Source organism: Molossus molossus, unplaced genomic scaffold, assembly GCF_014108415.1.
Source record: "Molossus molossus isolate mMolMol1 unplaced genomic scaffold, mMolMol1.p scaffold_m16_p_5, whole genome shotgun sequence".
Taxonomy (NCBI): Eukaryota; Metazoa; Chordata; class Mammalia; order Chiroptera; family Molossidae; genus Molossus; species Molossus molossus.
The window spans coordinates 111,741,614-111,813,702 of NW_023425388.1; the positions used below are offsets into that span (position 1 = coordinate 111,741,614).

At 38.6% G+C, this 72,089-nt stretch overlaps 1 protein-coding gene across 1 annotated transcript; it reads right to left on the reverse strand.

The window, feature by feature from the left end:
• Nucleotides 1-4,802: 4,802 nt before the first annotated feature.
• Nucleotides 4,803-26,157, reverse strand: PLSCR5 (phospholipid scramblase family member 5). Its single transcript, XM_036243679.1, has 7 exons — nucleotides 26,145-26,157; nucleotides 20,414-20,577; nucleotides 15,045-15,087; nucleotides 13,167-13,387; nucleotides 10,406-10,567; nucleotides 7,300-7,461; nucleotides 4,803-4,841 (listed from the first exon to the last, which is right to left on the reverse strand). Exons 1-7 carry the CDS (start codon nucleotides 26,155-26,157, stop codon nucleotides 4,803-4,805), a joined length of 804 nt encoding a protein of 267 aa, XP_036099572.1.
• Nucleotides 26,158-72,089: the final 45,932 nt, after the last annotated feature.

Below are 72,089 nucleotides of genomic sequence, written 5' to 3' on the forward strand. Positions count from 1 at the left end.
TACAAGTCCCTGGAGAGTCCCAAACAAGGTGAACACTAAGAGGCCCACACTAAGACACATCATAATAAAATAGCAAAAGTTAAAGACAAAGAGAGAATTTTAAAAGCCACAAGAAAAAGACAATCATTTACCTATAAGTGAACTCCTGTAAGATTATCAGCTCATTTCTCAATAGAAACATTTTAGACCAGAAGGGGTTGGCATGAAATATTCAAAGTGATGAAAAGCACGAAACTACAACCCAGGATACTTTCCCCAGCAAAGCTATCATTTAAAATTAAAGGAGAAATAAAGAGCTTCCCAAACAATAAAAAGCTAAATGAGTATGTTACCACCAAACCAGTATTATAAGAAATGTTAAAAGGCTTGCTAGGAGGAGGAGGAGGAGGAGGAGGAGGAGGAGAAAAAAACAAACAAACATAGAAACTTAGTTAAAAAAAAATAACATGGAAATAAATACATACCTATCAATATTTACTTTAAATGTAAATGGCTTCAATGTTCCAATCAAAAAATATTTGGTCGCTCAATGGATAAGAAAACAAGACCCATGTATATGCTGTCTTCAAGAGATCCACTGCAGACTGAATGGAACACAAAGACTAAAACTAAGGGGATAGAAAGAAAATTTATGCAAGCAAAAGGGAAAAAAAAGCTGGGGTGGCAATATTTATAGCTGAAAAAATGGAATTTAAAACCAAGGTTATTGTAAGAGACAAAGAAGGGTAGTACATAATGATAAAAATATCAATCCAACAAGAGGATATAAACCTTGTAGATATTTATGCACCCAATATAGGAGCACCTAAATTTGTAAAGCAAAATGTATATGGACATAAAGAGAGAGATTGACAGTAATACAGTCATAGTAGGGAATTTTAACACCCCATTGACATCAATAGATAGACTTCCAGACAGAATATCGAAAAGGAGATGTTGGCCTTAAATGATACAGTAGATCAAATGGACTTAATTAATATTTTCAGAGCATTTTACCCCAAAGCAGTAGAATATACATTCTTTTCATGTGCCATGGAACGTTTTCTAGGATAGACCACAAGTTAGGACACAAAGCAAATCTAAATAAATCTAAAAAGATTGAAATCATATCAAGCATTTTCACTGACCATATTGCTATGAAACAAAATCAATCACAAGATAAAAAACAGAAAAACACACAAAGATATGGAAACTAAATAACATGTTACTAAATAATGAATGGGTTAATAATGAGATCAAGGAAGAAATCAAAAGATACCTTGAAACAAATGAAAATAAACACACAACAACCCCAAATCTATACGACACAGGGAAAGTTCTAAGAGGGAAATTCATAGCATTATAGGCCTACCTCAAGAAACAAACAAACAAAAAAGCTCAAATAAACAATTTAAATTTACACTTAAAGGAACTTGAAGAAGAACAACAAAGCCCAGAGTATGTAGAAGGAAAGAAATAATAAAGATCAGAGCAGAAATAAACAAAATATAGTCTAAAAAACCAATACAAATGATCAATGAAGCCAAGAGCTGGTTCTTTAAAAAGACAGACAAACCTTCAACCAAAATCATAAAAAAAGAAAAAAAAGATAGAGGACCCAAATAAATAAAATCAGAAATGGAAGAGGAGAAGTAACAACTGACTCCAAAGAAATACAAAGGATTGCAAGAAAATATTATGGACAATGATATGCCAACAAACTGCACAATCTGGATGAAATGAGTAAATTCCTAGACACATACAATCTTCCAAATCTAAATTAGGAAGAATCAGAGAATCTGAATAGATAAATTAGAACCAGTGAAATTGAAGCTGTAAGTAATGGTGATTTTACCTCCTAAATATATCTTGCATTTTCTCACTTCTCTTCCTTTACATGAGTGACGTATTATTCCAAGCTACCATTAGTTGTCACCTAAACTACTTTAGTAACCTAATTGGTCCATGAGCATCCTCTCCAGCCCTCTCACCGTTCTTATCTTTAACCAGCCAGCTCCCTCCTTATAAACTTTTATCAGATGCTTGGTAATAGGACAGAGTCTAAAACCTTTAACATTGCCTACAGGCCCCGTTCATCCTCATCTTGTACCACATTCTTCCTCACAGTCTGAACTTGAATCCTGGACTTTCTTCAAGTCACAAGACACTATCCTGTCTCCTCTTTCCCCGTCAGAGAACTTTTACAAATCTCAGCACCTCAGTCTGCAACATTCTTCCTTCCCACTCCTACTTATTTTTTATACATGAAATCCCCATCACTCCCTTATTCTCTGACAAAGTTCGATATCTCTACCTTATTTAGCTCTTTGTCAAGTTCCTGTAAACACTTCTCATGTTTGAAATCCAACTTTTGTTTGTGTCGTTATTGAATGAATAGCTCTCTTTAATTAACTGTAAGCTCCATAAGAAAGGGAACTATATTGTTGTCATATAGAAGGGACTCAATAAATATTAAATGACTTTAACAACAAATGACTGACTGACTGACCTAGTAAATGGGAGGCATTGGAATCTGGTCAGGTATCCCCAGTACAGCTCAGAGTGAACAGGGACCCTGAGCTCTGAGAGTGTAGTGGGCCGAGGGAAGGTAATGATGCACAGAGGTCCCCCCTCATTGTAGCTGCATTCTTTTCCTTGAAAATTTCACTGAAAAGTGAAAGTCTCTCTAGTCTCTCATGGATTCGTGTGTGCTGGGAAAGGAGAAAGTAGAACACAGAAGACACATAGAGGTCAATTTCACCTTTTCGGAGGAAGGGGAGAATGGATTTGGCCAGCTCAGGAGCAAATGCTACAGCAGCTTTTTACTTAAAATAGCCAATTTAGGAATGTGTCTTCTAAGAAGGATTTTTGTCTTTGAGGAGTCTCTTCATCTTTAGGTGTTAGGTAGCTCTTTTCGCTAGTTGTAGGGTTCATTGAAATCTTTTATACAATCTAAAAGAGAGTGGCATGTTAAGAGGCAGCATTTATAAGTGGGGTTTTCTTTCTCCTGTCCTGGCCTCACTGTGCAAGTTTTCGTCTGCTGTTACAACATCAGCTGCAAAACCTTTCATTTCAGATCTCAAAAGCAAAAAACAAGAAGATGTGAAGGCAGAGTATCTTTAGGAAGAACATTTGGGACCTGAGCAGGTCTTCCAATGCCGCCTGATTTTCCTTTGTTTTCATATCATTCTGTTACCCCACCAGGAAATGTTAGTTATTTTCTTCCATTTTATTAGTTAAAATGCAGCAGCTTTAAAAAATGCCATCTCCTTTAGCTTGTTATAAATGACCCTACATCCCATACACTATGGTAAAAATAGATAAGGGGAACTGGAAGAAATATTGTGCTTCTCTCTTAACCATCAGCTCAGCTCTGCTCTGCAAGGTAGCAAATGGGAGAACTGAAGAGGTTCAAAAAGGCGACATGGTAAGTCGAGAGATGAATGGCTAGCACACAGGTGATGCCTATTATTTACAGGACTTGCGATCCCTCCCCTGGCGACATTGCTCCCAAATACAGGTGAAGGCAGTTACACTGGTTGAAGGGATGGGATGGAGAGGGGAAAGGCTGTGTGTGATTTTGAAGCAAGATCATTTTGGGTGTTTTGTTAATAACAGAAGCTTGGAACACATTCCATTTACTAAATGGGGGAATATGCCTGGGGTTCCTCTAAACACCTTCATATGTGGAAATTTGGGTGGTATTTGTGTAATTCTAAAGTCGAGTCTAAATGGCTACCGGGTCCTTTTGTTAAACAAATCCGTTTCCCTATTCTCAAAAGGAGAGAAGAACTATCATCATTCATAAAAAAGAGACATTCTTCTTGTGTGGCTTTTGGAAATGTGGGGGTAACTAGACATTGTCATCTGGAGGGCTCAAAACATTCAAGTGCAAGGCATCGGTTAACTGAACTAAGCGTGATCTTTGACTTCTGCCTTTGCCTCATATATTGAGGCTGTATGTTCATTTTTAAGCCCCCAAGTTGTCCATTTTTCAGAGCCTTAGATCCTTTTATTTCAACTGAAATTTCACTGCAAATAGATAAAGTTTCTGCTTTATACCACTGCTTTTACTGACTTAGAAGTCTATTTGTATGCATATTTAATTCTCTATCATGGGTATGTTTTTAAAGCATTCTTTGGTTTGCAAATATTAGCTTCCTTATGGAATGTAAGCGTGCCCTTTGCCTCTGGAACCAATTGATTTCATGTATCTTCCTTCTCATCTTTAAACATATTTAACCAACTTTTAGCTTTTCCAATATAAAGTAAAAATGTCTTACCACAATAACAAGATTAATAAATAAAGTAAAAAAAAAAAAGGCTACTTATGAAAATATATTTTAGAAATCTAGTTCTTTTGATTAGTAACCAGCTTTGGTACCAGGAAAACTTCAAAGTGCTCTCTAAACATTGAATTTCATCGGTGATGCTGCAAGCCTTGATTCTCATCTTTCATGCTTACCCATGCAGTGACTTCAAAAGAATAAAAAGAAAGAATGGTAATCTCTCAAAACAACCTTGTGCTAGGGCCAGTAATCTTGGCTTTAGCTATCATTCACGCACAACCAAATAACTGCTTCATTATACTATATTTTATTAAATATAATAATTAACATATTCTTACAAATGAGTAAATACTCAAACCATTCAGAAATTAAAAACCATTCAGAAATGAAATCCAAGCCCAAAGGTTTCTAGAAGAAAATGAAAAACAGTTAGCATCAAATGTCAACGTCTTCAAGAGAAAGAGAAAATTTAAACTTATCTTCTACTTACTGGAATATGTTATGCATATTTTATTGTTTTTGTCATCTTTCTTGTCATAATCCAGCCAGTGAATGTTCAAAGAACATAAAGTCCTAAAAATAAGTGAACTGAGTGTGAGTGAATTTACAAAAAGGCAACAATGTATCACCAAGAGTCTCACATGTAATCTTTGATCACAAAGAGCAATTCTCTTTCTCAGTGGTGTCCCAGCAACATGTGATTTATCAGGAAGAAAATAAAAAAGAATTTTTAAGCTTCATGACACTTGTATGTCTAATTTTCAGAGCACAAGCGACTTGAAAACCTTACGTGAATCAGCATGGCATCATCAATCAAAACTTGGGTGATCAAGACTGAAGAATTGGATTGTCTTGGTTCGGGGCAGGAAGTTGTAACAGACACTGACCTTTGAACAAGAATTAGATATGTCATCATGGACTCTGTAGTCGGTAACTAGGTAGTCATCAGAGGAAGTACTGAAAACTATACCAGAGAGAACTTTGGAAGCTCAAGGTCAGAGCTATGGGTTGTGGCGAGGTAGCCTTGAATCATAGAAGAACAAAAATTAAGATGTATTTATGAATTTTGCTGTTACATCAGAGAATGTCCTCACATTTACAGCTTCTTTTTTTAAAAAAAAAATTCTTTTCTTTATTGATTTTAGAGAAAGGAAGTAAGAAGAAGAGATAGAAACATTGATGAGAGAGAACATCGATGGGCCACCTCCTGCATGTCCCCACTGGGGATCAGGCCCACAACCTGGGCATGTGCCCTGACTGGGAATTGAACCAGCGACCTCTTGATGCATGGGTCAATGCTCAACTACTGAGCCACACCGGCCAGGTCTAACAGCTTCTTAAAGGTCTCTTACAACAAAGTATTAAATGTAATTTTATTAAATTTAATCACAAGGTGATTAAAATTTAAAAACATAATGCTTCCTATTAATTTATTCTTAGAGGTCAGTAAATTATGTTGATACTACAGGTGAGAAATTGTTTTAAAAGCTCTGTTGGCAAAAAAGTGCAAATGTTTTATAATATTATGGTAAAAAGGAAAAAAAAAATGGATGGGAGCTATTAGATATTCTCTGTGAGTATGATTCTCATTCAGACACTGGAGTCAAAAGTTATCTTCCAGATGATGGGATATTATGTAGATCAGTGCTTCTCCAACTTATCGTCTGTAGAGATTTGCTGACAGTACATGTTTGCCATCAGCCTGTTACATATAAGAGGTGAGTAAGACAGATCCATGATGACCTCTTTTTAGAAATAAACATTAAGTATAGGGATTATCAATAAGGCTAAATTAAAGTTTGGGGAAGAGGGTGTGTGTGTTTGTGTTGTGTATATGCAGATACATGTGTGTACTTGGAGAGATTGTTGTTGAAGTGCAGAATGACCCGAATGGAAAAGGTGAGCAGGAAGTAGCCCCTCAAGTAGGTAGAGGAGAACAGGTGATGAAAGAAATACTGGGTGACAGGCAAGATCGACTAAAATTGGTTATATTTGTAGAAGAAAATGGGAATCGAATGTGACTACTTAGTAAGGATAAAAACCTAGTACTCTATGTATAAAAATTCTCCCTTCTACCAATGGTAGGAAATCGATAAGTTAAAGTAATTGTTCTTAAATTTCTGAAGAAATAATCTCTCTCTCTCTCTCTATGTGTATATATATATTTAAATTTATATATTATATATATTTACACATATTAAATATATATATTAAAAAATATATATATATTAAATATATATATATATTTAAAATGATCCATTCTCTAAGAATCATCATTAATGTTCCTAGGGAGTTATTTTTAGTTTATACATTTTCCAAGTGTCTTTACAAGACACTGAGTAAATAGGGCTTATTATTTTCCTCACCGCAGCGCACATTGATATAACCATAAGATTTAGGATCCTAAACAACAACAAAATATGAGAGGTGGAATGCAGGTTTATTTTGAAATTCCATGAGTTTTTATGAATGCATTGAAAATACTGGGCAGTGAGGGAGATACTGGGGGGACATGGGGAACTGGAGACCGCCAGTCCTTTGGCACAGGTGTTATTAACTTCTTCTATCACCAACCTCCACACCGAAGAAGAAATGTTTTTAATGAAGCTGGGAGTTGGAAAGAAAGGACAAAGACATACTATCTTTGTAATGTGGAAACTGGTACATATTAGCCCATCTCTGTCACCACCTGTATCTGTATGCATATCAAAAGGGCACGAAAAAGACTCTTCTCGCATTCTGAACATCACCTCGCTCATTGTTGAGCAAGGCGACTCTCCTGAACCTTATACAGGGTAAATAACTGGGATATTTTTGTTTACGTATTTTTTTCACTATAAGTGAAAATAAGCAAAAAGACTAAATTGAACTTGAAAGAGAAGGGAAAGTCAGGTGTTGAGGCAATGAGAGGGGCTGGTCCTGGACTAGCCTTCTCCGCAGAACTCAGTCTTTGGGGTAAACGCTGCGTGTTTGTAATTGACGACTGAAAAGGAGAGAAAAAGTCAGCCACACTCGTTGGGACCCTACTTACGAAGAGGAAACAAGCCCCGATCATTGCTGCCTTGACGGTCACGTCTAAGTCCGCGGGCACGTGGATCCCGAAGTTGTCAGCGTTGGTGAAAACGTTGTTCACAAACCCGGACCAGTATTTTGAAATCTTCCCGATTGTCAGCTTTTCATTAATGGTCTTCACCTTTAAGAAGAAAACAAGAGGTTTTAGATTTGAAAGGGAAACAGACGGTTTTATCTTTCTTCATGTGTTTATTTCTCGAGAGAGAGAAATTATTGTATCCATCTTCTCTAAATGACAGCATGATGTTCTTCATTCCTTTATATAAACATGTTTGTAGATTTAACTTTCCAGTTCACTCTTCAGGAATTTTGCTTTTCTGACAGTTTTCTAATCCATCATCATTACTATTTTTTCTTTTTGGTATACAGATGGAGAATATAATTGCAACCCATAATTAAGGCCAGCTGACCACAAGGTGGCAGCAGGTACTGGTCTCAATTATGTGGTCTAACCACAAGGTCATTTCTTTACTGGAGGTGGAGATTTTAAACCTCAATTCATAATTGAAAAAAAAAGAAAAAAGATGTTAGAAAAAGATTTTAAAGACATTAGTTTCACTTCTAGGTACAATTTGTTAACTTCTACAATTTATTGCTGATGTTATTACAAACACATTTAAATAGTATTAGGCATTGCTTAATCTCATTTTTATATTATACTTAGACATTTGCTAGATAATTCCTTTGTGACTAACCATAAGTCCTATTTGTGCATTAAATGCCCTAATATACCACACAGGGATTTCCGGCTAATTTGACATAAAAATCCTATAGTTCTCCTCAGCCAGAAGGAGCTCACACTGGGACTTTATCAGCTCGTCATTTGCCTGCCTGTTTCTCCTTCAAAGGCTGAAAGTGATTCAGTATAAATTTTCACTTTCAGTATGTCAGTAGAAGATTTCGGAAAGTAGAGAAAGTTACTTAGGACATCCCTTTACCGGGAATACTAAAACTCTTACGTCTAAGTTCTTCTTGATCATATGGCATGCATATTTTATATTTTACTCTTAGGACAGCCATGCCAAGTCTTTTTAAATAGGGTGGAGTTAGGACATATCATTTCACAACACTTACATTGTACTCTATGTGAATGCTGTTCCCTGAGGCCACAAACTGAATGTCCCAGGTGATATACATGAATAAATGAATGAATGAATGAAAAATAAATATGCAATTTATATTTTTTGCAATTTTTATTAATTTATTTTTGTTACAGATGTTTCTCCCCCCCAGATACCCTCTTCCTGTCCACCCCCCCGACTCCCAGCTTTGTTGCTTATGTCCATTGGTTACGAATCCATGCATATAAGTTGTTTGATTTATCTCATCCTTCTCCTCCCATCCCTCTCCTCTGAGGTCTGTCAGTCTGAACCATACTCCTTGCCATGTCTCTGTAAACATACAATTTAAATCAGACCATTTCCTCTGCCTAAGATGTACTTCTAGGAAAAGCTGTCATGATAGTTCATATTGACACAGATTAAATATGCAACTACTTACTTTTTTTTTTTTTTTTTAATCCTCACCTGAGGACATTTTTTGTTCAGATAGAGCGGGAGGGAGAGAGAGGAAGAGAGAGAGAGAGAAACTTCGATGTGAAGGGACACATCGAGTGGCTGCCACCCGCACGACCAACCAGGGCCGGGGACAAACTGCAACCGAGGTACGTGCCCTTAGCGGGAACCGAACCTGGGTCTCTCTGTACCGCAGGCCGACGCTCCAACCGCTGAGCCAAACTGGCCAGGGCACTACTTACTGTTTTTTAACATTCAATTTACACGAACACATTTATGTGAGAGTAGATTGTTTTACAAAACAAAGTTAGCAAGTCTTACCAACGTAACTTTTAAATTAGTGGTATTTTAAAAGAACGTGCTTCTGTGTCAGAAATGCTCAACATCACTAATCATGAGAGAGATGCAAATTAAAACAACAATGAGGATCACCTCACACCTGTCAGAATGGCCGCCATCAACAAATCATCAAACAACAAGTGTTGGCGAGTGTGTGGAGAAAAGGGGACTCGAGTACACTGCTGGTGGGAATGCAGACTGGTGCAGCCACTGTGGGAAACAATATGGTGTTTCCTCAAAAAATTAAAAATTGAACTTCCATTTGACCCAGTGGTTCCACTTCTAGGAATACACCCTAAGAAGCCTGAAACACCAATCAGAAAGAATGTATGTACCCCCATGTTCATAGCAGCACCATTTACAATAGCTAAGATCTGGAAACAGCCCAAGTGTCCATCAGTAGACGAATGGATAAAAAAGTCGTGGTACTTGTACACAATGGAGTACTATGCAGCTGTAAGAAAGAAAGATCTCTTATCCTTTGAGACGACATGGAGGGACCTGGAAAGTATTATCCTAAGTGAAACAAGCCAAGCAGAAAAAGACAAATACTACATGATCTCACCTATATATGAAATATAATGAATATAACAGTCTGAGGAATAGGATAGACCCAGAAACACGGAAGTAGGGTACAGACTGACATCCCTCAGAAGAGGTGGTGGTGGAGGGTGGGAAGAGATAAACCACAGAACTTATATGCATGTACGCACAACCAATGGACATGGACAACAAAGCCGGGGACAGGGCGGGGGGTGGGGGGTGGGGAGGAGGGTGTCAATGGGGTAAAAAAGGAGAAACATCTGTAACAAAAATAAAATAAAATTAAATAAATAAATAAATAAATAAATAAATAAATAAATAAAGGAACGTGCTTCTGAGGAGAGATCTAACCTGGGTACGTTACCAGCAGGGCTACAGAAAAGAAGATGGAGTTTATGTGATTCTAAACTCTATATATTTGCTTTATACTGTGGGTGTTAGACTTCCACATACATCAGAGTTTTGTAATATGTTTTAAAAATTCCTTAGTGTTTCTAAAATTATGAGCTACTATAGGGATATATCATTTTTTATTACATTATTTTACATATACATTATTTTCTAAATTTATTCTGGAGTTATTTCATGATTTGAACATTTAAAAGAATTGAATTATGTTGCAAAAAATCAGGACCTAAGTGAAAACTTTCTTTATTTTGTCAATCATACCTCAAAATCCACATCGCCAAAACAGCCACATGTTGCGCAAGGACCAACAATTTTCAAAATATCTTCTCTGTCTGCATTTTGGATTGTGAATTTAGGTAGAAAGGGGTCCCACTTCTGTGCAACATAACCAACTATAGTACCAGGAGGGGCTTGGATTTCTAACTGTAAGAAGAGATAATAATAAAATAAGATTTTCTAAGGTTATTGTATTTTAATTTTATTATAATGTAAATTTACTTCTAAACAATATACTTTTATGAAGTTATTTTCATATTCTACAAAACATTAAAAAAAATTTTTAAATCCTCACCGAAAGATATTTCTCCATTGACTTTTAAATAGAGTGGAAGGGAGGGAGGGAGGGAAGGAGAGAGAGAGAGAGAGAGAAACATTGATGTGAGAGAGACACAATGACTGGCTGCTTCACAGACGATCCCAACAGGGGCCAGTGATCAAACCTGCAACCAAGGTATGTGCCCTTGACCAGGAACTGAGACTGTGACCCTTTGGTCCAGGGGGCTGACGTTCTAACAGCTGAGCCAAACCAGCCAGGGCTACAAATCATTTTAAATAATCCGCTTCTAAGAAAGCAAACCAGTGTTATTTTCATATTTTATAGAAACCAAAAAAGTTATCGTACAGAATATGTTTGGGACTATGCACTAAAAGTCTATGTCTTTGATGTTACTTTCCCAAAGAGAACATATCCCAGAACTCTGTTTTGACTCTGGGATACTGGCTTCTTTGACATTTTTGTTCCAACTACAACAGTTGGTCGTGCATGGTAAACTGTTTCTCATGAGGAACCAAATCTGAACTCCCTTTCAGTTGATGCTATAGCACACATCTATTTTTAATCCTCTTATCAATTATTAGTATTCATAATTTTTTTTCTCTTCAGATTGTCAACTTCCAGCTACTTGGGTCTCTATGAAAAGGAAATGCTTCTGCAGAGTTCAGTTATTATTCACCAATATGATCACTGTTTAATTTCTCCTGAAATGGTAAAGACTAGCAATTATTGCTTTTCAAACTTTACTTTAGTATTTTACCCTTAATTCTGTTTTCTTTATTTCCCATCATAATGTAGTTCAGTAGGTTTATGTGGCCAAATCAAATCCTTTGTAAAATAAGCTGGAAGTAGGAGCAAATAATGAAAATTGTTTGCTTTTAAATCCAGCATCAGATTTCATTTTGCCTTTTCTTATTTATTAAGTTCATAGTCATAGTCTTACATATATGTCTATAGTGTTTTTGCATAGAGTTAGATGATTTTGGCATAACTGCTTAGAATTGCATAGAATTGTTCTGGGATCACTTTTTAAGTTATTGGTTTGATTATGACCAAAATTTTAAAATTATTAATGGGTGTCAAGATACATCTTATGTTTGCCCTGGCCACTTTGGCTCGATGGGTAGAGCATTGGCCCACGGACCAAAGGGTTGTGGGTTCAATTCTGGTCAAAGGCAAATACCTCGGCAAGTGCCTTGGTCCCCAGCCCTGGTAGGAGTCGTGTGGGAGGCAACTGATTGATATGTTTCTCTCACATTGATGTTTCTCTCTTTATCTCTCTCTCTCCCTCACTATCTCCCTCTCACTCTATCTAAAGATAAATGGGAAAATATCCTCAGTTGAGGATTAAAAAAAAAAGATACATCCTATGTTTAATTTATGTGATACTAACTATGTAAAAATAAAACATCTATATCAGAAATATTAAAATGGGCATATATTGTGATTATACTGACTATACCATGTTGAGGCATATTAGATCTCAGATACCCTCAGTAGGAGGATGGAAATTCTTGGGCTCCATGTATGAGTACCTTAGCTACCTTATCACTTAACCAGGTGATTAGCTATAAATAGTTAAAGACTTAGAGAAAAAAATCCCTAATTATCCTCCTTTCGTTGATATTTACTTCCATTGTGCTAAGTCAAGTACATAAACACAGGTCCTTCATAGAGATGCTTAGGCTTGAATAAAGACACCTGGATCAAGTCCCATTTATGATACTTTCTAGATATGTGATCATGGGGGTCACCTCCCCTTTCTAAGCACTAGTTTCCTCAACTGCAAAATGTGGAGAGTAAAACCTATTCTTTCCAGCACATGGAGAGGTAATGGTATGGAAGATCTCAAAGTCAGTAAATGTTCTTTGCTACCTGCATTAAGTAAATGAAAGTTATTATTACAGGTTCATAAAATAGCAATGGAATCTATTATATATTAAAATACAATCACTGAATAATTTCCTCTAGAACAATAACGTAGTCTTTTCCAAACCTGATGTTTGTCACACATGAGTGAATGCCATGGGACATTCTGTACTAAATAATATTACTTAACCAAGAGAGAACACCTCAGTAGAGTTCAGTGTCACTTAGCATTTCCCGAACTTTGCTACAGTTGGAGAAGACAAAGGGACAAAGGGTAAATTTGCTTAATGGTGGAACTCGTAGATATTACAATTACATGCTAATAACACATTTCAGGAAGATATGTCTCATTTACATGATGCATGAGCTGTCTTTACCAATTAACATCACAGAAGCCACTATCATTTTTGGTTGGAAAGGAAAAAAAAATAGTGAATTATCAAATCTTCAAGCTGTTCTGATTCTAAAAGAGTGATGTATTAATTCAAACAATGGAAAGGTTAATTGCCCCATAGTTCCACATGAATGCCATTTATTAAAGAAATAATTGCTAATCTTTCCAGAGGTAGGGAAGAAAGCACACCAGAGCCAGCCACTGACCTCTTGTAGGTAGCAAGGGCACCAGCAGCTGTTACACCTCAAGGGCCTGTTGACTGTGATCACCTCTCTGCCGGAGTTATCCGTGACCCTCAGGGTGCAAGACCGCAGGGTGGAACAGAAAGTACGATTGAAGCACACACTTTCTTCCACGGCAAAGTATATTCTTTGTCCCAAGCTGTTTTTAATTTCATATTTGTTCGAAGTTTCAGTGCCAAGTATCACTGATGGAGCAAAAAGGAAAATTCATCAAAATGATGTTGTGCTTATTATCATGCCTTTAAATAAGTTAAAGGGGCCCTGGCCAGTGTGGCTCAGTGGTTGAGCATCGATCCATGCACCAAAAGGTCATCGGTTCGATACGTGGTCAGGGCACATGCCCAGGTTGTGGGCCCCATCCCCAGTGGGGGGCATCCAGGAGGCAGCCAATCGATGTTCTCTCTCATCAATATTTCTATTTCTCCCTCTCCCTTCTTCTCTCTAATATTAATAAAGAAAAACAATAAGTAAAAGGGGTAGTATTATTGGGAAAAAAAAAAACAAGCATAGCCCAGCTGGTGTGTGTCAGTGGTTGAGTGATGACCTATGCACCAAGAGGTCACTGGTTCGATTCCCCATCAGGGCACATGCCCGGGTTGTGGGCTCAGTCCCCAGTAGGTAGCATGCAGGAGGTGGCCAACTAATGTTCTCTTTCATTGATGTTTCTTTCTCTTTCTCCCTCTCCCTTCCTTTCTCTCTAAAATCAATAAAAACATTTTTAAAAAAAAACCCATAGTGACAGATTATTTATAAGAACATGGTATCTTCTTCACACACATCTATTTCCATGCTTTAAAATTTGAGGACTTCTCCATGGAAATCAAAGTAAACTCTGAGAACAATCTGTCTGATTAATAAATTTTGATTCTACCCCAGCAAGTGTGGCTCAGTGGATTGAGCGTCGTCCCATGGACTGATTCCTGGCCTGGTCCCAGTTTGATTCTGGGTCAGGGCACATGCCCAGGTTCAGGGCTTGATCCCCAGTAGGGGGCATGCAAGAGGCAGCTGAGTGATGTTTCTCTCTCACATTGATGTTTCTATCTCTCTCTCCCGTCCTCTCTCTCTCTAAAAAATCAATAAAAACATATTTTTAAAAAATACATTTTTATTTTAGATACATGATCTACTTGGAAACATGCAATATCACTTTTCAACTAAGAAAGCAATGCTGTAAAGAATAATCTAATACTGCACTCAAATAATAATTCTGTCATTGATATAAAATGTATCTGGACAACTCATATGATAGCAAGAATTTTGTCTAAAATATCTATCTGACAATATATTTACAGCTGCATGCTATTCTGCTATCTATTTCAATTTTGGCATATTTTAGAAATAATATAGTATTTTAAGAACAAAAAATACTCAAATAATTTGTATTCTGTTAGTCATACTTGTAAATTTGTTTATTGTTAAATATTTTGCACATTTGATGAATCACTGATGAAATAATAAAGCAGTGGAATTTTGTTTTGATGATTTTTTTAAAAATTCAGTCTCAAACTTGATTTCCCTTTCTGGAATTATTAATAAAAATTTAAAATATTAGAAACCATAAAAATTATCACTTTTTTATTATTTTAAAATAAAAAATAATGTTAGATTTCTAATGGCCATATTACCAAAGACTTGGAGAGTTTTATGCTTTTACGTTTATTTATGTCAGCCTAATAATTTACTTTCAATGTTTATTTTAAAAAATAAAACAAAACAGCACTACTTTTGACCTAAAGGTATTCTAAACATTTAACTTAACTTTCTATAAAATATTTGGATGTATAGAAACTTCTGAAACCTAATATATTTTCGACAATTTTAACAAGTAGAGAATATACTTACTTCCGAGAAGCTCCACCTGCTGGTGTATAATTATCAGGTCTAACTGTTTAGGACGACATAAAAGAGATAAAAAATATCACATCACAACACTTTGAAAACTTTTGGAGATATTATTAACCTATTTACTAGACTAGATGAAATTAGGTGATTTTCATGTTCCCTATTATCAAAACAGCTAATACAGCTCACATTTTATAATAAAAAGGAAAGTACAATACTTTTTTATTCAAGTGAAAATAAAGTTACAGGGACCTTGAGAATTCCAAGGCCAAATTGCCCAGATGATAGACAGGAACTGTGGTGAACTCACTATGCTCTCTTTTTGTGATAATGGGATAAAGAGTAGCTGTTGGAAACGATATTTTGAGAACATTTTAAAACAATCTCTGAATAATAATGCCCACAATGTTTCAAAGGTCATCTCCCTTTTTAGAAAATAAGGAAATGAAATAAACAATGAGGATCTGAATGTCGGGCCCGTCCTCCCAACTCCATCTAACTTGCCCACACAGTCACGCATAGCTCAGTGAGGACCCTCTTTGTCACAGCATGAAGAGCTTACTCGGGGCAATTTTATCATTCACACCTTCCTTTGGACTAGACAAAAACAGAAATCCTGCCGATGTTGACAAAATACCAGTTTCACCAGAATAAGAGTTAGGTCACTAAAGTCATGAATTTGCCTTATGTAATTAGAAAGGAAGTCAATTTACAGGGCTGAACTACCCACACAATTGAGAAAGAACTATATTAAAGAGTCAATGATGCAAACTGTTTTTAAAAATATGTTTTTAGAATGAATGAATTTCATTTGGATATATTTCAAATCTGACATTTAGTACTTGAGGTCATGAACGTTGAATATAATGCTGATCATTTATCTTTTCTAGTAATTAATTTTTTATTTTGCCTTTAAATTTACTTAATTCTCCTCCCACTTTCGTAAACTCATACATAACTGTTAAACTGAAGTAGTCATGACTGATATTTGGCATTGAGTGGGCATCACAAACTCAGAAAATTGGAAATTATGTTATTTCCTTCATTCTCCTTGTAAATACTGAGGTGGAGTTAAACTAATATTTCTTTAATTCAAATCTTGTTATTGTTAAAAGTGTGCAAATAGCCTCTTAAGATTTACAAAAAATCAGAAATATATGCACCCCTATGTTCATAGCAGTGCTATTTACAATAGCTAAGATCTGGAAATAGTCCAAGTGCCCATCAGTAGATGAGTGAATAAAAATCTATGGTATATTTACCCAATGAAGTACTATACACCTGTAAGAAAGAAGGATGGAGACAGCATAGAGGGGCCTGGAGAGTATTTTGCTAAGTAATATAAGCCAGTCAAAAAAAGACAAGTATCATGATCTTACTTATATGTGGAAACTAATGAACAAAATATACTGATGAACAAAATAGATCCAGAGACAAGGAAGCATAGAACAGATTGATGAACCTCAGAAGAAAGGGAGCATTGGGAAGAGATTAACCAAAGAACTTATATGCATATATGCATAACCAATGGATACAGATAACAGTGCAGCGAAGGCTGTCTGGAGGTGGGGGTGGGGCAGGTATGAGGTGAAAAGGTCAAAGGGGAAAAATAGGGGGCATTTGTAAAACTTTAAACAATAAAGATAGATTAAGAAAATATTTACAAAAAATATTTTCCGAAATATAACATGATTTAAGATATTCTCATACCTACGTTTACAATTATGGTAATAAAAAATTAGAACCAACCAAATGTGAGAAGATATTTGCAAATTACAGTTCCAACAAGGGGTTAATATCCAAAATATATCAAGAACTCATACACCTCAACAATAAAAAAACAAACAATCCAATTGAAAAATAGGCAGAACATTTAACCAAGTGATCCCACTTCTAGGGATATATCCTAAGAACCCTGGAACACTAGTCAGAAAGAATGTATGTACCCCTGTATTCATAGCAGCACTATACAATAGCTATGATCTGGAAATAACCCCAAGTGCCCATCAGTAGATGAGTGAATTAAAAAACTGTAGTACATTTACACAGTGGAATACGATGCAGCTGTCAAAAAGAAGGATCTCTTATCTTTTGATACAGCATGGAGGGACCTGGAGAGAATTATGCTAAGCGAAACAAGCCAGTCAGAGAAAGACAAGTATTACATGATCTCACTTATATATGGAATCTAATGAACCATAAACTGATGTACAAAATAGATCCAGAAAGATGAAAGCATGGATCAGACTGATGATTCTCAGAGGGAAGATGGGGTGGGGAGTGAGAAGAGATTAACCAAAGAACTGATATGCATAAATGCATAACCCATGTACACAGACATCAGTGCAATGAAGGCATAGGGGGCAGGAACTCAGAGATAGATACCAATATGTTTTACATGTGAGGAAACAATCCCAGACAGAGTAAGGAGTTTGCTTAAGAACCGCAGTTGGCTGGGACTTGAGTCCAGGCTGTGCTGTAGCCAATTTTGACATACCTTCCACGATGGTGCCCTGGCAACACTAAAGCAGTCTTAGAAACTGGGAGCAACCACTCTTAAGTATACTATGGAACTTCTCAATACCTATCACCCCTATTTTCTCTACTCGTATATTCATCCCATCTTCTGGAATAGCATCTGGTTTGATTTGATCTGCCTCTGTGAGAAAACCTCCTACATTTGAGAGTCTCCCTTTTGGTTGTTTTTATAGTTTCCTTTTAGTCCTTGGCCACTTATCAACCATGGTCCAAATGGGCTCTTTCCATCCTTTGATGAGCTCGGAACTGGAAAGTTTAAACTTTAAATTCCATCAAATCATCTATTCAGGTGTCAGGGCGAATAAACCACTTCTGAGATGTGAAAGCTATAGCACGGATGTCTAATGACAGCCTTGGATATATAGCTTAATAATACATTCTTCTCTGCAACGTATCAGGTTTCAGGTCTCAGTCATTGCACTTAATATATGTACAGTTGATTTTGAACAACCTGAGTTTGAATTGCATGGGTCCACTTATCTGAAGATCTTTTTTCAATAAATACTGTTAATATACTTTCTCTTCCTTATGATTTTTTAAATAGCATTTCTTTTTCTCTAGCTCACTTTATTGTAAAAATACAGTTTATAGTACATATAAAACACAATCTTTGTTAATTTGCTGTGTTTTTAGTAAGGCTATTAGTTAAGTTTTGAGAAACTCAAAAGTTATGTGTGGATTTTTGACTATGCATGGGGTCAGTGTCCCTAACCTATGAGTTGTTCAAGGGTCAACTGCACTTCAAAATAAACTGAATCTTTACACATATTTTGTAGACTATAGCTCACTACTTTTACCTACAAGAACTAAATTATAATAATTATCCTTTGACACTTATAGAATAAAATGTCTTTGACTATTATGAACTTCTTAATCTAATCTGGAAAGAGAAGCTATTAGTTCTATTCTTAGGTTTAACCTACATGAAAAAAACATACATATACACACACCTGGGAATTTATTTACAAATTGTAAATAAAAACAAAATTTTACTAGTGATTGGGTAGACTTGATTGAAAGAAAATAAATTATTTTAAAAAATTTTGCTTTGATTTTTTTCTTAATTTAGAAAATTTTGTATTTTTGGTATATTTTTCTATTTATTTATTGAATAATGTACTATTTCCAAAAGGTCATAATTTTACTTAATTCTTATGGTTTTTAGAGAAAAGTTAATGTATAAAAAAATTCATTCTATATATGTCTTTTACAAACATGTGGTATAAAGCTTTTAAAATGGTCATTCATCCTGTTATATGTTATATGTATACTGCTTTAAAACAAATGTATTCTTTTAGTATAAAGTGAATAAATTACCTTTACCTTTGCAGTAAAATATTCACCAATTTGCTGTACCATTTTTGTGTCCTGTAAAATATTACCAAAGGTTTAGTCTTGGAAAATTGATTTCGTTTTAGAACTGAAGCCAATGAGTTTATACCTCTATTTATTAAATGTGAAGAAAAAATGTATTCATGTCAAGCATCTGGCTCTGGGTGTGTCATCATTCATGGATGGAAGAAGAATATGTGATGACCATATGTGATCATCAAACCTCAGCCCTCTGGCACTGGTATATCACTCTTATCCTTGGCAAAACCTTGTCTGACAATGTTCCCAAACAGCTTGCAGCAGTTAATCAACTCTAGTCAGCTATTACAGCTGATCCTTTCTGCAGATGGAAGATGGTGGGTTCGCTTTCCCAGCTCTTTTACATATCTCCCTGAGCTCCCCAGTCTCCAAAGTACATTTGTCTGCCAGTGGGTTTCTGGAGAAAGCATCTGCAATTATAAACATTTTCCCAGCAACATATGCTGTGTGCAGCTTAAACCCTATCAGGCAGAACAGAAATCTCTTGTACCTTAAGGGAATTAACACAGAGATTTGATTTTGATAAAGGAGATAGACTTTATAGTTTGAAAGAATGCCAAACAAGCTGAAAATTGCAGCAGAAGTGCTGACATCTCAATATTAGTGTATTTCTAATCTTTGGTAGGATATAATACCAAAGCAACAATGTATAAAAATATAATCGCTATTCATGTGTCACAAAGCTCAGATGATATTTCTTGATTGAATTATTCTAAAGCTTGAATCACTGCTTCCCCTCCAACCTCCAATGATGACTAGTGACTATATTTAATAATAATATGATTTTTCAGGCAAATTGGCCTGGTGATGCAGCAATGTCAAAGACAATGTTATCAACTTGGTGTTTGCTTTCCCTTGGATTTCTATCCACCTGTCAATTCATTGCAGAAACCTCTCATGGAGTGTAACAACCTTTTCCTCTTCTGTGTACCTGTACACGTAACAGTCGTGAGCTTATCTGGCTTTGGTCCACAGCCTGGCACTTTTTATCAACATTTTTTGTCTTACCAATTAAGTTACAGAATGTTTGGGTAAAAGGGCTAGGTTTTATGCTTTTTATATGCATTGCGTTTAGCAAGTACTTAATAAATATTCTTTAATGAAATAGCTGTAGGTGTCTAGACATACGTATTAGACAGTTCTTTGAGGATAAATTTGCTGACACCTTGAGCAATAAGCAGGAGGACAAATGTGCTAAATAGCTCAATCAAAAATGGTCAGCCTTGTTATTTTGCAAATAAATGAGGAAACTAGAAGTGGTAATAAATGTAAACATAAATGTCTTCCCTCAGAATAGAAATGCATAAAAAAAATTTTAAAAGTAAGTTTATGGTTTATAATCCAACTCTCACTTCAGTAAGTTATTTGTCGAAGTTCTGCAGCCTTGGCTGAAAAGCAAGAAACCATGTTTGCATTTATTTTAAGGGAAAACGTGTATAGAAATAGTGAGTTGAGAACACCTGGCTTAAGTGTTCTAGCCCAGGAGGGAGGCTGCCTGGCGGAGAGTGACCGGGTTGCTGCGCTCGGGTCTCTGGGCTGGAAGGCAGGACGCGGAGGCTGTGGTCTGGGTCTGAGGCTCCAGGAAGAAAACCAGGCGGACCTCTCCTTCGTTGGTTCTGTGCATCTGCAAGAGAATAAACATCCCAGATTATATCTAAATCCAGGCCATTGGTTTAGTTTTTCTTATATTTGTGACTCTTTTTTTCTTTATTGATTTTTCTAGGGAGAGAGGAAGGGAGAGGGAGAGATGGAAACATTGATGAGAAAGAACATTGATTGGCTGCCTCCTGCATGACCCTCACTGGGGATCCGGCCCACAACCTGGCCCGGAATCGAACTGGCGGCCTCTTGGTGCAGGGCCGACGCTCAACCCTGAGCCACATTGGCCGGGTTATTTGTTACTTCTTTTTTTTTTTTTTATCCTCACCCGATCCATTTTTTGTACAGATAGAGTGGGAGGGAGAGAGAGGAAGGAGAGAGAGAAACATCGACGTGAAGGGACACATAGAGTGGCTGCCACCCGCACGACCAACCAGGGCCGGGGACAAACTGCAACCGAAGTACGTGCCCTTAGCGGGAACCGAACCCGGGTCTCTCCGGACCGCAGGCCGACGCTCTAACCACTGAGCCAAACTGGCCAGGGCTATTTGTTACTTCTTAATTCAGTGGGTAGATTCTCTCCTACTGCCCTTTACTTCATTTCCTCCTAGTTACTGTCACCACCACTTGACCCTGAAACCAGAGAAAATGAATGTAGAAGATTGGTAGTAGTCGTTGTGAGAAAAAGCTGGATAATTTGGGCAAAGTACATGAGTTTAGAAAATATATTTTTTGAAGACTGAAAAACCTCTGTCAAAAGAGCTAAAAAAAGTATAAACTAAGAAAGGAAAAGAAATGGTAAAAGGGACTAAATATTTCCTACTCATGAAAGGATAACCTCAGACACAGGTCCTGAATCATAATTATGATTTTCAAGGCATCTTCTCCCTTCCCCGCATATTACGAGGGTGCCTCATAATTCCCAAGAATACTTTGTGTCCTCATCACTCACACTGTGACGACCAGTGGTTGGTATTCTTTAGCCTGCACCAGAACCACCTGGAGCGCCCGTTAAAACAAGATTTCTGGGCCCCACTCTAGAGTTTCGGGTTTAGTAGTTGGGGTGGGGGGTGGCGCTTGGAAATTTCCATTTCTAATAAGTTCCCAGGTAAGATAATGATGCTGGTCTGATTATATACTTTGAGAACTAATGGTTTAATTATACATACTATGAGAATACCCATAACTAATTTATGAGCTTCTTAAGGGCAATATTATATCTAATTAAACTTAGGTTTCTCAATATTTTATATAAAAGCATTAATAATTTAAAAAATTATTGATTTAGAGAGAGAGAGAGATCAATTTGTTGTTTCACCTATTGATGCATTTAATTAATTTGTATGTGTGCTGACCAGGGGTCAACTCTGCAACTTTGGTTTATCAGGAAGATGCTCCAACCAACTGCACTACGCAGCCAGGGCTAACATGTTTTTGGACAATATGAATCACTTTGTAGCTAACTCAATATTACAAAAGAAAAATAATTACAAATTTCCATAATGTTTGGCTTCTTTAAAAAAAAGATCACTTTTTTTTTATTATTGTTATTATTATTGCTAGGTAAGAGTATTTTTATATCAATGATCTCTTAGACTGAAATTTGGAGATTTGCTATTTACTCTAAATTAGTCTGGAGCCTGTGTAAAATTATGTATAAGCCTTAGTAAGTAGTGCATGCAAAAGTATTCTTTGTTAAATAATACTCTTTCTACTATTATTTTTTTCTTTTTTTTACATGACTGCCATTTGGATACCTCCCTCAATAGATACCATTTTCTTCCCCAAAAAAACTATCAGTGTTTTTACTTCTCATTTTATTAATCCATTAATTAGCAAGCTCTCACATGAGCATTTATTTAACCAACACTATGAAGTTTTAGAATCAGTGTACGTGTCTAGTAAGATTCGTGACAGGTCCTTTCAAATATTAGAAGAGCCATTATATAGACAAATAATTCCGACTCTTCTGAAGACAGCTGAATGGGAAGGACAAAAAAAATGGTAATAATTTGTTACAACTGTACAAAGATTTGAACAAGTATTCTTGTATACACACTAAAGCGAGAGTGACATCTGTGTAATTCATAATAAATTAGAATGGTCTCTTCGGCACTGACACGCTCAAAGCTGGGGATGTGTGTGGGAGAGTATTTTTCTGAAACTTTTTAAATCTCTAAAACATAAAGTTGGAAAAGGACCGAGTTGTCTTTGCAGATACTGAGTTCCTCATTAGGAGAATTCAAGTATAGCCAGGATGAGCACTTAGGGATTTTTTTTTAAAGGTGAGGAAACATAGGCATAAAAGGAATGGTCCTTTGGACACGGAGATAAACTGTTTCTAGTCAATGGTGCGTCATTACAGCTGTGTGTAGATATGGTGTTAATGAGGAACAATAGCAGATGACTCCTTTATTTATTTATTTAATCTTAAAATAGCAGGGATAGACAAAAACAGATGGCCATTTGCACTGCTCTGTGGCATTTCGAATTTGGACAAGCTTCAAGCTTAAGACCGTATGGAGACAAACTTTTCATTTGGCCCTAGTAAAACAGACCCATACCCATAACATAGCAGTTTGCTTCCCACCAGGACCCCATCCTGAACTCTCAGATCTGGGCAGAGGACAGAGGTTTTAGAACCAAGTCCCCTTGCTCTTGAGAAGGAGGCTGCATGGGACCCCAAAAGGCAACCTGAGAGGAAGACTGTGTAGCACCGGGTCGGATTTGGGAGGGAGCTAATGGCCAGTATAGCAATAACAACAGGAGAATAACAGGCAACAGATATCTTTTCTTCAGCATTAGTGCCCCAAATACCGTTGTCATTGACTTTCAGAGAAACATACAGGCAAAATCGTAATCTAGGGAAAACTAGTTCATGAAGATAAAATTCAGAATAGTGCTTCTTTTTGGAAGTAGAGGCACATGGCTATTGACTGGAAAGCGAATTCTGTGAGGTGCCAGAAACATTCTCTATCTCGATCTTGGTGGTAGTTGCACAAATGCACCTTTATTTAAAAATCGTAGAGCTTAAGTTGGGTGCCCATCAGGCACTGTGTCCTTCAATTAAAAAATCACATGTATAGGAATCGATTTCCAATAATAGCTGGTAGAAGATGATTAGATTCTCTCTCATTGGCAATTTTACTGTAAAAAAGATTAGCAAATTACTCTGATTGTATCACGTAACCTATGTCTGCTGTAACAAAACGCAGTATGTTACTGAGTGTCTGGCCAGTGGCTCTATATTCCTGACCAGGTCTTTAAAGGTTCTTAGACCTCACAGCAGGTCCAGAGGAATGCATACACTTGGGGCCCAGAGCAGATCATGTCCAAAGTACTGATGAGTAGCTTCGTAGGCAGAGACTTGGGATCTCCATTCTGAAGTCACTCGCCTCCTCTTCTGAAATGTCAGTTCACATTGGAGCAGCCTTTAGAGAGAACTCTGTTCAGGTTTGATTATCCTGGAAAATGTGTTTTTCTCAAACTTAAAAACAAAGTTTGGTACCAACCTGTTCTTAAATTGTGTTTATTTACTCTAACAGGTGACTGCAGGCCATACAAGTATGTATGTGGTGTGTGTGTGTGTGTGTGAATATATATATATATATATATATATATGTATATTTTGGTACATACCCCTAGTGGGAACTGAACCTGGGACCCTCTGGTCTGCAGGCCATCACTCCAACCGCTGAGCCAAACCGGCCAGGGCTATACAAACATTTTTTTACGGTGCTAATGACGTCTACTATTCAGACTGCTCTTTGGTTTAGTGATGCCAATTGAACTGCCTACAAAATGTGTGAAATGTCTAATCAGCCTCTGTTCCCTGGGGAAATGATTGTTGCCGATATATTTTCACAGGCCAGAGAACATTCATGATGTTACAAATAATATCTTTAAATATATCTGAAGAAAACTGTCCATAAAAATGTTTAAGTAAATAATGATGATAATTCAACTTGCCACCTCAAACATGATTTCTAATTCAAAAGGATGCTTCATTTTTCCTTTTAAGTAGTCTACGGCCTCTAACAGATGTTTTACCCACTTCATGTGTTATTTTGAGTAGGTTGCAGGAGTGTTAGCTTTTCTCCAGAAGTTTTGCCTCTAAGTTTAGTGTTGAATATTCATCCTTAATGAACATCACTGCTTTCTTGGTCGGTCCCTCATATTTTGATCAGAGTATTGCTTTCTAGTCACAGTTTCTTCAAAGACTCAGACCACCAGATAAAGAAGAAACTCCTTTGAATTTCCATCTGGCTTTGAATTTCTATCTACTGTTTTAAAAATGTATAACTAGCTTATAAATATTTCAAGTACTCTGCAACTCTTTACCTTACAGGCTATAGTTGTTCTCAAACTCTTATTTTATAAAGCGATGAAGTGTTTTGAACTAAGTCTCAGTGTTAGTCTTAAATGAAAGAAAAGACTCGTCAATATTTTTTTTGTATGTCTTCAGTATAAACATGAAGCACATATTAAAAGAAATGATTTTGATGTTTCATGTCTATAATTTACAATTTATTTGAGCTTTTCCAATGATACTCAGGGACTGGTATACATTAAATGTTGATGAAAAATAAAAGGGTACCTTACTTATTCCATGTTAAATAACATCCAAAGTGTATTTTGATAAAAGAAGCAAAGACATATACACATTTCTTTGAATAACTCATTAATTTAATTTAGGACATTTTAAATTGGTGGACTCTATTATCCTATTTGTAATTAGGTTAGGTTTCCACTAATTACTAATCATAATTCTTTATGATAAAACTTTTTATTATAGCTTAGCATTTAATAGATTTTTCTAATAATGGAATGGAAACACATTTCAATTTCATTTTTATATAATTTCACAAGTGTTTTTAGTAGGGTTGCAATCCATTACCTTAAAACACAACCACATCTCATCTTTTTGAGAAGTTCTTTGTAGTAAGAAAAGTTAAACAACGCTAATGATATTTATATAATTTCAGGGATTTGAGGACAAACTTAACAGCTCCCCCTCCAGTGCCTAATCAATCTGCTTGCTTAAATTAGTTATGTTTTGCTTATATATGTAACTTACTGTTGAAGAAAATTTGAAAGAGGTTTGCTTCATAGTTTAGCAATATTTATTTCTTGTCCATTAAAATTTTAAGATTTACCAATAACACATGTTGAATTCATTATAATAAATGACAGCACCATGTGCTTTACACAAGAAATGGAAAATTTAAGAATTCTGAACTGTACCTCAACACTTGTTCACCTTTGTGTGAAAAGTTTTCTTCAAATCCCTTTAAACTTGGAAGATCAATCTGTCCTTGTGCCTGGCGTTAAACATTCCCATTCTAAATTTTGCTAGGAAGCTTTTCTTATCAATTCCCTACGCTTACATTTATGATAAACAAGACACCGTTTAGAGCTTAAGTTTCACATTCTACCGAATAGAGAGTTTTTAAAAATTTAATTCACCATGCTCCTTCGAGTTAACACGTAAAAACGTTTAAAAGAGGCAAATGGCAGGTTTTAAAGTATCAATCTCTAGCTTTTTAGTCAAAATATAAAGAAAAAGTTATTAGCCGGCTCCATTACTCTTACCTTTGGAGGCCATGAAGATTTCTGAGTCACTTCAAAGACAGCCTGGTTGAAAGAAAAGGCTTCTCTTGTTGCAGCAAAGAGAGAAACACAGCATGAAGAAAAGTTCAGAAGGTGTCTGTCTGCTTCATGTCAGCTTACAAATAACAGAGGAAGGGAGCGCCTTGCTCAGTTTCCAGAGAGCTGGATTTCGTCACTTTGAACAGGGGAAGACGAAGCTACCACGAAAGGTAAACACTACTCAGAAACCATCATATCACTTAGTGGCTGAAGGAACAATTTAAAAATATATAAAAACCAGAAAGAAAAATACATAACACTCATTTTAAAAGTCTTCTTTCCTCATAGTTTTGTGTGTGTATTACTTGGAATATATACATTTGCATCCACTATACATTAGACATACTCTATTTTTTCTGGTTTCTAGAAATCTCCCGTGCCAGAGTCTATGATAAAATATTCTCTCATGTGTAAGTTTCTGACAATTCTAAATACATTTCTTTATATCTTGAAAATGATTTGAACATCAACTTTCTTATTTTTCTCTCAAGATTTCTACCCACTCTCTCCCCCCAAAACAAAAAGAGCATGTATCCCTTCCTATTTCTGTACATAAATACATCTTTATTTTCATTTTTAATTGGATTTGATGAATCAGAGGCATTTGAAAATACGAACCTTCGATAATGTTGCAGCTCAGTGACACGTGCAGGTGACATTTCACTGCATTGCACGGAGGGGAGGAAAAGCATCGAAACCTTCATTAGACAGCTCACATTTCTAAGTGCCACTGACCAGGGGACCACGGAAACTTTGCTTTCCAAGTGAATGGCCTGGACAGCACACTTTGCAAAGGTTGAACTTGCCGGGTATCCTGCATTACCAGCAACACTGTCTACTTCTAACAGTGCTTAAGCAGCCCGAGAAGGCATAAGGAAAGATGAAACAGTATCAAGCCAGCCTCACAGGTTGTAGACAGCCAAACATCTCGGTTCTTTTCATTTGGCAAAGAGAGATCTCTTCTTCTTCTTCTTGTTTTGAAGTGTTCGGGATAAAAAAGAGCTGCTGTTATTTGAGCTGCAGAAAAGGTGTAGAAACATGATCAGTGATTTTAAATTAAAGTATATGTTTGCTAAATTTCGTAATGTTTGGCATGGGCATTTTGAAACACTTTATGATAAAGAAACTAAGTTGTTGTCAATATTATCAGACCTGATATTTTAAATTATGTCCATCATGGCAGTTAATTTTGATTTTTTTTTGGGGGGGTATTTATGTATTTATTTATTTTTATATGATATTTTATTTTTAATTAATTAATTTATTTTTGTCACAGATGTTTCTCCTTTTTCTTCCACTGATTCCCCCCTCCCCTCCCTCCTCACCCTGTCCCCACCTTTGATAGAGCACCCATTTTAAAATTAAAAATAAAAATCTAAGGGAATTAAACGTATGTTTTGACCTGTACAAAGCCAACGGTCTATGTACCTGTAGGGGCCAAATGACTGGCTGATGGGATCTCTGACTCACACCTGCAGGGGACATTCCGGCCATGTCACCGAGAAGTGGACACCGCCCCTTCCTTATTCATGCTTTCTCCCTCCTCCTGCCAAAGGCCCAGCAGGTACCAGCCTGGGGCGGCATCTCCCCTTCCCTCACTCCTTTCTGTTTGCCAGCCTTTCTCAACGAGAGGCTGCAGAGGTTCCTCCGTGGATTTCTGGATGCTCGCGTGTCCTGTTAGCGTGTGTCCTGCAGCCCCCGCTTCTCCAGGAGCGGCCTGCCCTCCCCTCCTGCTGCTGTGGCTGCTGCCTGTCGTCCTCGCGGTCCTCTCCGAACACCTCCTGCCTCCCCGGGAGAACCAGGACCACCGCTCCCGCAAAACCAGCACAGCATCCTCAGCTCTGCCTGGGAAGCCCTAGACTCTTCAAGCAGCGTCAGTGTCAGTTTCACTTGGCCATCAGGTTGCAGGTTTCTGGTCCGCTTCCTAGATTCCAGGAAACATAGCCATACAGGCGGGTGTGTCTAACAGGCATACCCAGGGCTTGAAGGTAGCACAGCGGGAATGCAGCATGAGAGGAAACTGGCACATGAGCATCACTGGACCTGCCCCGTTGCAGGAGCTCGCAACTTCCAGCTCCCTGGCTCCCCGCTGAGCCTCGCTCTGCTGCTGGGCGTGCTCATTCCTTCGGAGGTTCTGCTTTGCCCGTTCTCATCCCTTCTGAAAGAGGGGCCCCTGTATCCTCACTGTCTTCAGTTTTAGCCAGGAGGAAATAAGAAACATTTCATCGTAATGTCAGCAGAATCACCTCCAGCCCCTGGCCTTTTTGCAGGGCAGGCCATCGCTGTTTCTGAAGGTCTATTCATTCACTATTGCACCGTCATCCAGAACTGCTCTCTTATTTAATTATTGGTTAGATATTTGACTTAAGTTTTCATGACTGAAGAGGCTCATCAAAATAGTCTCTCTTAGTACAAAGGAAGAGACTGCCAATGTATTTAAATCTAAAGAGCAATACCTGTTATAAAACAAAACAACAATAGCAATGAGTTCCCAATGGCATCCTCTGGGGCTGGGATGGAGAATGGAGTAAGATGTTAGCCTACAGATCTGGGCAGGATAAAGGATCAAAGATAGGGATGCACTAGTCTTAGGAATATTTAAATAGTTTTATCGTTATTTTGCCTTTGGTTTTACTATAAAATTATGTGTTTCTAAAAATTATATATACATGTACTTCATATATAACTATATATCTCCATATATAATTAAATATATATACTTATTTAATTATCTATGTAATTAAACATATATAATTATTTAATTATATATACTTATTATATATATACTTATTTAATTATATATATATGGAATGGGAAAGAATTATTGGTTTTTCTTGATTTATATAAATATTATTTAGGTAAAACTCTAAAAAATATTTTATTCACTTGAAATTACATTGTTTTAAAATTCATGGTAATGCACTGAATTGCACTTGTTTCAGCCGCTGCAGGTTATTACATTGTATGAATATAATAAATGCAATTCCGGGTCATTGACCTTCTAATGGACACTTAGATTGTTTCCATTCATACAGCAATGGTTCTTGTGCACATGTGTGGCCGTCCTTTGAAGGTCATATCTGGGAAGGAAAATGCTGGCTTATGGGATGTGAAGGTTTTCATCTTTTCCAGATATTATTGGATAGATCTCCAATGTGCTTGTACCAATTTACAAGCAGCAGCAATGGGTAAGCATTCCCTTGTCTGCATATGCCTTTCAAACCGAGCTTGTTAGTAGAGTGGGAAACCAACAACGAGGCACCCAAATATTAATCAATGAGAAGGCAGCATCCAGGGGTCTTTCATTATCATCTGAGTAATATAAGCACCTCTGTGTGTATGTGTTTTTAGCTCTTTTTATCATGCTCTCTCTTGCCAGAATAACCAACAGCAGATTTTATAAATAGCTGGTTAGAAAAGTAATGCTACAGGTAGAAAATGGTTTGCAAATGGACTATAATTTAGTGATAAAATAGCTCCTTTCATTCAGTGAGTCTCATGGTGTGACCTCCTAAAATATGAACCATGCAACCAGGCAGCATGGAAAGCATGCATTTGTGTGCATAAATCTTATCTGGATTTATAACTTTTTGTACTAAATTTGTTGTGAAACAAGGTAGGGTATGCATAAAGAAATTAATGAAGAAAATAAAACAAATATGGGGGATAGATTGTTTTTATAAATGTTTTTTCCAGTCACTTGATTTATAACTATATTATTAGATATGAAATATTCAATCCCTTAATGTAAACATGGATGTTTCTTCCCTGGGAATGTGCAACTCTTATTTAGGCAGCCATTTATTACACTTTGCAAACTGCCTACCAAAGTGCTTTTTTTTTTTACTGCTTTATTCAAGCCTTTCTTTGGATACAGTGGTTTATTCATTCATTCAATAAGCATTTATTAACTTCTTACTATAAGCATAGCATTGCCGAGCATAATGAGATATAATGATACAGCCCCCACCCTGGGGGAACATGTGCTCCAGTGGAGTATCACAACACAGGATGCAATGGTCTTTCTATTTTTTAAAATGAAGAGTAGGTTACCACCTCCTAAGAATAAAATGCATTATCTCTTTGTAAAGCAAAACTAATTAGAACCAGTAATTCATCAGTCAAATGAGCATTTCTTTGTTTCACACATACGTGTCTAATTTTCCTTGCCTCTGTTCCTTTCAAACAGGAACATATTTTTTTCTTAAATAATGGAAGGATAGTAAACTGGATCATGATTTCTAGCTGTTAGAAAGTGATGGATTTCTTACTCCTCTTTTTCTGCCTACTTAAAAATATATTGATAAAAAAAAACTAGGAAAAATGGAAGAGAATCCTGATACAGAGAGGAACAGTCTATGAAACCAAGATAAACCGATTCTGGAGCAAACATCAAGAGGGGTCCCCATTTGCCAAGATGATATGGAAAAGACTCCTAATTAGAATCCTGTGTGCACAGACCCCAGGGACAAATGTTAGCCCATAATCAGCACATTTTAAAGCCCAAGAAGAGGCAACAATTTAATGTATAGAAGTTATTTTTAAAATTTCAGCATGATTCGTTTTCTTTAGGTAAGACTAAGTTAAATCGAATGTGGTTCTTTACGGTGCTCCGTCTTCTGACATTGGCCTGGCTGTTGTGCATAATGCAAACTTTGCATAGTTCATACTGGTATTTTTCTTTAAAGTATCTGAAAGTAGAGAGAATGTTCTGAGAGGTTCTGACTTATCCTAGGCTCTATTACTAGGAAAAGAGACAGAAATTATTTGCAGACAAAAATACAGACATATGACATGTCAACAACTCTTTATTTAGATGTTCTTCAAAGTATATGTTTATGTGTATATCTAAGAGAGAGAGAAGGAGTGAGAAAGAAGGAGATTATATATATTATATATATATTATAAATATATATATTATTTATATTGCTCTTTGTCTACATTCTTTTTCTTGTTGTTGCCTAATGCAGGTCCTGACCCACTGTAAGCATTCGTGAAATGTTAACTGAACCTGGCTGGTGTGGCTCACTGGTTGAGCATCCACCCATACACCAAGAGGTCGCTGGTTCGATTCCCAGTCAGGGCACATGCCCAGGTTGTAGGCCAAATTCCCAGTAGGGGGCATGCAGGAGTGGCCAATCAATGTTCTCTCTTGTCCATGTTTCTATCTCTCTCTCCCTCTCCCTTCTTCTTGCTCTAAAATCAATAAAAAAAAAAAAAAAAAAAAAAAGAGAGAGAGAGAGGGAGAAAATGATAAAAAAAAAAAAAAAAAAAAGACATCACCAGAAACATTGCTTCTTGTTTGGGTCTTCTTCCTTTGATTACTTAGTTTATAAGCAAATGTATGAACTGAGAAAAATGAGTGAGAATGATGACCTTGGTCCTAAGTTTAAGTTGAAGTCAGTCATGGTTTGGATAAGATACATAGAAGTATGCTGTTGTGTTTTTGGCATAACTGGAATAATTGTGTGTTTGCTTAAAGTGAAGTCAGTTCATTTATGTTTTTATTTTTTTCTTTTGAAATATCCTTAGTTATGTTTTTCTTAGGTTACCAGATAGATTCTAGTGTCCTGTTGTCAAAAGAAATATATTTGGAGCAAATATGTAAATTGAAATTTTCCAAGAGCCACATTAAGATGTACAAAGAGCCCTGGCCGGTTTGGCTCAGCGGTTAGAGCGTCGGCCTGCGGTCCCGAGAGGCCTGGGTTCGGTTCCTGCTGAGGGCACGTACCTTGGTTGCGGTTTGTCCCCGGCCCTGGTTGGGTTGTGCGGGTGGCAACCGCTCGATGTGTCCCTTTCGCGCCGATGTTTCTCTCTGTCTCTCTCTCTCTCTCTGTCTCTCTCTCTCTCTCTCTCCCTCTCTCTCTCTCTCCCTCCTTCCCACTCTATCTGAACTATATATATATAAAAGTGTCCTTGGGTGAGGATGAAAAAAAAAAAGTAAATGTAATTTAAATAATGTATTTTATCCAACAATTATTTCCAACATATTATCATTTCAAAATGTGGCACTAGTCAAATTTCAAGTCATCAGTATCCACACGTGGCAAGTGGTTCTGTTTTGGGCATAGAAATCCTGGTTTATTTATCCAGCAAGGATGAATACTTGCCTGGTGACAGATGAAAATTGTTTATTTATCTGATATTTTCCCTTATATATGTGTTTGCAAATAATTTTGAACTTCAATATTTTACTTATTTTTAAAATAAAATTAGCACATTGATATGTAAAATAAGTTGAAATTAATGCCTATACTCAGAAATTGTATCTATATAAATTCATTTTTTTCTTTTCTTTATTGAATTTATTGGGGTGACGTTGGTTACTGAACCCATACATGTTTCAAGTGTACAACTCTGTAACACATGGTCTGCATGCTGCATTGTACACTCACCACCTAGTCTCTTTCAGTCAGCATCTGTCCTCCCCTTTGCCCTCATCCACCTCTTCCCACCCCCCTTTTCCTCTAGCATCACCATGCTGTTGTCCACATGTATGTGTTTTTTTCTTCTTAATCCCTTCACCTTTTTCACCCAGCCCCACAGCAACCCTCCCCTCTGACAGATATTAGTCGGTTACAGGCATCTATGATTCTGTTTCTTTTTTGTTTGTTAGTATATTTTGTTGATTAGAGTCCATACATAAATGAAATCATCCATGCTATAACAAAAGATAAGATTTCCTTTTTTATGGCTGAGTAGTATTCTATTGTGTAAATGTACTACAGCTTTTTTTATTGATGGGTACTGGGGCTGCTTCCAGATCTTTGATATTATAAATAATGCTATAATGAGCATGGGGTACATATATTCTTTTGAATTAGTGTATTGGGGTTCTTAGGATATCGTCCCATAAGTGGAATTATGGGGTTTTAAGGCAGTTCTATTTTTAATTTTTTGTGGAACTTCATACTGTTTTGCATGATGGCTGCACCATTCTGCGTTCCCAACAACGGTGCACTAATGTTCCCTTTTCTTCACCTCCTCGCCAGCACTGGTTGGTTGTTGATTAATTGATGATAGCCATTCTGACAGACATGAGGTGATATTGTAGTTTTAATTTGCATCTCTCTGATAACTAAAGACATTGAGCATCTCTTGATATGTGTATTGCCATCTGTATGTTGCTTTGGAGTAGTGTCTATTCAGATTTTGCCCAATTTTTTTTTTTTTTTATCCTCACCCGAGGACATTTTTCCATTTTTTGTTCAGTTAGAGTGGGAGGGAGAGAGAGGAACAGAGAGAGAGAGAGAAACATCGATGTGAAAGGGACACATCGAGTGGCTGCCACCCGCACAACCAACCAGGACCGGGGACAAACTGCAATCGAGGCACGCGCCCTTAGTGGGAACCGAACCCGGGTCTCTCAGGACCGCAGGCCAACGCTCTAACCGCTGAACCAAACCGGCCAGGACCAGATTTTGCCCTGGTTTTTTAAGTTGAGTTGTTTTCTTTGTGTTGAGTTTTAAAAGTTCTTTATTAATTTTAGAAATTTACCCCTGATCAGAGGTATCATTGGCAAATATGTTCTCCCATTCAGTGGGTTGCCTTTTCATTTGTTGACAGTTTCCATTGCTGTGCAAAAGTTTTTTAGTTTGATGTACTCCCATTTGTTTATTTTTTCTTTTGTTTCCCTTGCCCGATTAGATAGATATATAAAATATTGCTACAAGAAATGTTTGCAATTTTACTGCCTATATTTTCTTTTGGGTTTTTCTGGATTTGGAACTTACATTTAAGTCTTTAATCCACTTTGAGTTTATTCTTGCATATGGTGTAAGAAGGTGGTCTAGTTTCATTTTTTTGCACATATCTGTCCAAATTTCCAAACACCTTTTTTTGAATAGACTACCTTTAGTCTGTTCTATGTTTATGTCTTTTTTTTTTCAAATATTAATTGTAAAGACATGGGTTTATTTCTGGGCTCTCTATTCTGTTCCATTGTTTTATATACCTGTTCTTATGCCAGTGCCATATTGTTTTGATTACTGTGGCCTTGCAATATAGTTTGATATCAGGTAGTGTGATGCCTCCAACTTGTTCTTTCTCAAGATTGCTGAGATCTTCATGGAGTGGTCTTATACAGTAGATGTTGTGTAGGACCCAGTGACGTAGTAGGCTCCTTGATCATCTGAGTTGGGTTCTTTAAGAATGTCCCTTGTGTGAGTTATGTGGGCCTGTTGAAATGGAGTCTTTATTCCTTTTGGCCTTTAGGGATCAACTCCTAGGCTATCTGACTGTGAGCTTCAACCATGATCCCAAGTGCAAACTGCTGTACAGTTGCAGACCACACAGGGTTTAGAGCTGCTGAGATCTCCCAGGGGATATGCTTTTTGTGAAGCTAATTGGATCCTTCTCTGATGTTGTCTGAAGCTGCCCACTGCATGTTTTTGTTCTGGGCCTGTTGGGAGAGACTCTGGTGCAGGCCAATGTCAAACACTGTCTGCGGCTGGCCCTCAGCAACCTGTTTGGAGCTACAAGCGATCCATAGTTGGTAGCTGCCTCTGCTGGGCTTGAGTGTGCATGGGATGGACCAACCTGTGCACCAACACTGGCTTGTACCTTCACCAGGCCTGAAGGCAGGTCAGCAAAAGTCCTAAGGCACCCCGATGTGATCCTCCCCCACCTGCTGGTTGCCTGTTAGGCTCAGTCACTTAAACAGCCTCCCATGGAGTCAGGAGAATGGGGCTAGTGGATCTCCCAAGAGGGAAAAGTGCCTTTTAGGTTTCAGGGAAGGTGTTGGGTGTGGTCCCTGCCCTGGAGCCACATGGCTTAGTCTGTCCCAGATTTTTCCCTGACCTAGGATTTGTCATGTGGGTGGGGCCTCCAGGGCTGGAGACTGGGTCTGCAGGAAGCAAGGAAGGTGTTTCTATTGGATCTCCTGTGTGGAGGAAGTGCTAGTAAGGTTCATGGGAAAATGTGGGGAATGGCCATCACTCCACAGTCAGGCAACTCAGTCACTGACACCTCCTGAGTCTGCCAAGACCTCTGCACTCTGGCTAAGGCTGCTGACTTCTCAGCTTTGCTTGCAGAGGGTGAGGCAGTTGCTTTCGCACAGGCTGATGTAGCAAAGAGGGAAGTGCTTCACCCAAGAAAGATAGTGGCTGTGGTATTAGAGAGACTCAGCATAGGGATCCCTGATGGCAGTCCCTCCAGCTCTCTTCTCAGAGCCACAAACCTCAAACTCTTCTCACAGACTGCAGTCTGCTCTGCCCTCCCTCCACTGGAGCCCAGGGTAAATGGTTGTGAACAGAATTTTGTACATTGGTCCTTTGAGAGGGCACTTGTGTCTCTAGCAGACACTGTCTCTCCTTGGCAGACAAAAACCCTGCTGCTTTTCACAGCTGGGCGTTATGTGGGCTCCTCTTCCTGGTGCTCTGAACTGGGGAACCCAACTTAGGGCGTAGACCACATGCTTTTTATAGGGAATCCCCAGAGCTGAGATATCTCTCTAGAACCTCAGCTGCTGCTCCAGGGAGCAGGGTAGCCCTATTCCTGTTTCTGACCTTCCTACCAGTCTCAATGTGGCTGCTTCTGTAAATGCTTCATTATAAGAGCCCTCTTCAGCTAGCCTTCAGCTGGTTATTCTGAATAATTGTTCTATAATTCAGTTGTTTTTTCAGTTTGGTCCTGGGAGAGGTGCGTGTAGCTTCTGCCTACTTTGCCACTCTCTTGAAATAGTCTCATAAGACTTCTCTTAGAAGCACATACTCTTTTGATCCATACATTAATTTAGTCTTCCTTTATAAGGACACTTTAAAAAACATTTTTTTTTTTTTCGGTTCCATTAGTTTGTTCTCTGCTTCAGACACAAGGATTGTCTCAGGTTTCATCCTTATTACTGCTCTGCACCTACCATCTTTTTTCTAACTGCTTGAATCACTTTGTCCCATTTCTCTCATTTATATTGTTATCTCACGACTCTGATATTTTATCCATTTTACCTATGTTACTTAGTAAAATCTAGTCACCTGAGGTATCTGTTATTTTCATATTATATCTTACTTCTGTAATGCTGTTTTTGACTCCTCATTTGGGTCCTTAGCTCTGTATTTTCACTTTATTGAGCTATTTTATTATTGTAAACTTAGTATGTTGATACCTTGGATTTGTGTTTCCTTTCAATTTTTCTTTGGGAAGAAATGAATTGACATTTTTCTTTATTTTCTTAGGTAACGTTGTTTTCAAGACTTGATTTTTATTTCACTTCCATATGCCATTTCTTTCTATCTCCATTCCAGCCAATTTCTTTCCTTCCCCTCTTCCCTTCATCTTTTTTTCTCTCCTTTATTTTTTCCTTTTTTATTTCAATGGCATTTTTTTTTTTAGTGCTAATGTGCTTATTTCTTTTGTTCATCTCTATCAAAGCTTTCTAATTCATTTTATGCGGTGTAAATATATCTTCCATTATTTCCTTTCCTAACTTGATATAAAATTCACATAGCTCCAGTTAAACGTCTGGATTTTCACAACCTATTACTTTTATGGTCCCAAAGACCAGGAAGGTCAAGAGGAGAATTTAGCCTGGACTCTGTGATATCCCATTTAGAGGATGTGGTCTTTGTACTTCTTTTTCCATTTTTTTGTGTGAAACACGTTGTGTACATGTCAATGTCCTAAATTGTGTATCCTATTTCTGTTCTTGGGTGGATACACTTGCATTTAAAGTAAAATGAAAATCTTAGTGCCCTCGTTAGCTTCTGAGATGATAGTTCTTTCATCATTTCTTCCAGATACCATTTTCACCTTTTCCTTAAGCATGGGACAGAAACACATTGGAGAGCACTGTTTTGCCCACCGTATTTTTAGATCAACTGGTCTACCAACTGTGGGGGTTAGAGTGTGAGGGGTTGGGACACTGCCCTGTCAAAGGTCTAAGACTGATAACAAGTCGTCTAGACCCATGGCCATTAGCACACCCATTTACCTGCGCCTTGCTCTCCTGTCTCAGAATATCAGCCTTGGTTTTTATTTTAGTTTTCTTTGACTGCTTTGCCTTGCAGCTGGAGACAGTTAACTCTGAGAAAGAGTCCTCATTCTGTCTTTCCTTGAAGCACTCTTCCTGCTGGGAAAATCTAAATGAAGAGTCTTAGACATTCTCCCTGCTTCTCACGAGGCTCTGACACAGTAGGGAGAGGCTAGGTAGAGCTTTTGTCCATATTTTCCCTAGCCTGTCAACACATCTCTTCAGTTTTTTTTTTTTTTTTCAAATTGGGAAAACTATTTTAAAATTATAGGACTCAAGGCACAGAAAGAGCTCTTAAAATCATATATTATAGTGTTTACTAACCAGTGGCTTAATAATCAGTTTCAGCATCATTTTTTATAGTAGATACTGATAGTTATTTAGCAAGAAGAAAAGCAAATTGCGAATAAAATGCTTTGCTTAACTACATGCATCAAGCTATATCTTGTGACTAAATTTTAATGCCCTTATTACTGTATTTCTATTACACCTTCCCCCACTTTTTGCCTATTAAACCCCATAAACAATACAGAGACATCAAAAATATTTATTTTAGTCTTTTAGGTCATTCACAATTTAAGCTGACTAGTCAAATTTTAAGCTAATTGTTTTAAGTTATTTATAAGAAAATCTAACATATTTTGGCCAGCTAATCAGGAGCAGCAATTTTGATTTACAGATTCATGCTGTTATAAATTGAGATATTCTGTCCAATTTTTTATGAAGCAGCGAGGGGAGATTTCATTAAATTTCAAAGGCCTGTCTTGTGTCTGACCATCAGTGTGCTATTATTACACTTAATGTCTCATTTCTCATGAGGGAAATCTTTTTCTTTTTATAATCCCTTGTCACTTTCCAAATGATCATTTTTGAGACTCTACCAATCAATGGAAATTGTGATTCTTTGAGTCTCTCAGCTGTATTCTTTGTAACCATGGAAACTAAATCAAACTGTAACCAAGGTAACCTTCCTGAAGCCATGATTTTATTCTCTTTATCAGTTTTTCATAGGATTAATAAGTTCATTGAAAGTTTAACATAAATAATGCTATATTTGTATGTAATATATGGATTAGTGTGCCCTTATTTTTAATTCTTTTATTTTAAATTACATATAACTGAATTTAATCAAGGTGATGGAAAAAACACACATATGTGGTAATGTTTTGAGCAACTGATTGCCTATAAAAAGAATTAGTTTGACCTTGATGTTGAGAATATTTTCCTTTAGTGTAACACATTTTGTAGCTTAAAATTACTTATTTTGGGGAAGATGTGATAAAAGAAGGCAAAGAGAATATCCAAGCCATTGTAATAAAATCAGCCTGGTACTGGCACAGAACTGACAGATAGATCAATGGAACAGAACAGAGAACCCAGAAATCAACCCAAGACATTATGCTCAATTAATATTTGACAAAGGAGGCAAGAGCACACAATGGATTAAAGACAGTCTCTTCAGTAAATGGTGCTGGAAAAATTGGACAGCTACATGCAAAAAAATGAAACCAGACCACCAAATTAAACCATACAAAATAATAAACTCAAAATGGATAAAAGACTTAAATGTAACTCATGAAATCATAAAAATCCTAGAAGAAAATATAGGAAACAAAATCTCAAACATCACACATAGCAAAATTTTCACTGATGCATCACCTAGGCCAAGAGAAACAAAGGAAAATATTAATAAATGGGACTATGTATATCAAACTACAAAGCTTCCACACAGCAAAAGAAACCAGCATCAAATTGAAAAGAGAACCCACTGTATGAGAGAACATATTTGCCAACAATATATTGGATAAGGTGTTAATTTCCAAATTATAGAGAGTACTTATACAACTCAACAAATGGAAGACAATCCAATTTAAAAATGGGCAGAGGACCTGAATAGATACTTCTCCAAATAGGTCATACAAATGGCGAAGAGACATATGAAAAATTGCTCAATGTCACTAATGATCAGAGAGAAGCAAATTAAAACAATTATGAGATATCACCTCATGCCTGCCATAATGGCTGCCATCAACAAGTCATCAAACAACAAGTGTTGGTGAGGGTGTGGAGAAAAGGGGTCTCTAGTACACTGCTGGTGGGAATGCAGACTGGTGCAGCCACTATGGAAAATGGTGTTTCCTCAAAAAATTAAAAATTGAACTGCCATTTGACCCAGTGATTCCACTTTTAAGAATATAATCCAGGAAGTCTAAAATACGAAACAGAAAGGACATATGCACCCCTATGTTCATAGCAGCACGATTTACAATTCCTAAGGTCTGGAAACAGCCCAAGTATCCATCAGTGGTTGAGTGAATAATAAAGCTGTGGTGCATTTATACAGTGGAATACTATGCAGCTGTAAGAAAGAAAGATCTCTTCCTCTTTGAGATGACATGGAGGGAACTGGAGAGTATTAAGCTAAGTGAAATAAGCCAGTCAGAGAAAGACAAATACCACATAATCTCACCTATTTGAATATAAGAAACCAAATAAGCTGAAAAAACAAATAGATCCAGAAACATGAAAATAGGAAACAGACTTACAATCCTCAGAGGAAAGGAGACAGAGGGGCAGAAAGAAATATGGCTAAGAACTTATATGCATATAATCACAACCAATGGACACAGACAACAGTGTGGTGAAGGCAGCGAGAGGGAGTGGGAGCCGGGAGGAGGATGTCAATGGTGGGAAAGGAGGGCTATCTGTAACAAAATAAAAATAAATAAATTAATTTAAAAAAATGTATATGCATACCCTATGAACCCAGACAACCATGTGGTTAAGGCCAGAGGGAGGAGAGGATAGGCTCTGGGTAGAAGGGGTCAAAGAAGGGGAAAATGTTAACAATTATAAAAATAAAAGTCTCAAAAATATTCCTTTTTTTTTTTCTACCCAACTTAGTTCTGCAGTATTGTATGCCTTAATATTTATTATAATTATTATTATTGGTCTTCAATTTTCATAATCAACCAATGAATAAAAGCACAGAGGACATGATTATAGATAAATAACAGAAGGTAAATTATAAAAACATTGAAAACATAAAAGCAATTTTATATCTTTATAGCACAGTAAGAGTGATTTTATTAAATAGCTAATCTAATATTGTTGTGAGTCAATAGGTACTGTTTAAATTCTTAAATCAGGAATCCGAAGCCTAATTATAGTTTTAAATAGTTTTATACATATTTTCAGATATTTATAGTATTTAGATATTTGATTATATTAAGATATCTTAAAATCCATCAAGATGCTGTAGATCTCCAAACTTCACCATCAGAGAATTCCTTCCAATTCCATTTTCTACAGTCCTGATTTAGAACACTTTTACTCCTGGCAGGGGAAAAAACAACAAAATTATTCTTATTATAGGAATAATAACCTTAAATAAAGATTTTTTTTTCTAAATCTGGGGCATCCCTACAGTTCTTGTCTCCCTTTATAAAGGGAATACTTGAAGGAAGAAAAAGAGGAGAGAGAAAATCCACATGCCCTTAACATCTTTACATCAGATGCTGTGCGAGAGAATAAATCTATATGCCTTTAATTCAGTTCAGCTCATCACAACAAACTGATGAGGGGAGCAATTATCTTTGTTGTGCAACTGATCTGTGTCTTCTCCAAAAATTGGTTTCCGTCGCGTTCTTTGATTGCTATTCAATCGAAGATGCTTATGGGCTATAAAATCACCAAAGTTAGTACAGGAATGTCAGATGGTAACAGACTAGATGAATTAATTTTGAAATGTTTCTTGGGAAATCCTCATGTCCCAGAAGGAGGGCTCTGGGGCTTCTGAGGTGTGAGGGCCCCCCAGGACGGGAAGCTCAGCTGAGGATGGGCAGGCAGATTTTGGATTCCTTCCCTCTTTCAAACAGAGACACACTGATTTGATCTGCCTTCAAAATTTTCTTAAGAACAACGGGTCTAGAATTTCTAAAATGTGTATGAATAGTTATGAAATATTATTTTCAAAATCATCTCTAACATATTCGTGGCCTAAGGCTTTCAAAGGGCATCACAGTCAAGCAGAAATGAAGCAATCATCAGCTTATCCATGTAAACACCAGCAGTGCCTAGTTTGCTCCACAGAGGATCCTTCGTTCATGCAAAGCCAGACACTTCATTAAACAAGCACGTGACCGGATACAAGCAGTGCTTCAGAAAGGGAGAGAGAAACAGCAGAAGGTGACCTCTCCAGCTGGGTAGAAGGGGGCCCGTCCCTTTTCCCTCAGCATTGGGCTATTCTTCCGGGGCTCTCTCTTTGGTCGTCCTCTTACATTTATCAAGAGAACAGTTTTGAGAAATTGACTGAATGAATAAGCACCTGTAATATATCCAGTGATGGTGTGAGTGTTGTGTTAATGCATTGTGGACCGGTAATTGTATGCACAAGTTATCTCATGTGACTGGTTATTTTTTTTTGTAATTGCGTATGAAAGTGAAACAATCTAAATAAACTTCAGGGTACTTTATTTATACATAATGAATTTAAATAAAACTTTGTACATATCTGCTACATAGTACATTATATACATATCATATATGTTAGTAATTTATTGGTGTGGTATACCGTATAGCAATCATCTTTTGAAACACACACTTTACAAGTTCTAGTTGGACTTTTTTTTTTATACCAGTGACTATTTTTTCTAAAATGTGGTCTTTTAGTTGCCCTGAGAGCCTACAAGGTGGATCAGTGTAGGGAGCTCTTTCGGAAGCACCAGAGTGTTAGGTCCTGAGCTGCACTCATTTGAACCAGCAGGTGTCCATTCCCTAGCTACTGCAAGAATACAGAACGGTGTGCTGTTTTTCGAACTTCGACCCTCAGGGCGAAGAGTCACAAATACAATAATCTTATATTACCCTGAGTTTCAAAAACTGAAAGAGCTAATGCAAGTGCAAACCCGAGTTACCTCGTGCGCGGTCCGCAATGTGTTAAATGCTGATGGTGAACCTCGAAGGGATCTGCAATTCGCCCAGGCGGACCTGTGAACCCTGCCTACCCAGTTATACAAAAAGCTCTAAGTGACCCTATCAACAAGACGACTTGGTGGAATACTGAAGGAAAAAGAATTCAAAACAGTTTTTCCCCCTCATATAACCATCTTTATTACATACATTTTTTAGTGGAAATATAATTGACATATAACCCTGTCCAGGTTTAAAGTGTACAAAGTGTTGATGTGATACATTTATGTATTGCAATGTGATGGCTGCCATAACGTTAGCTAACACCTGGATCATGTCACATAACGATCATTTCTTGTGGTGGGAACAATTAATATCTAGTCTCTGAGCAACTTTGGAGATTTTTTTTTTATCCTCACCTGAAGACATTTTTCTATTTTTTGTTCAGGTAGAGTGGGAGGGGGAGAGAGGAAGAGAGAGAGAAACATCGATGTGAAAGGGACACATCGAGTGGCTGCCACCCGCACGACCAACCAGGGCCGGGGACAAACTGCAACCGAGGTACATGCCCTTAGCGGGAACCGAACCCGGGTCTCTCGGGACCGCAGGCCGACGCTCTAACCACTGAGCCAAATCGGCCAGGGCCAACTTTGGAGATTTTAACAGTGTTGTTGACTATAATCTCTATGCTGTGCGTTAGATCTGCAGAACTGATTTATCCACTAGTTGCAAGTCTGTGCCCTGAAACGTCTCCCCAATTTACCTACCCCCTAGTGCCTGGTACTTCTTCATGAGTTTGTCTTTTTAGAGTCACATGTAAGTGATATCAGACAGTATTTGTCTGTCTCTACTGGATTTATTTCACTTAGCATAATGCCCTCAAGCCTCATCCAAGTTGTTACAAATGGTAGAATTTCCAAAACAGTTTAGTTCTTTTGTTTGTAACTAAAATTGAATTACTGAAGTAGGAGACCCTAGAGGAACTTGCAGAAACCCACCAGCTAGCTCCCTCCTCTTAATGTGCCAGGGGAAGGGAGCGCGTTAAGTAGTCTAATAGTTTAACATAAACAAAGAAATGAGCTATATTTGTGAGTTTTAAAAATTGGGATATTTAGCAACAACAAAAAAAAGTGGGGTAAAGCACAGTAGTTCTTATGTATTTCATTCCTTGGCTGATTTAATTCATGTGTAGTTTCAAACAGTAGCATACAAGAGGACTCACAGAATGAAAGGGATTATTAAAGTCAAGTAGAAACAAACAAAACAATGGCAAAGAAGGAATGTGAAAACTGCATTCGAATTTGACTGCAAGTATTCGTCGATAAGGAAATTGGAGTAAAGCTCATATATCATCTGTGTTTAAAATTTCCCCCGAATATTTTATCTTCTTTAAAACCAAAAAAAAAAAAAAAAAATCTGAAAAATGTTACAGTGGCCCTTCTAAACTGCTACTTAGGCGGAGAGTTAAAGTAAGAAAAAAAACTGATAGCCACCCAGAGTTCCCAGGGGTCTCCTGGTATAGGTGGCTCCAGTCCTTACCCTCAGGCACATTTTATAATATGGACAAAGGAACCAGGAAAAGGTGATTCTACAAACCAGTTCTCTTAACTCATCGTAATGTGTCACTGACCTCCCTGCACTGGCAGCAGCTCTTAATCTGTGGGAAACCCTCTGTAATTTAAATATCACAGGAAAGAAAATCGGAAGTACTCTTTCCCTTATTTGTGTCCCTGTCAGCTGCAGGGTCAGAGCCTGTGTCTCCTTCTGTTTACTGGAACCTTCCAGAAATATCCGTCAGTATTTGCCCTCTCAGCTTGCTGTGCCCACCCACTACCTGCCACTCTCTGCTTTGACAAGTGCAATCTGGCTTTTGCTGCCTAACTCAAAGGCCTATCACTTGGCGGTTTCCACGGTAACATAGGGCGCTCTGGTTTCCAAACCTAAATGGGCTTGGGAATTCTTGTTCCTTTGACCTCTCTTGGCACTTCGCTGGGTTGACTACTCCTTTTGTTTTGAAACACTTTCCTTCTTCGACTTGTTTGACATTCTTTCCTCCCGTGTTTTGCTTTTATGACTCCAAGGACTTTGTTTGTATTTACCTGGCTTTTAATTTGAGTGCTACCTGCGCTACATCCTTGGTTCTCTCTCTCTCTCTCTCTGTTTTTCTCTTCCTCTCATTTTATGTTCTCTCCTTGAATAATCTTAGCCACATGGAGGCTCTAATCTCTATCAACTCCAAAATCCATATTAGTCAACACTTCTCTTCTGCTCTTTAGATTTGTACAACACAACTTTTATTTAAAACCACGTAAATAATTACCCATATTGATAACTGAAAAAGCTCTATACACGTACACACATACAGCCGCCCCCACCACCGACAGCTTCATTATAAATCAAATTTTCTCTGCTATTTGCCTTTTTTCAAAATATGTTTTTATGTGCCCTGACCAGGAATCGAACCGGGACCTCTCAGTCCAGGGGACAACTGAACCACAGCAGCTGGGCTAAGCTCTGTGGCTTTTATGAAATTCACCGAGGAGTCTGTTTCCCCCAAATATTAAGAACCATAATGACATGCACTTTGTATATTATACCTGAAAATTATTAATGAGAAATAAATTTTCAGAGAAAATGTCACATAAAGACCTTCAGCCCAAACCAAACCTTTTGTTTTTGAAATGTACACCATGCAGAGATGCAACTTCCCTCGATGCTGACCCTCCAAGGGCATTTCTATCTGTATCTGAATAGATTCATTTCCAGTTTGGAGAGTAGCCCATGTTCCATTACCATGCGGCCCACAACATGCTTGAGACTGCTAATTACGGTGCAAATTGTGGTGGTATTTCTGGTGACCTGGACATGTGTTCAATAGAAACAGAAATGAGCCCTCGATTCATTTCACATGGGCTGGAAAACGTCTGCCAGATGGTTATAGCTTTTAGTAACTATTAAACCGGATCACTTTTGAACAAATGGCTTAGATATATAGTGTTTTAAAGCTTATTCTGAAATTTTTAACGTATCCATGGAGATTAGTCTTAATGAAAAACTACATTAATCTACCTCATGTATTGTGATTAGCCTGAAGGGGATAAATCCTCTTACTTTTACCAAAGTCAAGTTAAAAATGCCATTATCCACTTCCATATGATGCTAAAAAAAAATCTGGGGGATTTATTTATTTAAAGGTGTCTATTAGAAGAGCAAAATTAATTTTTATTCCCTGAGGTATCTTATTTTAATTAACAAAACCATGATTCTCTTCTAGTAATTAGTCTGCTGAAGAAGTAAGTTTGAGATGAATTTAATTCTAACAAGGTATTTTTTCTTCTAAAACAATAAAAGGAGCATCAACAATCTTAATCTAATTTGTTGCATACTTAAAAAAATGTATCTTTATTGTTGAAAGTATTACAGATGTTTCCCCTTTTTTTTCCATTGACCCCTCCTCCCTGCTCCCTCCCCCAAGTCTTCACCTGCTGTTGTCTGTGTCCATGGTTATGTGTACATGCATATAAGTTCTTTGGTTAATCTTGTCCTATCCCCACCCCCTTCCCTCTGAGATTTGTCAGAATGTTGCATGCTTCTCAGTCTCTGAATCTGTTTTTCTCACCAGGTTATTTTGTACATTAGATTCCACATATAAATGAGATCATGTGATACTTGTCCTTCTCTGACGGATTTATTTCAATTAGCAATATAGTCTCCAGGTACATCCATGCTGTCTCAAAGGGTAAGAGATCCTTCTCTTTTTTACAGCTGCATAGTATACTTTTAATAAGTCTTGAAATTACATCCAGAAAGTAATATAACTAATATTTATTATTTTACAACTTTATTTTGGGTGTGCATATTTCTTTTAAGTCTCATTATTAGTGGCACCATAGTTCTAACATTGTATTTTTCTAGGATTATTAATGTGAACACAAATTCATTTAATCTGCTGTATTACTAATTATGAAAATATCTGGCTATGCTACGAGTAAGACCAGAAGGTAAACCAGGTGGGATCGATCTATAACTAACTCTCTTCTGCTCAAAATATTATTTCTGAGCCATCGTATATTCTACTTTAAAGTTCTACTATTGGCATATCCTTATATTTTGAAGCTAACCTTACAGCTACAACACTTTAGGAAACAATAAAATTGACAGATTAGATGAACAGTGCATCTGACAGATGAAACATACTACTATAATGAAGCATGTTGGACCCATTTAAATACTTTTGTCTGTGTCAAGCGACACATGATGGCTTCCGGTGGTGTGAGATTAGGGGATCTGGTTGTGAACACCTGCAGGACATCGTTCTGAACCTCCTCATAGGACGTTTCCATCCACATGCTTGTTTTGCGGCAGATACATTTGTATTTAAAGGCATCGTAGGACTACTCTCAGACAGAACACTGGGAAATGGAGAATTTTCACTCAATACAAAAACAAAAGAAAAAAAAAATCAAATCAAGATCTTGTATATGGTTTCTGTTTTTGACCCTTCTATACTGATCACCTACAGTCTAAAGGGTCAGATAATAAATACTTTAGGCTTTTGGGGCCAAGAGGCAGAATAGAGAATATTATGGAGGTCATTATATAGCAAGTGAGAAAATAGAATTCCACAAATACTTTTGGTGAAATGCAAAACATAATAATTAAAAACAACTTTTGCTAATACAGGTCTACTAACGAGAAGAACAAAATACCCCTTTAGAAATAATATTTCACTTAACTGTGGTTCAAAGTTAAGAGATCTCTGTGTTTCTTCTCATCAAAATCAATTCCAAGTACTCACCTATCAACACTGATCCCTGAGGAGATTTTCTGTATTTCCTCATAATATCTTCTTACAGAAATAGGTACTTCGAAATACTGATGTTAACCCACGGGCACATGTAAGACATTTATAGGGTTGTTAGACTCTTCTCCAGATGTTTGTCTTCTGGTATGACATTATATTTCCAATACTCGTTTCCAACTGGGGTGAGGTGGATCACCTCCCTTTCAGGTAAATACATGTGGAAATATGGACATGTCCTTCGAACTGAAAATTATTAGAGCTTAATTTGAGCTTGAAAGGTGTATGTCTTACAAAATTTTGTGGTAATAGTGGTATTTTTTTAAAATCTTAACTTTGACAACCTAGGAAATGTATAAAGCCACTTGCCGAGTATATAGTCACAGCGTATTTATGACTCAAATAGTATTCATTATAATCAAAATGACTTAAAAATTATTTTTTCCTTATTGATTTTAGAGAGAGTGGAAGGGGAGAGAGAGAGAGATTGAAACATCAATGAGAAAGAACATTGATTAGCTGTCTCCTGCATGCCCCCCACTGAAGATTTAGCCCAAACCTGGGCATGTACCCTGACTGGGAATCGAACCGGTGACCTCTTGGTGCATGGGTCGATGCTCAATCACTGAGCCACACTGGCCAGGCTCAAAATGACTTTGATGCTATATATATTTTGCATATAAATACTGTTGTCAGTACTTATGATTTTACCTTGTAATTTTAGATCAAATTAATTAAGAAACATGATAGAATCTACCACAAAAGGCAATTTCTAAATTAATTTAGGTTCCAAAACAGTAGTTGAAGGTGGTTCTTCTTGATCACATTTTTATCTTGGCTCTGACCTCAAAAATAGCAATAAAATGTCACTGCTAAACTGTAGAGTTGCTTTGTGGTAGAGCAAGTCAGGGTAGTCAGCTTCTGTTTCTGACAAACATCCGCAGAATTGATAATGAGTACATCCAGGAGAGCAAATAAAAATTACTGTTGACACTACTGGGAATGGCCTACCCCACACTTTTATTCTTTTGTTTTGTTTTTGTTTTTAATTTTTAATTTATTAATTTTTTTTGTTACAGATGTTTCTCATTTTTCCCCCATTGACACCCTCTTCCCATCCCCCCCCCCACACCATCCCCAGCTTCATTGTCTATGGTTATTGGTCATGCAAACATGCATGTAAGTTCTGTGGTTTATCTCTTCCCCCACAAACACCCCTCCTCTGAGGTTTGTCAGTCTGTACCCCACCTCTATGTCTCTGGGTTAATTTTGTTCAGCAGTTTGTTTAGTTCATTATATTCCACACATACGTGAGATCATGTGATATTTGTCTCTCTCTGCCTGGATTTTTTCGCTTAGCATAATACTCTCCAGGTCCTTCCATGCCATTTCAAAAAATAAGAGATCTTTCTTTCTTACAGCTGCATAGTGTTCCATTGTGTACATGTACCACAGCTTTTTAACCCACTCATCTACTGATAGACATTTGGGTTGTTTCCAGATCTTAGCTGTTGTAAGTAGTGCTGCTATGAGCATAGGGGTACATATATTCTTTCTGATTGGTGTTTCAGGTTTCAAGATAGGCATAGAGCGAGGTCTCCAAAGTGACTGTGTGATCCAGTTACCCATGGGACCTATGGGGTGCTGAGGCAACAGAGAGGCCTGTGTGACCCCAGATACCCACAAGATAGGTGTAGAGCCCGTTCTCCAAAGGGACTGTGCAATCCAGCTGCCCACGGTACGGGCAGGGAGTGTGGCTCCAACAGGGCCTGAGCTATACAGCTACAGGTGACACCAGCTACCAGCTGGGAATACAGCTCCAGAGGGGCCCACATGATCCAGCAGCAGCACCTACCAGGACACACCAATACCAGCCCCCAGTAGGCAATCCTCCAGGATCCACAACAGGCAAGAGGTGACACGCAACAAAACAGTCAGGGAGGCACAGTAGCCTTATTTGATATACATTGAGCTGCCTACACATCCAAACATCCCTCAGCGGGTCTAGAGCTACCAGACAGCTAAAATAGGGAGACAAAGAAACAACACCCAAAGGAAAGAAAAAGGAACTATAGGGAATGGAAGACAGCAACTTGTCAATAAAGAATTCAAAGCAATGATTTTAAGGGTGCTCAACCAATTTGGTGAGATTCTTCTTTTATTCTTTATGCACTTATGACCAATAAGTCACTGTGTCAGTTTGAACCTAGATGAGGCAGACAGTATAGTGGGGTTTTATGTACGAGATGTATATTGCAGGAGACACCTGAGATGGACATGCGGGAGGGGGCTGGCAGAGCTGGGGGGAATCTTCAGACTAAAGTCGTTCTGACTCTGAGAAGAAGGAGGGCCTTGCATCGCAGTTTAAAGAAAGTCTTGGCTAAGCCGATGGGAGGTGCTTGAGTCAAAGTCACTTGTCAGAGGCGTCCCTTCTGTGTTCAACGTTGTTGGCAGGGAGCAGCCTCTGGACAGTGTGGCCACAGCACAGTCATGTTGGCAGATGTCAAATGTGACAGCTGAGGTCATTAGTGAATTACATTTGTCCAGCAGTGGACCTGAGTGGTGCATTTTTATGTCTGCCACGGTCTGCCACGTACTCCACACAGATTTACTTCTCCACACTTATTCGTGGAGAAGTCCCCCTACGGTTCCCATGGGTCTGTCTTACTGAGGGGAAACGTGAAAGAGAGAAATCTGTGGCGCACACCAAAGCCCCAGGCACCGCCCTTGACCATGCCTGCCCCTGGTACGCATCCCTCTCCTGGTGTGCTCCCTCCTGCACCCTCAGCTGTCACCTCAACATGTCGTGACTACTTCCCTCATGTTGTCACTCCAACCTTCATTCCTGGGAGTCTGGGTGCTTGATGATCACACTTTCTCAGGCCTGAGGTGCTGCATGTGTCTGCTCAATGAGGCAAGGGCATGCCAGAGGGTGCTCAAGTCAGTAACCTGGGTGCCACAGATATTCCACTCTGCCCCATTGTATGAAAAGCAGCTCTGTCTCCTCCTCCCATTCAGTCAATTACCCCTGACAGTGTGGTGGTTACTATTCTCATTTGCTCGTCTCTGGCTATAGGGTGTCCTGGTGGTCAAAGTGCCCCGGTGGAAGCTGTAGCTGACCATGGAATTGAGTCCTTGCTGATTTCCCTTGGTAATAGTGCACCCTTTTTGGGGTTTGGGACCTCCATGTCTTCAGCCCAGCATTCCGGAGGTGGGGAGCACAGACTCCCCCCCGGGTCATTGGGAGTAACGGTACATAGGCTCACTTTACCTTTTGGTTCTCAAATTTGTGCATTTTACTGCTGGGGGCACAGTGACATATTGACCTCTGATTTAATGCACTTAACACGCAGCAAAGGATGGAATTTTATGCGCTCAGAGACTTGCCTCTGCACTGGTCCCAAAGCGGAGCCTTTAGAATCCGTCGTACATTCTGAGGGTGCCTGCTTCGGGCTGGTGTGGGATGTAGTATAACGAGTGGATTCCATAGTCCGGGCTCACTCCACACCTCTTTCACTGCAAAGTCGGTCCCCTGGTCTGATGTCGGGCTACATACAAGCCATGCTTACAGATTAGGAATTCCATAAAACCCCAGTGGTGCTGACTGAAACTACACAGGTAAGAATGGCAAACCCATACCCAGAATAGACATTTCTACCTTTAAGAGGGGTGGACTGATGGGCTTTCCAGTACTGAAGGGGCCAATGTAGTCAACACACCTGCAAGTGGGCCCTTGGTTCCCTTAAGGAATAGTACGAGGTTATTGCCAAGAACTGTGAAGGATCTGAGATTTTACCCTATTTGCAAGCTGAGTTAGCCTGCCATAGTTCCACAGACTTGGGCAGAAGACACGAGTCTCCCAGATCAGAGAAAATAGGCGGCAACAACAGTAGCCAGAATATCATCTCTTTTGTGTGCTGGTTTCCCCATTTCAGTACCCAAAAGGGTTTGGAGAGGAATACACGTACAGTGAGTTGAACTCCAAGATTGGAATCCCAACCTTAGGGAAGTCAGATATTTTATAATAGGAGGTGAGTTTGTATCTTCTCCCCAGACAGCGGTGCTCTCAGTATTATCCTGGATAGTAAACCTGCTCTTTGCTCAAATAGAAGACACAGTCTCTGTCTTCCAAGGGTATTCACCACAGACATTGTTGCAGAGATTGTCCTCAACAAAAGCATCCAGTGCCATGCTAGTAAAACAAGCAGACATGCGAGCAACACATGGAGAATTGTTTTTCATCAATCAGATGCACAGCACTGTTCTCTGTTGCTGAATACATTCCACATTCAGAGGCAGAAGCAGGTAGACAGGACTTGGTAAGGGAGACACATACTCCTGTGCCCTCTGTAGCCCATCTCTGCCGCCATGACCATTCCTTGAATGTGCCCTTGATGCTGGGTCTGGAGTTGCTGATGATGAGAGTTGCTAATGTTAATTGGTCAAGATAAAGCCTCAACTGAGCCTTAGAGGATAAGAAGGCAACAGGTGGCATTCTGCAGGTAGGACGGGATTTAGATGACCTCAGGCCTTCCTATGTGCTGCAATGCAATGCTTTCTGCGTTAGAATGCAACCCAAAAAGATATACTTGCCAAGGCTTTTACCCTTGGGCGCTGATGTCCTGTTTTGAATCAATGCCATGTGGTCTGTCAAATGAAGACGTTGTGGGACCTAGAGGAGAGAAGCTCAAGGGGGAAGAGTGATTACTAAGCATGGCCATCTCTGCTCACTAAGATTCATGACCATGGACAACAGCAACGGCAAAACCTGCTGGCCCGACGTGGTTTTCTTCAGATGCAGGTGGATATTGGCATGGTTTTCTTCGTCATTTTCGAAGAAGGGGGAATGGATAAAAGTGTTGATAGCATGACGACTCGGCTAGGAGCACTACGTTAGAGCAGAAGCCGCATGTGAAAATGCATACAGGGACGATTGATGGGCGAGTTGGGTGGATGGTAAGAAAACCACACTGCCCATAAGATGCTCGTCAGCATCACGGTGCCCATTGGATGCTTGTCAGCATCACACTGCCCATAGGAAACTCATCAGCATCACGCTGCCCAATGGATGCCCATCATTGTAATGAAAACAAAACAAAACAAAGCCAAACTGGACATAAACAAGTATCTATCAATCAGGACTTGATTGAATAAACTAAAGTATATCCACATACCTCTGAGTACTAAGGAGTACTATGTAACTGTAGTACATAGTTACATGTTCTCTCTCTCTCTCTCTCTCTCTCTCTCTATATATATATATATATATATATATATATATACTATTTATCTATCTATCTATCTATCATCATCTATTTATATCTATCTATCATCTATTTATCTAGATGTAGGAGTAGGGCAGAAGGGATAGAATGGCAATTAGACTCCAATGAATAATTTGTTTTGTACATCTGAATTTTTAACTACATATATATTTAATAACTATAAAGTAAATTTAAATTTGGAAATTTAATTCCTAAAAATCAAACTCAAAAGGCATTAAACGAATTTAACTGTATTTATTGATGGTATACATACACAGAAAGTAGAAAGGTCATCCCTTTCAGATGACTTAGACTTCCTTTAGATTCTATATCGTAGAATTATTCAAAGTTTTTGCTGGATTCCTTGGAAAATAATCTCGTCCTCCCACCTGGGACATCTCCTGGGTCAGCGTGGCCTACAGGGACATCCGTGCTTGCCCGCCCCCTTCCTTCAAGAGCTTCCTGCTGCATTTTTAACCTTCGCACGTTCCAGTCGAGAACCGGACAGCGGCCGAGCACCCCACGAGCTGCAGAAATCCCAGACCACGTCCTGAAAGTGGTGGTTACTCCCTCCCGCTGGTTCTGGGATGGAAAGAAACCCACTTCCCCCCTCCTGATGGGGTTTGCAGATCGCCTGGCCCTCCGGCAATTTGGGAAAAATGTTCTCTCCCAGTGACCCTTGACTCAGTCCCCTTGCTGCCTCTCCCACACCCTTTGGGGGTGATGGGCGAAGGTGTCTGTCTGCTTTGGGTCATCGCGTAGCAAGTTCGGCAGAGCTCCTCTGACATCTCTATTACCCGCCGTGTTTGTCAGCTTCGGAGCTTTATCCGGAAGGAAAAGTCCAGGTGTAACAGTCAAACCGTTGGGCGGTCCTGGTCCAGTTTCCACAGCGGTCACAGGGGCCCGTCTGCAGACCTGACCAGCACCAGACTGCAGCCCCTGCGCTACACTGCCCCCTAGTGGGGAACACCCGACAGTGCGTCATGCTGACCGCGATGGAGCTGCAGGTCTCTCTGTGCGGTACCAATTAAAGATCAATATAGATTTTAGCAGAGTGACACACAGCAGAGTGACCTTATTGCTTGTGAAGCTTTCTCATATCCCAGAGTCAAAAGAACAGAAAGAGACGCATTGTACCTATAATGTTAACAAAAAGTCAGGGAGCAGACATAAAAGCACATAAATTAAAGACATAATAAATTACAAAAAAAAGAAAAAAGAGGTAAAAAATTGGAGATGACTCTCATTGGAGCTAAGTAATGAAAGTGGGCGTATTCTTTGATAATATAGAGAAGAAAGTAAGCAATTTAAGTTGTGATATAGATTTTCTGTTTCAAATAATCTGTATAGTTATTTTAAACTGCTAACCAGTATCATCTTGCTCTTAAATTTACGTAATGCAATAAACCTAAAACAATTGGGAAAAATGAAATTGGTCTAAGAGTAAGCATGGAAAGCGTTAATAATGTTTTAACAACATTACACTCCATTTCTCTAGGGCTGAAACCCAGAGAAAACATAAAGATAAGGGGTGAACGGCAGCCTTGGAAAACGTGGAGGGACCATAAGAAGAAAGAGATTAATGATGACCCAAACCTCTGCTGAAGCAGACTCCCCCCTTACCTCTGAGACAGCTTGAATCAGCCCTGGCATCAAAAAACGGTGCCAAAGAATGTGTGTGTGTGTTTTTTTTTTAATGTATCATTATTATTATTATTTTGTGGTTTCTGTGGTTTGTACCTATATGAGCCAGAAAACAAAAACAGCTGGTGCTGAGCTCTTTTCGGCCCGGCCTGCCTGCACCCAGGCGCATGCAATAAAGCCACGTTGCTCCGCACTGTCCTTGCACTGTGGATGTGATCTCCCGCGGGCTCAGACCTTGTAACCATGACTGCGCAATGAGCACATATTTGGGTAAGAAATTTCAGTTAACTATTTAGGGCAAATAGTATATGAAAAAATAGTAGAGGCAACAGAGGAATAAAAAGGAAATAAAAAATACATGACTGGTGCTCATTCTGTGCAAATGTGTGAACCAATTGGACCTCCAACCCTGTACGACGCCTCCCAAAACTCATGTTTACCCCAAGTAGGCTCTTTATTGTTTTCTGAGTACCTTTTTAATGACCAATGTTGTTTGAGACAGTCTAGGGTGATACGTGAAAAAGTTTAACTAGAAAGGATAATTGACATAATGTCTAAATTATTTTTAAAAACCCACTTGTCTACAAATAAATACATGATATAAGTGTAGCGTGGAATTAAATACATGTGCAAATTTACAAGTTAAGTAGTTTCCTCATGTCTGTTCATTAAGTTGGTTGTATATTTTATCTATATTAGAAAAAAAAATGTGCTCAGGAATTGAAGGCAACTTTTTATTGGGAAGACAATTCTTCGAAGGAAAGTCCTTTTATTTATTTTTATTAAAAAATTTTTTTCTTTATTGATTTTAGAGAGAGAGGAAAGGAGAGAGAGAGAGAAAAAAACATCGATGAGCGAGAACATAAGCTGACCGTCTCCTGCATGCCCCACACTGGGGATCGGGCCCACAACCTGGACATGTGCCCTGACCAGGCATCAAACAGGCATCCTCTTGGGGCATGGGTCGACGCTCAACCACTGAGCCACACCAGCTGGCAGAAAGTCCTTTTATTAACAAAAGCATATTAAAATGCACTGACTCAGAATCGAGATGGTAAGTATTAGGCATAAACATCATGTGAATTAGGCTAGCTGGTGTATTTATTTATTCAATGGCAGAGTTGAATTGTGGTCAACTTCCCAACACCTGTGCATCCCTCACACACAATGTGGCTGCCATACAGTCTATCGAATCGTCTAAATCCAAGAGGAAGCTCGTGAGACATCCAAGGCGACCACCAAAACTCTGCTCCTCTTCCCGGTGCCCAGGGCTCAGGCATCGGGCAGCTGGTCCAGTGCAGTCACCGCCCTGCTGACAGTGGTGGGCTCAGGATGTGCACAGAACGCGAGGGGCCCAGGTCACCCAGTAGAATAGAATCCGATGTGCTCTTAGGGCAGAGGTGTTTCTTTCTCTTGAGCTGGTTGTGAATGAGGGAACACGGGGCTTTGATTGGTAACTATCTTATCACCGAGAGGTTGAAAACTGCCTTAGGTTGAAGCTGTTGATGGCAGAAAGGGGAGACCAAACACTTTGGCCTTTAATGACACAGTAGGACGGACAGATGATTCGGCCCTGGACTGCCTGTGATGCAGGCCAACATATGTGCTTTTTGTTTAGGCCACTCGACATCAGTGTCTACGTGACATGCAGCCAAAATCATCCCAACAGATCTGTAACGAAGGTGGAAGTTTGCTTCTCCTCCTGAAGGATTGCCATGGAACAGTTAGCTAATATTTATTACACTGAATGAAATAGTGTGCTCATTTATTTGTGTATTTAATTTTGTTTTGTTTTCAGCTTGCACAAATGGACTTGTTTGGCTCTGCCATGTTTATGGGGGAAATTTTAAAAAGACTGCTCTGTCTTGGTATACAACAGGTTGCAGTTGCAAAATAATACTTAAGCAATAATTTCCTTTTTATAAGATTCTTTCTATATTAGAATAAATCAGGACCCTGCTTTTAACAAAAAATCAACTGACAATTATCGAGTGCTTGCTATAAGCAGCTTGCACCAAGAACTTGACGTGTATTATAGCATTATACACTTGAAACGTATATAATTTTATTAAACAATGTCACCCTAACAAGTTCAATAAACGTTTTTTAAAAAGGTCAATGGCTTCATGCAACATGCAAGACTGACATTAAGGCTTCGAGCACCAGTCAGAAAGTGTCTACTGAATTTGACTTTTTGTTTATTTTTGCTTTTCTATGTGATACAATGAAAAGGACTATAGCCCTGGCCAGTTTGGCTCAGCGGTTGGAGCGTAGGCCTGCGGTCCGGAGAGACCCGGGTTCGGTTCCTGCTAAGGGCACGTACTTCGGTTGCAGTTTGTCCCCGGCCCTGGTTGGTCATGCGGGTGGCAGCCACTCGATGTGTCCTTTCACGTCGATGTTTCTCTTTCTCTCTCTCTGTTCCTCTCTCTCCCTCCCACTCTATCTGTACAAAAAATGGAAAAATATCCTCGGGTGAGGATAAAAAAAAAAAAAAGAAAAAAGAAAAGGACTATAAATATTTACAATTTAAAAACTGAAGGGGAAACATTCACAATAGAGCCATCTAATGGCAAAAGGCATATTCTATGGATACAATTATTATGACATATTTCGAGATTTTAGAGCAATTTTATAAAATACTATAAAAGATAGATAACTATTTTTATAAGATATAAATAACACAAAATACAAATTATAAGTTATACAATTATAATTATTTGGAAACATAATATATATTTGATATATATTAAATAAATAACATATACATATATAATAAATATGTAATATATGAGTATGTTACAAATGAATACATATGAATATATATTAAATGCATAATATAAAGTATAAAATAAAATATATATGAATGTATCATATGTTTAATATAACTATATATTAATCAATATATTTATATGTTCATATATAATACTAGTAGATGATGAGAATACCCATGTTTATATGTGTGTGACTCTCATGCCAATTAACACATTTCCCTGCACAGCATGTTTGTGATGCTATCTCCACCTTCTACCCTCAACAGGTCAGCAGCACAAAACTTAACATTTGCTTCCTTACGTCTTATTTGTCTTGCATGTAAATCAGGGTTATTGATATTTTCATAGATAATTAATCTATGAAACAACTATGAATAAAAATTACTATCAACATTTTTTTGTGAAATAAATTTATTTTTAGGAATTTTTTGACACATCAGTAATAACCAGAAAATACACTATTATTTTACACACACACACACACACACACACACATACATAGTGGTCATTTATTATGTTTTAATCACTTTCCTATATTTGCTCTATCTGCTTTTCTGGGAGTATGGACTTTGGAATCTTGAGTACAAATAACTTCAGAGTACAAGAATTTTTCATGAATAATTCAGTATGTCATTTTTCGCCTTCGTAATTTCAAATATGTTTGTGTGTGTTTATATATTATAAATATATATGTTTTTATATATTTGACTGTGTTTTTCATAGTAAACTAAGTTACTTGTTATGTAGTGAATCATTAACTATTTCATGTCTAATAATTTCATTGGAATTCATTGCTACCATCCTCTTGCACCATTATTAACTTATTATACAAATTGTAATTTATAGTTAATTATATATATTTTTACATTCAGTTTTTTCCACCTCATGTTTGAGTGACAGGACATACATAGTATTAAAAACAAAATGTTTGCCCTGGATGGTTTTGCTCAGTGCTTAGAGCATGGGCCTGAGGACCAATGAGTCTTGAGTTTGACTCCAGTCAAGGGCACGCACCTCGGTTGCCAGGGCTGTGTGGGAGGCAAGGTTGATATGTCCCTCTCGTTTTGATGTTTCTCTCTCTTTCTCCCTCCCACTCTGTCTGAAGATAAATAGGAAAATATCCTCAGGTGAGGATTAAAACAAATGTTGCTATTGGCCAAGTTTTGAAACGTGGTGGTTGGGTTGTTTTCCTAACAGCCGTGCTGAGTTTGCAAAAAAAAAAAGTTTTTTCTTGCCCGTCTGATAACAGGGTAGCCCTCTGTGAGAAAGAGGGTTGGGCCCTGTTCTCTGGCCACCAAATAATACATCAGTACTGAGTAATGTTTTGTTCAATGTCATTTTATCATAACGTTAATGAGAAAACGAAGCTTAATTCTAGCCGGGGTCACTGTCCGTGTAGAGTCTGCACATTTTCCCATGTCTGCGTGAATTTTCCCCTGGGGCTTGGGTTTCCTCCCACAAGCCAAGCTGTGCATGTGAGGTCCACTGCTGTGTCTCAGTGGGCTCAGTCTGAGTGTGTGTGTGTGTGTGTGTGTGTGTGTGTGTGAAGGGCGTCCTGGCGGGGGAGGGGGAGTTTCCACCTGGTGCTCTGAGTGGCTGGGATAGGATCCAGCCACCTGTGACTCTAAATTGGAATAAGTGAACTGGAAAGAAATGTTTTCCTTGTTTTTATTCATCTTTCTTAAAAGTCTACTTAGCTCCCATTTATTTTAATGTTTAATATTAGAAGTGTTTTAGGTCTTTGTTTAGAAGTTTGGTGATGTTTCTGTGACCAGAAACATGTAGGAACTTAGGTCCTATCAGCCTGAGGGAAAACTGATGTTGCTAATCTTGTTGTTTCACTTACATTCAGTTTCTAGGAACTTATCAATAACACGAAGTGAGGACTAACAGTACAAGGATGCTAGTTAATGTCTAAGAGTGCTGCATCTCTGACCCAGTTTATACACTAATGAAAAGTGAACATAACGTTATCATCTTACGGATCAGTGCACAAAGAGCTAGCATGTGCGTCAGAAGACTTCAGAACATGGGTTGTTTAACTTCCACTGCGCATAAACTGGGTAGAAGTGTGTATCACTTACTTTGATCTTTATCATAGTATTTACCTCTTGTTTCTTTTAAATATTGTAGACCTAATTGTCTCATTGTCCATGATGTCGCAGGCAACCGCAAGTTCTCTTGGAAACCACTGTAGACCCAGCCGCCGGGCAGTGGGATGTTTTATTTCGCGACTCTGACTCTAGGTGACTCTGATTCTAGGTGTTTCCACTAAGGCATAATCAGATTCCCTCAACCCTCAGGCTATTTGCAGGCGGGGTGCCAGGGACAGCTGTGGAATCCAAAAGGCTTCTGTAGGATTCTCCCACCAGAAAGAGGCTTTGGATGTAGTAGAACAGGGGCATGGATTTGGAGTAAATCAGGGAGATAACACTGGTAAAACAGTCTCCAATAACACATTCATGCTCCAAGGCAAAAACACAACAACAACAAATCCCTAACACGTTAAAATGTAAATTTAATAGAATATTCGAAAGCTTGAAATACAATAGACATTGCATGAAAGCCAGATTATATGGGGAACTGATGGACTTCACCACAAAATACAATTGGTATCTCCATACGTTACTACTTCCATAGAAATGCTAGGTAAGATCTCAGATAATATTTACTTTACTATAGATAAAGCATAAGTAGTAAAGCACTAAAAAGAGAAAGTGGGCCTTTGTATCTTAAGCACTTTAAATCAAGGGGATTTCCACTCTCAATGCTGGTTTACTTGCATTTCTATGGTGATATGTTGCCATCTTGTGGTCATTTTATCTATTACACTTTTCCTTTTCCTCTGGGATAGCTTTTTTGTGTGTGTGCGGTCTTTACATGATTATTTGCGGGGGGGCGGGGGGGGGAGCATGTCTATTAGGTCTATTATTTTAGTTAAATAACAAAAATTTAAGCATATTAATTCAAAATAGAATTAAAATAACTTCACTGTTATTGTCACCCAATGGGACTTCAGTCTGTATCTTTTGGAGCTCTTAATGAATTTCCCTTTTTGTGGGCATATAATTCAAGCTACGTATTTGAATCTAGGCGATTTTTTAAAATGTTTGTAGTTGTTCTGAAAGTCACTACAATTTACAAAAATGTCCGTATATTTGCCTGTAATTTGGGAACCATTTCTAATGCATTCCCCCGTTTTAAACAATAGGGGGCATTATAATGTCATGTTTTGGTTTTCCCTACAAGGGCAAGTGTTTTAAGTCATAGTAAAACTGTTGGGTTTCCTTCTTGTTAAGAACAGCTCTCTCAATTCAAATGCACATTTGTTGTATTTTGACAGTACTAGCAACGAATATGGGACTCCCTGAGGGATACACTTTCTTAAGAGAAAATACTATACTAGCTTTATCCCTATTTCTATATATGCACACACTTCTAAATTTATATAAAATCCATACTGATTTATACTTAATCTCAATATAATAGTTTTTAAACACAAATGTTTCCTTATTAAACTGAGAAATGTTGCCATTTCGTGTTTTTAAATCAATTTTTAAAACTGTGTATTATCATGGATGCAAACATTTCTCAAAGTTAAACTTTATATAAGGTGAAAAAGTCATGACACTATGCTCTTAGCATTATAAAGGTTTGAAATGTTTAAATAACTTGAGTGAAAATTGTTAAAACAAACATATTTTCAAAGTGATTTTTCTGAAGTTAATGAAGGTGTTCTTTTAATGTATAGCATTCGGGTAGTTTTTCTTTTCAAGGTTTACATAGTTTCTGACTGAATATAGAATGAATATAGATTAAATACTTAGATTCAAAATTATAAGTTTTGGATGGGAGAATGTATATATTTTTAATAGAAAACATCTATTTTATGTTTCACCAGGCAGCTATAAGGGAACAAGATAAAACAGTTTTTTAAGACCATGATTTCTGTCTCCATTTAACATTGTGTAACAATTGTCAGTGCTTCCTTTGGAGTTGTACAGAATGTATTGAAATTAGACACATGCAGGCACACACACACACACACACACACAAATATTACATTACTGCATTCTCTATCTTTTTATAAAATATCAAAGCATTAAGTAATAAAGTCAACTTTTAATTTGCTTCAATTTCATTTTCCTTTGTTAGGTAAAGACAATCATCATTGTGAATTTGTTATATATACTAAGTTTTTAATGATTCAATTAAAGGTGACGATGCTACAACATTTTTTTTTTTTTGCATATTTCTAGGCATTAGGGTCCACGTTGAACCAAATTTTATATCCTTTTGACCTTTTTTTTATGTTGATAGCTCTAACTTAGTCACGGTGAGAGTATTTATACCACAGAAAACAGCAAATTCCACAGGATGAATTTTTTCCCCCTGAAACCTTGAGTCCAGTGGGTGTTTATTTCCTGGGACCACTCTTCGGCATTTTGGTTAGAGCAAGTCTTCTTGCCCAAGGTTTTCTACCCACTGCAGAAGAATTAGCATTTTTGGCCCCTGTTCATTAAACACCAAAATAGCATGTCCTGGTCACCGAGACCCGGGAGGGATGACTCAGCAGTGTGTGGCAGTACAATCATGACGGATTAACGAAGCAATACATTCCAAGGGCAGAATTAGCCACTAAAATAACGAACACGTTCGGCTTAGAAAGAACAAGTGGGGACTGATTGACAGAGGGATTTGAATGGCCACCCTCTGCTTCTTGGTCACATGGTTAGCCTGCTTGCTGATAGGGCCAGACTGTGGAGAGAGAAGAAAACAAGGAAACCCATTGGGAAGCTGTGGCATCTGTCTGTTATTCTGCCAGCCAACAGCATTCTGTTTCCTTCTGGTGGTTTCACACTCAGGTGCCTCCAGTGTCCGGAGCTGTGCTGCCCAGTGTGAGGGCCACTAGCCACAGGTGGTGTTCAGCCCTCACAATGGCGTTGGTGCTGTTGAAGAACTAAATTGTGGGAGGGAGGGAGAGAGGGAGAGAGAGAGACACCGATGTGAGAGAGATACATCTACTGGTTGCCTCCTGCAGACCCGACCAGGGCTGGGGACCGAACCGCAGCTGAGACACGTGCCCTTGACCAGAATCGACCCATGACTCTTTGGTTTGTGGGCCAATGCTCTAACCACTGCGCAAAACTGGCCAGGGTCAGGAACTAAATTTTTAATTCAATTGATCTGTATTAGAGGTGTAAAATATGCACTGGATTTTGAAAAATTAACAAAAGCAAAGTATTTTACTAATCACTATTTTGATAAGATGTTGAAATGACAATATTCTGGATATGTTGGGGTACATTATACTATAATATATGCTGTCACTAATATATTAACTTCACGAATTTCTCCTTTTTATAATGTGGCAACTAGAAAAAATGTTTAAAGTTACGTACGTAGCTTGCATATACTTTCTATCAGACAGGTCTGTGCCTGTAGATCATTGTCATGTCCCGTCGGGCAGTTCTGATGCTCTGGATTCACAGCCCTCCGGGGGGCCGCCGTGGGTTAGGCCTGGCCATCGGAACACGGTGTCTCATCTTCTTAGGGACAGGGACTGGACACGATTTCAACCAAAGAGCAAGGTGCCAATTTTAGCTCCGACGTCTGGGAGAAACGGTTCTTTCCCCACTGGACTTGGAGCTCCGGAGCCTGGAGCTGGGAGCCGCCTTGTCAGCATCACCATAAAGAACATGCCTGGCCCTGGCCAGTTTGGCTGCGGTTAGAGCGTCAGCCTGCAGTCCAGAGAGACCCGGGTTCGGTTCCCGCTAAGGGCATGTACCTCGGTTGCAGTTTGTCCCCGGCCCTGGTTGGGTCGTGTGGGTGGCAGCCACTCGATGTGTCCCTTTCACGTTGATGTTTTTCTCTCTCTCTTCCTCTCTCTCCCTCCTGCTCTATCTGAACAAAAATGGGAAAATGTCCTCAGGTGAGGATTTTAAAAAAAAAAGAACGTGCCTGGTTGGAAAGGAAGCCAACACTGGAATGAAGAGCCAAGGAATAGAGGGAGACAGACTCCGAAAACCAGGACTTTTTAGTTACTTTGAGCAGTAGAGACATTTTTGGCTCAAGCCTGTTGGGGTTAAGATTTTCTGCTACTTTCACGACGGAAAATCCTTGTGGGTACAGAGGCAGGAGACCCATAACAGTCCAGGCTTCAGCAGCGTTGGTTAGGGAATACAGCGAGAGAGAGAGCCTGACACTGACCGATCGATGAACCCATCGTGTTACGTGATCAATGTGCGTTTGGAATTTAGTGTTTTCTAATGAATGATACGCTAAGTTCAAATCCTCGGTAACCTGGTTGTCAGCATTTAAAAGGGACTCTTCTAGGTTTACCATGTAACCCTCTATTTAGTCTTTATTTTATTTTTTTAAATTATTACCATGTTTTTTATCCTCAACTGAGGACATTTCTCCACTTTTTGTTCAGGTAGAGTGGGAGGGAGAGAGAGGAAGAGAGAAACATCGACGTGAAAGGGACACATCAAGTGGCTGCCACCTGCACGACCAACCAGGGCCAGGGACAAACTGCAACTGAGGTACATGCCCTTAGCGGGAACCGAACCCGGGTCTCTCTGGACCACAGGCGACGCTCTAACCGCTGAGCCAAACCGGCCAGGGCAAGTCTTTGTTTTATTTTATAATGCTTATTTATTTATTTTTGTTACAGATGTTTCTCTCCCCCCACCCCATTGACACCCTCCTCTTAATCCTGCTCCCCCTTCAGCATTATTATGTTTTTGTTTACACATACATGCATAAAAGTTCTGTGGTTTATTTTATTTAAAAAAAATTTTTTTTCTTTATTAATTTTAGAGAGAGAGGAAGTGAGAGGGAGAGAAAGATAGAAACATAGATAAAAGAGAACATCAATTGGCTCACTGGGGATCGGGCCCACAACCTGGGCATATGTCCTGACCAGGAATCGAACCGGCGACCTCTTGGTGCAAGGTCAACACTCAACCGCTGAGCCACACCACCAGACACTGTGAGATTAGAAATTATGATATACATTTTAGGCTCCAAGCTAGAAATAAATTAACAGTAATTAATATACATGCAAGGATTATAGCTTTATATGATAACCCAAATCTCTTCTCCTCTTGTAAAAGAGACCCACCCTCACGATCAGTCACCATGAGCAGCCATGGAACACTAGTCCAGCGGAAGCATCTAGCTTTTCTGCCAGGTGCCTTCCGATAGCCATAAACTTGTACAAATTTAATTTTTTTTTTAAATTTTGGGTTTGGTATCATTTATTTCTTGATATTCTTTTTCAAGTAAATATGGGTTCCTCGGTCATCATAAGATATTCCAATTTTTAAAGGTTTATTAATGTCTGGATTTTTGAAGTCTGCTTTTTAAATTATGAAGGTAACGTGAAAATGTATTTGGAAACGGTGCTTGAGTTTTTATGTCCATCCTCCAGTTTACTGATGATGCTGAAAGATTTTCTAAAATGTTTTATCCGCTCTACCTCCTACCGTGATAGGCCCCTAAAAGCTGATCACTGGGAAGAACACAGCAAAAGCTGAAGACGTCGAACTGAAATGAGGTAAGCTTTCTTATTAGGATAGATTTCTCAGAGGGCCCCAAAACGAGATTGAAAAACTAAGCCCCCAATAACAGACTGGTTATATTCCACTCAAATACAAGTGGTTGAACTTGTAGAAATAGTTCAGTGCTCTTGACATCGACAAAAACATTGCCGACTGGAGAAAGAAAGAAAGGTCTTTCGGACTGTGTGCCGCGGGGATAGCTGCTCACTATGTCCAGCTGCCCTGCGCTGCCCGCGGTGACATACCCGCACCTCCCGATCATTTGAAGGAAAACAGGGGGGAGTGCCCCTCATGCACCCCATACAATTGCAGACATTTTAAGCAACTGTCATTGAAGATTTCTCATTTTAATATTGCGTAGAACTATGTCTTATTTTTATATTCTGGACTCGCCCACATGACAGAAACTTTTAAGTACTATGCCTAGAGTTTTTGTCTTTTTACTTTTTCTGAGCTTATTTGTGATTTTTTGTATTCCAAGGTATATGTGAAGGGTAAAAACAACAGCAACGGAATTTTGTTGCGTAAGAGGTGGATCTAGTGAAAATATTGGATCAAATTTTGTCTTTTTACTAGCATCCCCAGATGTAGAAAGTACAATAGCATAAAGAAACAACAACAACAACAACAAAACTAGAAAGCAAATGTATTTCGAGTTCAGAAAGCTTCTATTTCATAAAATTGCGTTTAGTAGTATTTTCGAAAGGCATTTAGTATCTACTTACTTGCAAGGAGGTTCCTGGCTGTCTAATCTCAACTGTCCAGACGACCGTGAGGACCAGGAAATAAACAAAAATGGTTCCGTCACAACTGAAGCTACTGGCCCAAGATGTCAAGGCCGATGCCACCTACAGTCTCCAGTACAGACCCTCCACTTTTGAACTGAAGCTCTTTCCTCTTAGCACACCATTCTTACAAACAAAGAAACACATTTAAAATAAAAACAAGCAAACAAGCATTACTTTCCAACATAGAGGTCACTGGAAACACCAAAGGAGAAAAGACTAGACAGGAGAAGAAAGGTTCACTTTGGTCCCTAATAGACGCAACTCACTTTTCAACCATTTTCTATGTATAGACTTCCTGAATCTCCAGGGTTGGAATGAATCACCTCATCCTCTGGGCTCCTAGAACGCTTTTTAAAAATAAATGGACCTCACGGTCAGGGTGGATATTAAAAATATTTAACAGCTGGTACAGATGCTGGCCAAGTGCAGAAGGGAGAGCCAGGGGCACATCTGTGCTGGCCACTAACCCTTTAGCGGCTGGATCCTGAGGAATGGCCGGTGTCCCCGCACCTTGGCGGCTGGGTGACCGCGAGGCACTCAGAGAACAGTGGCGGGTCTGCCGTGCAGTGTGGAAGTATATCTATTATTCCAGCAATCGGAATGTATGGGCGAAGGGCCTGTTTCTCATTCATTTCAACATCCCCAGCTGGCCAAGAACAGGACAAGATGTTGTAACTCAGATAAGTAGTCTTTGAATTTAACGTATTTTTCTTCAACAAAATCTTAGGGACAATTTAAATTAATATAAGCGTCTATTTTACTTAAAGTTCTGTCCCTATCATTTCCCTAAAGCAGGAGATACTTTCGTGTGGACAGCACGCACAGAGTGGAGAGAAAAGGACCTTCTAGCTACCGGCCCGTCGAGCAAACACTGGGCTGCAGCTTGCGATGGCTGGGAGTTGTTTTTGCCGTCCAGCGGAGAGGCCGGAGTAGAGGTGGGCTGACCGAAGTAAACACCAACAACATTGTTTTAACAGACGTGGTGTCTGCTTAAACATTGAAGAAGACAAGCACAGTTTAGACTGGGGTTCTTTCTTTGCTCTCTGGATAATGCTCCTGCTTTCTTTTGCTCAAAATTTAGTCTTCATGTACCTCGTTTCCCTTCCTGCTGGTGTCTCATTTAGCAGAAGTAGAAGATGGTATGTGGAAGAAATTGAAAAACTCCAGTTACAATGAAGCCTACCAAATACCAACAGTTTTCTGTTTATTTTTACCTATAACTTATGGTCATTACAGACAATAACCTCAAATAATAACAGGCTACCTCTAATATCATACAAGGATTATGAGGCATAATTTTCCAGAAGCGGAATTATACTAGGAGGCATGTTGCAAATACCCAGAGATGAAGGTGAGATGGATATACTGAACATTCACCTTTAAATTATAATCATGGTAGATAAGGTTGTTCTTAGTGTATCTTACATTACATTAATGAACTTGGTGAGCAGGACTTGGAAAAAAATCATCAGCTTCACTCCAGTTCACTACAAGATTTAGGGATCATTAATGTGGTTTTCTATTCCACTTCACGTAAAGGAAGGTCAAAGCTTACTTCTTCTATCAGCCCAACTTATTTTTCATCATGTAAGTGGTCATCTCTGAGTCTCAAACTACAGTGAGCCTGCAATTGGCCTTTGTTTTTGTTTTCATTCCTAATCTAATTCAGACCTGCTCACCCTTCATGAAATTATTAGAAATTTCCCTCCTCCCTTCCTGTCTTCCTTTCCTCCTGCCTTTCAATATTTTTCTTTCTATAATTTTTATCATAATTGACACACAATGAATTGCACCTATTTAAAGGACACAATTTCATGTTTTGGCATATACACCCAAGAAACCATCAGCAAAATCCAGATGGTGAGACATCATCACGTCACAGCGTTTCATGTATTCCTTCAGCTCCTCCCCTCACAGCCTCCCCGACATCCATCCCAAACAACCGCTCATCTATTATGAACGTTTTCTCATTTTGATAGCTTAGTATTCTAGATTCTGGTTTTCATAAGATCAATTTGATGGTCGGTTTTAACATGCTCAGTATGCAGGCAGGTGGACTGGTTTCATACAGTAAACAGAGCGGCACAGATGCTCTTCAACCACATGCCTGTGAGCTCAACACGGTCAACGTAAAGGAAATAAATAAGCGCCTTTCATCATTGTTGTGGCTATTTTACAACTACAAAAAAAAAAATGTTTTATAGTGAATGTTTTTATTCTTTTTCTTTATTGATTTTTAGAGAGAGATGGAAACATCGATGAGAGAGAACATCGATTGGCCGCCTCCTGCATGCCCCCTATTGGGGATTTGGCCCACAACCTGGGCTTGTGTCCTGACTGGGAATCGAACTGGCGACCTCTTGGTGCATGGGTCGATGCTCAACCACTGATCCACACCGGCCAAGATATAGTGAATGTTTTAAAGTGGTTACTCAGAAAGACAGATTCGCGTATATTATATTTTCCTGAAGTAAATGCACTATTCAGAAAGTCAAAATTTTCAGACTTGCGTTAAGACATATATTAGTAAATCAGGGCATAATGGCTAGAAAAGCTATAGTAGATGCTGACCCTCAGAAAGCTGGGTCTAGAATTAAATATTAAAGGATTCCATTAGGTGGTGTGAACTCCTCTTTGTCTGTAAACATTTTTCTCTCTTTCTTCCTCTGTACTCTGACTTTGGCGGAAGGTGAAAAGCGAGTACCTCGTGATGGGTATGGTAGCCCTGTGCTAACTCCACCTGCTTTCTTGTGCCGAGACAAAGGGCCGAGCAGCCTGCTTCTGTCCTAGACGTGGGAGAAGGAATACCACGTGTGTCAGAGCGTGGGCGTCTGCAAAGAAATAAAATTACAATTTCATTGCGGGTAGTCTACTGTTTCTGAATCTGTAAATTAAGAATAACAGCCAGAGCCCGGCCAGTGTGGCTCAGTGTTTGAGCGCTGACCCTGCACCAAGAACTCGCCAGTTCGATTCTCTGTCAGAGCCATGCCCAGCTGTGGGCCTGATCCCCAGTGGGGGGCGTGCAGGAGACGGCCAGTCGATGTTCTCTCTCATCAATGTTTCTATCTCTCTCTCCCTCTTCCTTCTTTATTCTCTAAAATCAATAAAAAAGAATAACAGTTAGGAAGCTGTGTTAAGGGTGTGTAGAAGAAACCTGGTGCATACGACAAAGTACTCAAAGAATGTTAGATATTCTTACATAAGAACATTTACATTTTAACGCTATTTGAACCAAAATGCCCAAGTCTCCCATCCCATACCTGCGTGCCCTTTACACATGGTCATTGATTGTTTGAGCTCTGGCAGCTCTCGCCGTGTCCGGTTGAGAACATCTGGATTGACCGGCTATCGAGTCGGCTGCTTGGAAACAGTCCTGTGCGGGTCACTTCTGCTCACTGCGGACCTAACACTTTTCAGATCGAGTTCCTTCCCGGTCAGCTCATGGCCTCCACTTCAGTGTTCACAGTTACAGACTGCGTTACTTAAAATAGTACAGACGCTTCATTTACTTTCTGCTGACCATTAATGCAATCAAGAATCATTAAAAGTGTAGGCACTACGAAATCCCTCCTAAAGTGTCCTCGAAGCTGATACAGCTACAAGGGTTTATAAAGATGAGAATCCCAGTGGTGTGGGGACCAGTTCCCTGTTCTTGAATTGCTGTGTCTCTCCTATGAGGAAACAAGTATAGGAATTGAGAGGACCAACTGGGGCAGGTCCATGCTCCACGTTGGACTCAGTGCTGTCAGGTGGGTGGGTGGATGGGTGGGTAGGGGGAGTCCTGGTCCTTCACTGCAGTTATTGACAAAGCACCGGCTTCAGATGAATTTTTTGTGCATAAGCAGGTCATGATTTATGCGGTCTGACTTGTGGAGATCTGACCCCCAATCTCTCCCCAAGCACCTGTCATAAAATTTGGTTTTATTATAATTTTATTTGCTAGGATCACAGACTTATAGATCAGAGTTTAAGATTCTCTTATAACATTTTTGAAGAGAAGGGGAGTATTGAACATTTATAGAACACCTGCCATCTGAGTTACTTTTACATTTATTATTATAATGTCTCAAAATACTGACCTGATGGCCTTAAAGAGTTTAGTTACCATGGAGGCCACTGAGCTGTCTGGTGAGCAAATGTTAGCAGAGAATAAGAAATGTGATGTGTGTGTATGTCCTTTAAATAATTCAAAATAAAAATTACAGTGATCTCCTCCTTTTGCTTTGTCCCTAACTCCTCAGAGGGCCTGTTTATTTGACCACTTGGAGGTCACATGAATAGCATAATTTTAGATATGTTCTTGTGTGAACCGAGCAGTCCACTAGCCCAATGGAGACAGTGAGGACTGAGGAGCAGCCCTGCTATCTAGTCTGAAGATTATACAGGGGGGTTGAGCCCCCCGTTTATTCTCTAAAGCTTCACATCATGCTTTGCTCCCCGACATTCTCATTTCCTGGACGTTTTAGGGGTGGGTTCTGCATGGAAATGTACTGAGCTATTGGAAGGGCAAAGGAAGTCATGTATCTTACACTAGCTATTTTAGTTCAAATATTATACATTTTCTATTTTCTCTTGAGAATCTTTTCCTGATGCTTCAGGCAGAACTTCAAGATGAATAGAGAGAAAACAAACAGACCTTCAAGATTCTCTAAACAAGGTTTCCCCTAGTAGGGTTTAAACATATTTTCAAATTTCTTCTCACTTACGTTATGCATTTAGACTATCTAGGTAGTTCAGAACATTCTTTTAAATTTTCTTTCTCATTGACTTGTGATTGCAATATTTACTGTTGTGCTGGCTTTGCTAGGAATATTTTAATGATTTAACAATGAATGCTAATAGAACCTCTGGTACAAAGATGATTCTGAGAGTCAGACTGAACGTTCTCTGGCCACGGGTACTGACTGCTGCTAGAAGAGGTTTCACGTGCACCGGGTTGCAGAGATGCTCAATGACAGGCCAAGCAGCTATTCTCAGTGTGATGACTAACTGTTTGGTCTATTCCCTTCTAATTGATAAAAAGTTAAAATTAAGTTTCACACATCTGTTTGGAAAAGTGCCCTCTAATTGAAGATTTTGCTTTGGAAGAAAAATATATTATTAAAGGTAGTAAGTCACCAGGTTACAAAAGCCATAACAGTAGACACAGACAACAGAATGGTGATTACTAGAGGGACAGGGGGTGGGGGAGGTAGAAGAGGGGATTGGGGATAAATGGTGATCAGAGGAGACCTGACTTGGGACAGTAAGCACACAATACGATATGCAGACAATGTATTATGCAATTGTACACCTGAAACCTATAAAATTTTATTAACCAATGTCACCCTAATTAAGTCAAGAAAAAATAAAAACCGCTTTCTTATAGAAGTAATTTGTCCCAGTACTGATATTTGTGCTGGTGCATTCTGAGCTCATTGGCATTGAAAACGAAGAAACAAGCACCCTTTGGGACACAGGCTTTTTGGTCATGAAATCATGGGCTCTGAACCCATATACTTCCAAACTAGAGAAATTAGAGCTGTTTCCACTAAATTGAAGCGGAATTTTCTCTAATGAAAATGCTAATAAGCTTTAATGGCAATAACTGAAGAAAAATTTAGAAGAGTTTATAATTAACATCAGGTAATTATTTTTAAAAAATCTAATAAATAATAAAGTCTCCAAAATTATGTTTGGTTTAAGTTCTTGAACTCAGAACTTAATTTCCTTTACTACTTCAATTTCCTTTCTTACCTTCAATCCTTTTTTTCTTTTTGTAGAAAATCATTAACCCTATCCTCTGCAAATAATAGGCTGAAATGTAATACATGCATTCTCTTCAATTCTCACAGTATTCCTGAGGGACTAGAGCGCTTTTCTTCTTTTTATGCTGGAAGAAGAAGTTTAAGCATAATATTCTGATTTACCTCCACAAATGAGGAAGAAAAAATTCAAAATGTCAAATGATCATATCTAAATTTATGATTTACCTATCGCCTATCTGACAGGATATTTGGCGTCAGGTGAGTGTAGTGTGGCTGGTTGTGGGTTGTGCAGCTGACCTGTATTCCCCAGTCTTCTGGTGGAGGGAGTCTGAGAGGATGGCGATGTACCACCTCTAGGGGAAGGTTTTACAAGTGGAAGTGCTTACTTCATATTTATTTATTTATTTATTTATTTATTTATTTTTCTTTATTGATTCTTAGAGGGAGAGAAAAGAAGAGGAAGAGAGAGATAGAAACATTGATTGGCCACCTCCTGCATGCTCTCCACTGGGGATTTGGCCCACAACCCAGGCATGTGCCCTGATCGGGAATGGAACTGGAGACCTCCTGATGCATGGGTCACTGCTGAACCACTGAGCAACACTGACTGGGGCTCTTTTATTGTTTTTTAAAATATGTCTTTATTGCTTTTATAGAGAGAGAAAAAGGGAGAGGGAAAGAGAAACACTGATCAGCTGCCTCCCACATGCCCTCTACCAGGGATTGAGCAGCAACCTGGTCATGTACCCTGAGGGAATCTAACCGGGACCCTTCAGTGCTTGGGACGACGCTCAACCACCCGAGCCACACAGGCCAGGGCTCTGACTCTATGTTCTCTCCCACATTCTCCAACAGGGTGCAGATGACAACTAGGCCTTTGGAGATACTGGAACAACAAGATAGAGGAACCTTCATGGTCCAGGAGGAAACCTGTTCATGGACCAGACTCCCATAGTGGATGATTTGATTATAAAAGCTAGAAATACACTTCCTATTGTGTTTGAGTTATTGTACCATTTTACATGTATCTGTTAAAGCAGCTAGCATTATATTAATGCATGCTTATTTTTATTGTTTCTTTCCTTTCTTTCCTTTCAAATTTCATAACCTATTCTGCTAGAGGCACTTAACTCTCTTCCTTTTGATGCAGCTTAGAAGATGTAGGTTTCTATTTGCTATTATAGTAGGTGTTACTCTCAATATCTTCCTTCCATCATCATTTCCGTGATTTTTGGCACAAGCTCAGTAAACTGATTATGAAATGATGCTAATATATGATTATCACTACCTTAGAACACCAGATGAAAAGCTTACTATTTCTTAATCATTTTGTTAAAAGGTTGTTAATAGACTTTCCAGTGCATATCATTGAAAATGCAAAATAAAGATTTAGAGCAAGACATTTTTTATTGTAAAAATATTGTATGTGTA

Coding starts and splice junctions, on each gene's coding strand:
- PLSCR5 (XM_036243679.1), bottom strand. Junction 15,088..20,413: donor GGCTAGAACACTTAAGCCAG/GTGTTCTCAACT, acceptor CGTCCTAAACAG/TTAGACCTGATAATTATACA. Junction 10,568..13,166: donor GCCCTTGCTACCTACAAGAG/GTCAGTGGCTGG, acceptor CTCTTCTTACAG/TTAGAAATCCAAGCCCCTCC.